This window comes from Ictidomys tridecemlineatus, chromosome 13 (genome assembly GCF_052094955.1).
Source record: "Ictidomys tridecemlineatus isolate mIctTri1 chromosome 13, mIctTri1.hap1, whole genome shotgun sequence".
NCBI lineage: Eukaryota > Metazoa > Chordata > Mammalia > Rodentia > Sciuridae > Ictidomys > Ictidomys tridecemlineatus.
In genome coordinates, this window is record NC_135489.1 from 33,310,340 (window position 1) to 33,382,428 (window position 72,089).

At 37.0% G+C, this 72,089-nt stretch overlaps 1 long non-coding RNA gene across 9 annotated transcripts; it reads left to right on the forward strand.

Annotated features, from left to right (window-relative positions):
• Positions 1–17,565: 17,565 nt before the first annotated feature.
• Positions 17,566–55,143, forward strand: LOC110598161 (uncharacterized). Of its 9 annotated transcripts, none has more exons than XR_013429592.1 (6): positions 17,566–18,321; positions 20,039–20,156; positions 21,827–21,991; positions 22,457–22,588; positions 22,845–28,734; positions 33,436–55,143. It is a non-coding gene; the product is annotated as an uncharacterized LOC110598161 (long non-coding RNA). The 9 variants fall into 9 exon arrangements; XR_013429596.1 differs by having other exon boundaries at positions 17,582–18,321; positions 22,845–48,766; positions 54,632–55,143; XR_013429593.1 differs by having other exon boundaries at positions 17,573–18,321; positions 26,516–55,143.
• Positions 55,144–72,089: the final 16,946 nt, after the last annotated feature.

A 72,089-nucleotide genomic window follows, 5' to 3' on the forward strand; every position in this document is an offset into this window, starting at 1 on the left:
CCTTTTATTTCTTTCAATGTTAACATTTTAAAAGTCTCTGATGTGGCTATAAACAAACAATCACAACAAATAGAGCCACAATGGCATTTTCACTAAAAATCTGGAGAATTAGCAAGTAAGGTTCTATGGACTTAGTATCTAAATTCTAGGATACTCCTAATTCATTGAAGTTTCCTTCCACTGTTGCAGTGGAGACCATAAGGTTTGGTGTATGTGCTCAGATGTATGGGCACTATGTGTGTGCAGGTGTGTATAATTGTGTATGTACATGTATGCATGTATTAATCTTACTTTGTTACATGAGAAACTCAGAAAAACAAGGTATAAGTAGGACCTCTGGATACAGACATTAGAAAAATATGTAAAAGCAGTTCTAATATTGTTTCCAGATTTGTAAAGAAATCTATTTACTTCTTCAATGTCATCTATAAAAAGGCCCATGCTCTTTTCTAATTTAGGTTTTCTGGACTTCCTCAAATTTTCATTATTCTAAAATCATCATACACCTTCCAAATGGAAACCTTATATTGTGTCTTCATATTAGGATGTCAGGCATTTAAGGTGTCACTTCTCTCAGAAGATTTCACTTTAAGAGAGAAGATTTATAAGGATCAGTCCCAGCCTAAAGGATCAATCATGATGAACTCTCACACATCAATGTTGGATACATTCCTTGAAAGTATACTTCTTAGAACCCATCAAATGGCACCTCCACACTGTGGTGATTGTTAGTCTTTCTTGATCCCATACATTGGTCCACCTTGGTGAGTTACTTGGGTCTCTAGACTTTTTGTAAAATTAAAGTGATAACGATAATGATGAAGATGAGGATGCATGGAGTTGAGGGTGATCTTATAGCAAACTTGCCCAACTTAGAGATACTTGGAGCCAACTACCAAGACACCAGAACTTTATTACTCTGGAGGAAAGGATATAAAGTGGTTAGAAATCTCAGTCCACAACTCAGATATGCAAGACAGATCAGGTTCTTTTTCTATAATTAAATCTAATTTGGATTTCAAATTCTCAATCTTCAGAACATTGCTCTTAATCAAATCAGTTTCCCTTGCTGTTTCTTCCAAGAGATGGGAGGGCATAAATAGTGCCAAGGTGTTAGAATGAAGGGAACATCTGGACCTTGACCATTAGTCCAGATAAGTTACCACTGAAATGACCTTTACCTCCATTGGCCCGTCTCTCCCTTTTGTTCAGTGATTGACTCTGTTGCACACATGCTATAAATAGGCAATATTCGCATCATAATTTTGGGTCAGAAAAAGTTGTCCTTGGTGTCTATGTCTCAGTAATACTGATATGGCTATTCTTATCCAGTTTTTCTTCCTTTGCACTCCCTGAAAATCTATCAGAGAGATGAGGCATGCATCTTTTCTTATATTCTACAAATTTATCTGGCATTTTCTAACTCTCCATGTTTTTCCCTAGAGTACAGATTCCATGTTCCTCTCCCTGTAGCTATGATATCTCTTCTTTCACCATTCCCCTCTGTTTCTAGAAGGTCACAATTATTGCTGTATTTTAGAGTATTGCTCCACCAAATTCTATCTATGCCCAGTGTTTTTTCTTTATCCCTAAAGACTGACTAGTGGCGCCAGGACACACAAATAAATATTGTACTGAGGTTTGGGATTGGAAGACATCAAAGGTGACACTAGAGTACTTTTCCCCCCAAAAAATTATATAACGTTTTAAAGCTACTCCTCTGTTCACTTGATATAAACATCTGTGAAGCTTTGGAGATTACTCACATCAAATCTTTTTCCCTACTTACACTATTATCTTAATTTTCCTCATTATTTTTCTAACATATAATTTTCACTGTCAGTTTATGATTCAGTTATTTACTCATCTATCTAACTACTCTCTTAAATATCTAGTCTAAAAATATTTTTAACAGTTTTATGCATTACCTTGCTACAATCACGCTATGCCTCTATATGTTTATATATTCACATAAAGACAGGAAGCCACCTATGACTGTATGTGTTATTGACCAGAGGCAAGTGGTAAAGTGGCCAGGAGACAAGACTGGGTTTCTATATAATTTTTCCCTATTTGTGTACTTAACAGGTAGGGCACCGGTGTAGAAGTGAAAGATGATCCCAAGGACAAATATTGGAGTTGATGTTTGGGATAGCACCTTCTAAATGAGAGTTGGTTTCATCATTTGAGCCAAACGCTTACTTTAGCGTATCCAGGACAATATTTCAAACATACACATGGATTTTACAAGCCCACACAGAACTAGTACCACTGAGGAGGAGAGCAAAGGAATCACTTATTTTAGAATATGAATAAGGTATGATTGATGCAATTAAAACTAGTGAAATCAGTTATTTCAGTGCATCTTCACTTCACTGAGAATTGCATTTATCTGCCAACAATCTACAATAGAAAAAACAATGGCTTAGAGTTGTATTTCTCATTTGAAAATATATATATAAGTAAAGAGATCAAGTCTAGCATGGCAGCTGCCTGGAAGTTTCAATATTCAAGACCTTCTTAATATTTTTACTTTTCTGCAATATTGCTAATAAGCTTGAGCCAACACAAATTAGGATGGAGTGGGTGGAGTGAAAGGAGGTGCCCCATTTAAAGAACTTGGAATGCCCATTGCTGAAAAATGAGAACCAAGGAAGACAGAGGAGGTGATGGCAGGTGATATGAAGCCATAAAATAAGCCATCGGCATCAGGGAGACTGCAGCCTCTTGACAACTGGAAGACAATGTAGTAATGCAACTGGTGTTTTAAGATGATGGGTACAATACTGAAGCGAAGAGTGCTCTAAAAAAAGATGAAACAGCGGTGAGAATAGTTCAAGGAAGTAGTCACAAAGGAGGAGTGGCATTTGGAATAGAAAAACAACTAGAACAACTCAGAGATATTGTGATTTTATTTCATCTTAAATACAATAATGATCCAAGAGCTGCAGGAAGGATAAGGATAAGTAGGAAAACTAACCAGGGAAGTAAGCACGATGATTTAACTACTTTTCTTACCATTCCAGCCACTGAATTTGTTTCATTTCTGCCCACATCTGGAGACAGGCTCACACCGAGCTCAGGCAGGACAAATCAGCCATCCCCCACCATAGAGAGCCATCTGCCATCCTCACCAGAAAACAGGGCTTGCTTCTTGCCTAGTACTTTACCTTATTATGGCTCTCTTGTGTATGTGACCTACAGGCTTTTCTATCTTAAGGGTATATTCTTGAATTCAAATCCACCTGTGAGGAAAAGTGCTATGAGCGATAGTTTTTCCATTTTATCTGATAATTTTCAGACAATTTCAAAGCTCAGATGATTCCTGGGACCCAAACCAATAGTCTGAGTCTTCTGAGGAGAAAGCTGGGAAGGTGCTCTAAGGACAGGCCAATGTGCTGCCTGCAAACATCTCCTAAGACAAGGAAGAAGGAATTGAATGTGTTTATTCATCACAGCCAACCTCACCTCCATATTTCTTTCAGAGCCAAGTGGAATGTGGGATTGGGACTACAGTTCACTATTTGGCTATCTCTACGCTTGTATCTTGTGTGCAGCTATTGGCCCAACAAGAAACTCTCTGTACTAGCTTGCCCTTAGGAAGAACAAGAGACATGGGCTAAATGGGCTGTGGAAAAATAAAGAGTGAGTGACTACAGCAGCTTGAGATTTTTGTGAGATTTAGGGTCTTAGCTATTGACAGAATGGCATCTGAATTGGAGATCAGTGATAATCTTGAATTCTATCGTAAGAGAAGCTGTCCATATTCCTCGGCATCCACAGGATGTTTCTGTCACTCTGGATTCTCTTCCTAAGGAATGAGGCTTTAGGAGTCACTGGGAGTCTGTTGCATGTGGCAGATGATAGAAACAGCAAACATGCAATGGGGAGCATCACTCTTCTGTAGCATGGAAAATACACTGTACAGGTATGGCTTTGCTCCCTTCCAGAGAGAAGCATTCTACTTCTCATAATAGCTTGTTGTTCATTTGTGGAGAGAGCTTTGTGACAGCCTGGTGTCAAAGTTGGGGGAGAAATGTTAGCTTAATTGTTTACATCGTCAGCCATCTCATTGGCTAGAATCTGAGACTAGAGCCCTTGGAGTAGGCACGTCCCTGTGGGTGGAGACCCTGGGTGAAGGGAAGCCAGGAGGGAGAGGGGCACGTTATGAATAGGAAGGACGTTCTGGGGAGCGATATTTCTTGGCGTCTAATTGCTCTATGTTTTATAGAACCTGATCATTAGGGGATCCTGGGCATGATTCCGCAGAGATGTTCTTGTGAAATAAAGCAAGAGGCTATTAAACAGAAAGTTTAAATATAGCTACAGGGAGACATACTTCCTGACAACTTGACAGATGTCTTGGAGTGACGACTCCTTCCTTCATCGCTAATTACAAAATCATTTGTCTTAAGGAAAGGACAAAAGAGAAGTAATTATGAAAAACATGATTCTTAAGGGATAAAAAGATAACATCAGTTTAAAACACGGAAGCAATCATAACCACTTAGAATCATTATTAGTTTGGTAGAACCAATGACAGGTTGCTTTTTAGAAACCAGAGGGAATGGGGCTCCTGAAGAACAGGGAAAGAAAACATCCAGTTTCTTGTTATGCTAAACTTATCCCCAGACTCCTGAGACTTCTTTGATGAACAGTTCATTAAAATTTCCAACCGCAGATGAATTTGAGCTAAAATACACAAATGTTTTAATTATACATTCCTTTTTAATTACACTAATGACTTGTAATGTGTTTATGTTGGTTTAGAGTTTAATTTCTTCCCTTAGATTAGGTGGTTGACTTAAGGACTGTGCTTTTCAGTAAAATAGCATGATTCATCAATGTTTGATTATGAATTAATGCCCAAATGTAAAAGAGCTGCTGCCCTTGGCAGGATAGCTCTGCCCATGAACAATTGCCTTTCCTTTGGGGCCAGGGACACAGTAGATCTTTCCATCTTTGTAGACACAAACGACAGAAATTTTCATGAAAAAGTTGTGAATAGCTTCCACAAGGAATAGGAGTGTATGAATTGGGAAGAAAAGACCCCATGCATGAAATGGGTCCATTTACATGTAGACATGATAAGAGGCAAAGCTGGCCCAGAATCAGTCTGTGAGAGATTACATGCCCACCTTATGTTTTTGACTATCCTTTTATATGCTTTTTGGGGACCTTTCCTTTTGAGGTCCTCTAATTCTTCCCCCCAGAGTATCCATTGTATTATCTTAGCCAAGGCTAGCGTAAAGAATGAGACTTTGAGGGACACTTTCACACTGACATTGTGAAACATGAGTATTTATTCCCACCCTAGCTTCAATATTTATATTTTAAAAGAGAGCTCTTAAATGGAAAATGCTTCACTCATGGTACAGGACAGGTAGCTATGTAAATAAATCCATTTATCTACTTTCCTGAAAAATAGATATTGGTGGCTGTCTTCTTTTGCCCTATTCTGCTAAAAAACTCTTTTTTATTTTTCCTGCATTGTACGATTAGAGCAAGAGCTTTCATTTCTTGCAACCTTACCACTGGATTTGGTCTCATGTGACACACACTAGCCAATAAGAGGATGCAGTCCTCTGTTGAAGAGATTGGTTGAAGGTAAACCTATTTCAAAGGCGAGACCACTCCATGTTCACTCAAGGACTTTTTTGCCTAACCTGTCATGGTAAACAGAATAATGGTCCCCCAAAATATGTCTGCAACTTAATCCACAGAATCATCTGTGAATATGTTATCTTGTGTAGCAAAAGGGACTTTTTAGATATCATTTAGTTAAAAATACTGAGATGGGGAGATTATTCTAGATTACAAGAGTGGATTTTTTTTTCAGTGAAAAATGTAAGCAAGAAAGTTAAAAAAAGAGATATGATAATAAAATTGTGGTCAAAATAATGCAATTGCTTTGAAGAATAGAGTGAAGAGACACAAGCCAAAAAATGCAGGCAGCCTCTTGAAGCAGAAAAAAAAAAGCTCAAAATGACTTCTCCCCTAGAGTCTGCAGAAAGAAATGCATTCTTGTAGATACATTGATTTTAGCCCCAATAGACTTGCCTGATATTCTGGAGGTTAGATCCAGAATATCAGGCAATATGTTTATATTGCTTTAAGTCACCACATTCATGGTAACTAGTTACAGCATCAGTAGGAAGACATCAAGTGAGTTGCTGTCTCCCAGATGGGATTTTGATGTTCTGAAAATGATCTTGTTCATTACATGGAAAGAAACTCTCCAAGAACTGAAGGAAGAGACATGGATCTCTAATGTTGCTAATTAAATTTCTTTGTCTACTGGGCCTAAAAATAATATTGTCTTGTCCTTCTGTTATACCCTTCATAAAACTTTTTGGTTTATGCTATATTCGTTTGAGTTAGATTCCTCTCACTGGCCATTAAAGGTGTTCTGATTAGTATAGCCCTTTATTATTATGTAGAACATGAAATATAATAGGTAAATAGATATTTTCTATTGGATTAAAAATGTCCATAGCATGTGGTAAAATCACATTGACATGTATATATTGATACTGTTAAATGAAATTAGCAGATAATATCTGCATTTTTTTGTAACTTTCGCATTCTTGCTGTTCAAAACTGCTCTGAGTATTTCAGAATGAAGGCTGAAGACTGGGTACCATACTCCAGTGAATGTAGTGAGAGAACAGTATCATCAGTGCAGGTATATGTTTGGGTATGAGCAAAGATATCCAAATTCCATACGCTGAAAATTGCACTATTATGCATCTACCAATTTGAGTAACTATGGGGTCACCTCCATCAGTGATGTTCCTTCTGTCTAAACTGTAGGCACTAGTCCTGTAACTGGGGAAGCCAAGTTGGAAACCATGAACAAAGGACACAGCAACTCTTTTACAAGTGTGAAAAGAAGAGGATTTAAAAAAAAAAAAGCTGTGATTTCATTCAGCAGAGTGAAAGTGTTCAACCATAGAAGGACATCCATGTGAAAAGGTAAGTGAGTTACTTTTTTACTTGCTTGTTTGTTTCAACGAGAAAGGCCAAGTAATCAGTACACTACACACAGAGCCTCCTGAGACTCTGAAGGGAATGGCGGCATGTGCCTTTTTTCACAATCTGAAAAAATGGGATTATCTACAGGGTCTGAGTCGGGAACTCTCCATAGGCCTTTTTCTTGTCATATGCTTGTATAAAACAAAGTGAGTTTAGTAAAAGACACTTGTACTTGAAAAAACAAAGGCCTAGAGGCTCAGCATTCAGATGAGAATCAAGGGCCCCAGATGCGGAAAAAAGAAGGAAGCGGTGAATTGGGAACTCAGCTGTGCAAACCACTGTTGCCCTCTGAAGTACTCCCCATCTTCCATATTTGTTGCAATTAAATTTGAACTTACATGGCTACGGACTCTTCCATATCCATATCTAATAACAGAAATTCATTTTAGCCTACAGATAACCATTTATTCTTTAGCATGAATTTAGTTACATATTTCCCTTCAGAGAAGAGGCTTTGATGGAGTTTGAGAAATCATTCATTCAAGAAATATTTAGTGAGTGGTTGTTATGAGCCAGGCTCTCTGCTATGTGCTGGGAATACTAACAAGAATCAAAGTAAATATACTTCCCTCCAGAAGGATTCCGTGGTCTGATATGAAGGTGGCAGGGAGATATGAGGTGCAATATTAGGTTGAGAAAGTTAAAGACAAATATTTCTTCATTTCCCAATTTTACAAAACACAGAGTTCCGCTATATTTCATGTGTTCCCCAGAATGCCACAGCCAATTTTTCTTACTGTTTTTCCAAAGCCCACTCATCAGTTTGCATATAACATTAGCACTTCATAGTTCATACATACATTTAGAAATATAAAAGATAAATGATCATTTTGTTCTTATTTCTTTGTTTTACTGATAATCCAGAAAGATGAAGCAAATGTAAGGACAACAGAAATTCGAATTCATGAATTTTATAACTCTCAGCTCAAATTCATCTTATTACATCATGCTTATGCAAAAATACATTCAGCTAATAATAAGGCATATGGACTTCAAAAAACACTGGCTTTCCTCCAACACTTTCTAAATGTAGTTCACACACATTGGCCTGGTATTCCAGGCCATCCACATTTCCAAGTTTATTCTATCATTCACCTTGTAAAATTATATAGTCATAACTTCCAGAACAGAATTTGTTCTTTTTCTACTTCCATGATCCTGAAAATGCTTTGCCTTTCCACCTCAATATCCTGCCCATACTGTCTTCTTGTAGTGACTTTTTCCTAATTGTTCAGTGTTTTCTGAAGACTTTCCCAATCTTACCAGCCAGAAATTTTCCAAAGCTACTTTGTTGAACTTTACTGTATGACTCAAATGGCCCTTGTCACACTCCACCTTCTATCACAGGCATTTTGTCACTGCTTTATCTCTTCAAATGGAAAGCAGAGATCTTCACATATATCTGTGATCCTGCAGTTTCCAGCACATTGAATGCTAGGCTTCATAAATATCTGATCAATGACTGAATGAATTGCATTGAATTCAAGTCATTGAGAGAAAGGGGAGACCAAATCTAAGCACTGTAATTATAAAACTTGGCCTATCTAAGGTAGGCTAGGGAGGGCAGAGTGTGGAGAATCTAAAAGAAGCAGGTAGAGGAAGCAGGTAAGGGACTTGCATAGTTGGCCTGGTGTAAAGAGATAAATGTGTACTCTTTCTGGGAGAACTGGGACAGGAAGGGAGACAGCAAATTGAAAAAGCATTTTTATCCAACATATGGTGCTTGCAGGAGATAAAGAATAATGTTCTTGCTTAGGAGAACGAACCTAGTAACACATATAGACAAAATATGCAGACAGCAACCATCAGCCTGTTAGGTGCTTCCTTCCTTGTTGCTATAAGATCTGAGGATTTTTGATAATTGTACATTTTTGTCATTTTCCTGAAAGTTTTGGGGATTCTAGGAAGCAGAGATAACCAGATATCCGAGCCATGTTCCCAAGAACTCTTGTGCCATTGTTTCTATTTTTTTAAAATTTTTATTGTTGGTTGTTCAAAACATTACATAGTTCTTGATATATCATATTTCACACTTTGATTCAAGTGGGTTATGAACTCCCATTTTTACCCCGTTTACAGATTACAGAATCACATTCTTTACATATCCATTGATTTACATATTGCCATACTAGTGTCTGTTGTATTCTGCTGCCTTTCTTATCCTCTACTATCCCCCCTCCCCTCCCCTCCCTTCCCCTCTTCTCTCTCTACCCCATCTACTGTAATTCATTTCTCCCCCTTGGTTTTTTTCCCTTTCCACTCACTTCCTCTTGTATGTAATTTTGTATAACCCTGAGGGTCTCCTTCCATTTCCATGCAATTTCCCTTCTTTCTCCCTTTCCCTCCCACCTCTCAAACCTGTTTAATGTTAATCTTCTTCTCATGCCCTTTGTCCCTACTCTGTTCTTAGTTACTCTCCTTATATCAAAGAAGACATTTGGCATTTGTTTTTTAGGGATTGGCTAGCTTCAATTAGCATAATCTGCTCTAATACCATCCATTTCCCTGCAAATTCTATGATTTTGTCATTTTTTAAAGCAGAGTAATACTCCACTGTGTATAAATGCCATATTTTTTTTTATCCATTCGTCTATTGAAGGGCATCTAGGTTGGTTCCACAGTCTTGCTATTGTGAATTGTGCTCCTATGTACATGGATGTAGCAGTGTCCCAGTAGTATGCTATTTTTAGGTCTTTAGGGAATAGACCGAGAAGGGGAATAGCTGGGTCAAATGGTAGTTCCATTCCCAGCTTTCCAAGAAATCTCCATACTGCTTTCCAAATTGGCCGCACCAATTTGCAGTCCCACCAGCAATGTACAAGTGTACCCTTTTTCCCCACATCCTCACCAGCACTTGTTGTTGTTTGACTTCATAGTGGCTGCCAATCTTACTGGAGGGAGATGGTATCTTAGGGTGGTTTTGATTTGCATTTCTCTGACTGCTAGAGATGGTGAGCATTTTTTCATGTACTTGTTGATTGATTGTATGTCCTCCTCTGAGAAGTGTCTGTTCAGGTCCTTGGCTCATTTGTTGATTGGGTTATTTGTTTTCTTATTGTTTAATTTTTTGAGTTCTTTGTAAACTCTGGATATTAGGGCTCTATCTGAAGTGTGAGGAGTAAAGATTTGTTCCCAGGATGTAGGCTCCTTATTTACCTCTCTTATTGTTTCTTTTGCGGAGAAAAAACTTTTTAGTTTGAGTAAGTCCCATTTGTTGATTCTAGTTATTAACTCTTGGGCTATGGGTGTCCTATTGAGGAATTTAAGTTGGCTACCATCTACATATTGTGCCATTGTTTCAAGGCTACCTGGGACTGCAGAGAGAAGGCAAAGTTTCCAAGGTCCTGGGACCTCACAGAATGACCCAACCACCACCACTTGTGTGGATCTTCATTATTATGGATTATCATCAGATCTCTTTTTAACAAATATTTTCTGCTGCTTAAAGGTATTTTAAAACCTGTGTTCTACAGGTGAGGTAAGCAAACTGTGGCCCATGAGGAAAAAAAAATGGCTTGTATCTTTTCAAATGGGTTTCTTAAAAAGTAAGAGAAGAAAGAAAGAAAGAAAGAAAGAAAGAAAGAAAGAAAGAAAGAAAGAAAGAAAGAAAGAAAGAAAGAAAGAAAGAAAGACAATAAAGGCTAGAACTGGCCTACACACTCTATTATTTTACAATCTACTCCTTTAAAGGAATGAGAAAATAAAGATTAATTTTCCAGGGCTAGGGATGTAGCTGAGTATTAAACTACTTGCCTAGCATGCATGAGGCCCTGGGTTCAACACCCAGCACCTTGCAAAATAACAACAACAATTTCACCTAATGCCCTGGCCAGAATCTGTTATTAATATGAATAGTCGATAACTTTGCTCCTTAGGGCCTGACGTCCTAGTATATATTCCTATTCTTAGTCTTCTTTCCGACAGTGGTCAGCTAAAATCCTTGAGCCCTGTGTTAATAGCAGTGACCAACTTCTCCTTTCTCAGTGTTTATAAAACATGTCAGGATCCCAGCCAAGCCAGAGCTCTTGAAAATATTTATGCAATAAACAACTAATTTTTTGAAATAGTTATGGTTATACATATTGGTCAGGGAATATCCTAAAAATCGAAATAAAATACCTTATTTTAGTTATACGGTATGACTTTCCAATCACAGCAGTCACCTTTTCATAGAGGTACATCAAGATAAATAGAGCAATATCCATATTTTACAGTCTATAAAATTCAAATCTTTGCTAAAAAAAAAGAGCGCTTACATGCAATGCATACACCAGCTACCAAGTTTATTTATCAACATATATTCATGCAATATGTGCATTGTAAACTTAGGACATCAGTTTTAGGGTCTGAGCAAATATTTATAGCCAAGATCCAAACAGGGGTGAGAGCCTATCAAAATGTTTTGTGACAGGTAATTGTAGTTCATGGAGAAAGCGACATACAGGGTCAGTTCACCCCGACATTGGAAAGGTATAAGCTGTATCTCCAGAAGCTAAAGATTCATTTCATGAATCTGAGGGGCTTTTCTTCCCCCTCAACTTTAACCTGGAGATTGGAATTGTTGTTCTTTTACCCTACCTATAACTTTGAAGCATAATTTAAACACAAAATTTCATTTTTATGGAGGTATATATGTTTGTGGATGTATAAAATTCACCTTCTCCAGAGATGTCTGGATTTTGCAATCAAGTAGAACATTCAGGTAAAGTCCAGGAAACATAAAAACAAATGTTTAAAAATATGATGGGTAACAAGCTTGATATTTGAGATGGAGTTATATTGTTACCTTAAAATTATCCAAACATTACTGTTTGAGACATAGTCAAACTGAACTTCCAAGAGTCTGGCTAGTATGAGAGTTATGGCCAGGGAATGTAGTACTGACAGAAATCTGTGTGACAGTACATGAAGGTGACAATTATGACTGTCCTTTATCAAGATTTCCATAGAAGGGCTGGGGATATAGCTCAGTTGGAAGAGTGCTTGCCTTGCATGTACAAGGCCCTGGGTTCAATCCCCAGCACCAAAAAAAAAAAAAAAAAAAAATTTCCAGAAAAAAAGTCAATGTAAGACTTCAGGCAATGAGGCAGAAATCCAGGTATGAAGTTCATGGATGGATATTGAGAATGTCACAGAGGAACAGGAGAGTTAGGAACTCCAAACAATAGAATGACGTGAATGGAAAGAGCTTGTCTCAGATGCCTCTGGTTTATTGGTGCGGGAAGTGTTACTAAGGGCAAGATTCTGACCTCTGGAATCTCATCCCATGTGAGGCAGACTGGGGATTCCCACGTTAGCCTAACAATCTGAGGTACACTCTGAAGAGGCAAATCACTTCTAGACACATTGTCACTAGCTGTTGATTTGAGATGGGAGAAGGGAGTTTGAGGCGAGCTTGGTCTACACAGCAAGACCCTGTCTTAAATACGCACACCTACCTGCAAAAAGTCACATTCTGAGGTCCTAGGAGTGAGGATTTTAACATAGGGATTTAGGGAGGCATACAATGCAGCCCATGACACTGATTATAGTGAGGAATTGAAGTTTATTTTTAATTATTTCTCATTTTTATTGAAAGACATGTTAGGCTTCTTGCTGTTAGTTTAAAAATCGGGTTAGTTGGGGATGGGAATATAGCTTAGCTGGTAGAGTCCTTGCCTTGCATGCACAAGACCTTGGGTTCAATCCCTAACAGGAAAAAATAAAAAAGAAATCAGGTTAGTTGAAGCACTAACATGTCTCATTCTTGAAAACAAAACCCACACTTAATTGGGCTTCCAAGTGCAGCTCCTGCCTGGCTTGGCCATGTGGCTTCCTCTGGCCAGTGAAGCCCAGTCCCCGTTCCAAGGCAGGCAAGGAGGGCCAGAGAGTCAATGATCATCTTTCCAGCTGCTCACTACAGCTGCTTCCCACAAGCCCCCAGACTCCCCAGGGCTCCCCAGGGCTCCGCAGAGGGCAGGAGCCTCAGTCTCCCACAGCCACCTCCTGCTCCATCACACAGCCCTGTCAGCAATCTTTATTATTGTTTCTTCTCTTGTTGGTGCTTCCTGGTTTTATTTTCCAAATTAACCACTTGTGTTATGGAACCCAGGGCCAGAGGCTTTTCCCACAGAAAAAAAAACAATGTCAAAAAACAATGTCTGAGATGAATGTTGGGGAAAAAGAAAGGCTTTTTTTCAGAGACAAAAGAACAGAGAAGAGGGAGGTATGCTTCCAAATCAGCCTCTAAATTAAGCAGCCTAAGTAGGAGATTGTCCTCCATTACCCAGTGGAATAGTAGACCTTCACTGGGACCAATTTGGGGTTCATTTTCCCAGACATGAAAACTGCCAGATACTGATAGAAGCCCAGTTTTGGCACACTAGGTTAGGATTCCATGTAAGGATCTATTTTGGAAAAAGTTATGTAGGTCTCTGAGGTTCAAACAAACTCACTCTGATTTTTATTTATATACTTATTTATTCATTGCAGTTATGTTGTTTTATTCAGAAGAAATGTTATTGGGAGGATGAAAGTGAAATATTGAAACATGGTAATCACCACAGAAACCAGAAGAAACCAGAAATAATTAACCTCTGCCCCCCCCCCAAATTATGGGATAATTTGACAGATAATTTCTTTGTTTGTTTTTTCGTTTGTTTGTTTTAAAATATAGAATGTAGTATAACTACATTCATTCAGCATTATGTGGAATTAATTGCCACCTCCCTGCTTTAATCATGCATTTCCCAGAGTTGGTCAAGGGAGGCTAAAGTTTCCACAAGTTGTTAGGAGGGCTTAATCAGGGACTCATGGGGTCAACTGGGATCCAGGCACAGGTCTATCCAGGAGATTCACAAAGATGGACTTGACACTGATAGCTACTCAGCCTAGGTGCATTCTATGAAGCATATTGTCTCAAATTCCTTAGGTTGAAGGCAGAACCACTCTGACCAATTCTAGGATTTGAGGCAGGATGTAAAACTCTAAGATCTCAGCCATTTTAACTTTGAAGATGCACAGAGACCTTCCTGTGACTATTTCCCAAGAGCTATGTGTATTTCCAATTTTGATCATCTAAGAGCTAGTCTCTATAAGGTAGCAGAAGTTCCTGACTGACAGCATCGGTGTGATAGTTGAGGCAGTGTTTCTTTCCAGGCCAGGCAGGTGGGCATAATGTTCCCACAGTGACTTCCTGGGCTGAGCCTGAGATAGAGATTTCTTGGCACTGCTGGTCAAGGGGATAAGGAGTGGCAGTAACCTTCAGCTAAGGGTGTGGAATTCTTGCACTTGGGTCTAAAAATGAGTTGTACTGTAAAGGATGCCTGTATTTTTTTTTTTTGGATGAGTGTGTATTTGTAATGAATACTTATAATTGAACTGAACACCTATAATTTAGATAAATGCATTTCATTGCATTCAATGATTTTTTTATTCCACTTATTCTTCACCATCATCAATGAGGTAGAAAGTGTTAATACTATTTTTAATTGGGAGAATTGAGACTCAGAGTTATTCAATATTTTGTCCTTGACCACACAGTTGAAAATAAAAACCAAGTCATTAAGGAAACTCACATAGATACCTCAGCATTAGTGACCCAAAATGCAGATGCTCTTACTTGGTCTTCATCTCATAATAAAAATGATAGCAGTTGCAATACTGAGTGCTTATTATTCATCAAGAATATGATATGGTCTTTCTTTTAAATTGAGAAAAATAACTTATTATCTCATTTACCTTATAGCACTACACATGGAAAATAGCTTCTTGAAGTCTTGTTCTCAGAGCATTTTCTACTTTGAAAGAGACATATGAAAAAAACTAATGTGTAACCTGAAGGAATCAATGATTAATTATGGAATGTTAGACCTTGTCACAAGCAGTACAAGGAAGGTTTTGGAGTCAAAGTTGATCTTAAAGATCATTCTTTCTTCCCCTTTGCATAGAATCTTGCCAAAGTTCATTTTCCAACTCCCATTTTAGCTTACATGACCCTAAAGCAAAGGGAATTAGGATGAAGAAGTTTGATAAATATAGATTCTTCAAAAGGTACAACATGGATAGAGTCAAACTGTCTCAATCCAGCTTTGTGTCTAAAACTCTGTCTAAAATCGCATTAGAAATTAATTTCTTCCTATTAATTTTATCTCAAAATCCAAATATTATGAAAGGTCATATAATTTTTAGGTATTGTTTCACTTGGTATAAATAAGCTCATTGTTTATCAGTTCTGAGAGTTCAAACGCTTGCTCGACTGAGCATTAGAAAGCAAGAGGGAAGTAGTTGGTTAGGATCTTTAACAGAGCTCCTAAAGGGTTGGCTTCTAGGACTGGTGTGGCCTATGTGATGAATTTTGGAAGTGGTGACATGGTAACAAATGATATGAGGAAAGTTTTAGGAGATCAGACCTAAGTCAGGGCCCACAGGCTGGCGTACAGAAGGACAGAGCAGAGAGTTCACTGCCAGGAAGGCCGGGTTTAAGTTCAGCTGTGCTGTAGCTTTCTGTCTGGGTCACTTCTTACATCTCTGAATCTGTCTCCTCAACTCTAAAGTCAAAAAACAAAAGTGTAATGATTTGGGAGGAAGTCTGTTGTTTTGAAGAAAGCAGACCCTCTGCATGGAAGTCATGTGAGGGGTGTAAATTAGGATACAGATGTTGGTAGCAATTGTTAAATGATAAGAACCAAGGAGAAGGCCCAGATGCTGATAAGGTTGAGAGACTTCAGCAAGGTCTTAGTTTTGGCTAGATAAGCAGAAGCTCCTTAAACTGAAACCTTGAGGAATCTAACCTGGACAGTTTGTAGATTAACTTTTCCAGCTGGAGCAAACTCACACAAATCACAGCTGTCTCACATGCAGAAAAACAGCACAGGCTGGTAGAAACATCACCTCCAATATCTGAGGGTGGCACATCCAAGGGCCTGTGTATAAGGTGTTTATAAAAAAAGAACCTTAATCTCTAAACCACAGCTTCAAATGATGCTGTTTGGAGTAAATGACTTGAAATAATGATTAGAGAACCCAGCATGAAAACTCTGTTTCTGCTACAACAAAGGGTCAATGTCGCTGGACTGTAGGAAATGACAGAAAATGCTCCCACAGATATTCTGTATGCTGATCTCGGGTTAAGATCTGTGCCAATGGCGGAGTCTATGCAGAAAAAGATTCAGCTGAAAAATTAGCTCTTTATGATTCAGAGTTCAGAGTACCTCATCCATGAGATGGATTTGCAACCGGCCTCTTATATGACTTAATGATGGACAATGTTAATTCATGCTTTTGAACTCTTTTTCAGAATTAAAGTCAGCACCACTTTACATCTTTCTGTTATAGATTCTCCTCTGTTTCCTGGTGACAGGACCTGCTGCTATGGGTTGTCAGGTTTACTTGTGTGGTCAGAGAATGAGCTGACCTCTTGACTGTTTCCCCAATCCCATAGGCATCACCACCAAGGAGGACATGTCACTCATCCCGGCTTGATCTGTGGCCTCTGTTGCCTTCCAGTAAATACCTAGGATTCACAAATCTCAGATTTGCATCCTCCGTCCAAATTCTAATGCTATTTACAGCAAGTGCAGCCTTGGGAGGTGGGAGGTGGGGGATTTTAGGTTTAACTGTGTGCAGATGAATGTGCTGAGTGGCATATTCCAGCACATAAAGAAGGATATCCAAGTGACTGTGCTGCTCAAAAATGCAATTTAAATTAAATTTCACTTCTCCCCATACCCACCCCACCATTTCTGTACTCATGTTCGTAGGCCAGAAGGCAATCACCCTTGAAATAGTAGCAAATAAAATCAGAGACACAATCAAAGCTTCAGGTGTTGAGAAGAGTCAGCCTTGTAGGACCACAGTCTGTGTTATAACTGACTTGCTGCTTGGGAATCCAGGACATGCCCTATGCCCATTCCCTACCTGCATCCAAGCTCAGGTCCCAGAATGAGTTGCCCGAAACGTGCCTTTGAAAAGGAATAGTGTTTATAGATTTATTTATTTATTTATCCTTTTATAACAAAGACTAGGCATCATATAAAGAAAACAGGCTTAAATCACAACTTCTGGGATGAAATAAAATGAAGTCAAATCCTGACCACAAGCTCTCTGACAATGTATCAGTCACAGGGTCTGAATGCCCACTTCCCCACCTGTTGAATGGAGTTAGGAACATACACTTGTACTGTTGCACAGGACAGGATTAGAGCCAGGGTCAGATAAGCACTTTGTGACTACAGCACACTAATGTACCTGTTCCGCAAATCAAAGCTCTAACAGTACATGTTTGAAGATATAATGACCCAGGAGGTGAAAAGTGTTTCCCTAAACATTCAACATACTATTTACAATGCACAGCCTTTCAGCCAGATCCCCTGTCCAGGCCAAGGCATGTGGAAGAGAAGGAATCACAGCAGATAAGCCCCACTCAGAGCTGCCTTCACACTGAGACCAAGCCAGGGGTACTGGTCAGCAGGACTCCCTTCTGCAGTTCTTACGTTTTGCACATTGACAGCCTCTCTTGATGTCCCTGTATCTGCTGCAGATCTGAGGATGTGGCTGCACTGAGGGGAACATGCCTCCATTTCCCAGTAGGACAGGTGTAGCCCAATAGGTTGTAGTTCCTTAGAATGAGTTCAGGCCAGGAGGAGTGATATAGCCATCAGGAGAAGCCTTGTTTTTTCCACCTGTCCTAATGAAGATTCTCTCTCCTTTCCTAGCAGATTCCCTTTCCCAGTGTCTCCGTCACTGTCTGCCAGTTGCCACAGCAGCCCGAGTCCTGTCGCCTCTCCTTTCTTCTCACCCTGTCCTCTGTGTCCTCACTCTTCTCACTGCTGAGTTGTCTGGCCAATTCTTTAAAGGGGAATCATTTAAGCTAATTACAGTTGGGGTTTTAGCCCATGGATTTCTTCTTTCACCCTGACCTTTAAGAAGATTCAAGTCCAAAGATTAGACATTCAAGACCTTGACTGTGCTCTGTGGAGAAGTTTTCAGGCCGATGGGACATTTATAGCTCTCTGATCATTCTCTATACGCGCTCCTCAGTCAAGACAGCTGTTTCTGGTAAAAAAAAAAATAAGAACAAGTAATCAGGGAAGTGGTGAAAAACTACCAGGTTTTAAATGGCAGCATCATCTTCACACTATAAAACAACACTGTGGGATAGGATGGATGGTAGGTGCATGGAGGATATTTTGAATAATGCAAAGCAAGAGAGGCATTAGGCGGTAGCACTTAAAAACTCAGCTGTGAAACCAACTACCAGGATCGGAACTCCTGTGGTGCTACTACTCCACAGCTCTGTGACCTCAGGTAAGTTGCTTGATATCTGCTTCTGTTACTTTATATGTAGAATGGGCAATAACTGTGCTTACCTGATGGTGTTGCTGCAAGAGTTAAATGGCTATACTTGCACAGTGCTCGGATCAATCACCTGACTCTCATAAATGCTCAGTTACACTTAACCTTTATTGTCAATGAAAGGTTGGGTTCAGTGGCATTGGAATCCGATAGACTGTGGTTAAAGTTTTGGTTCCTTCACTGTTGGGCCATGAAAAGGTTATTTACTTCCCTGTTCTTTAGTTTCCTCACCTGCAAAAAACAAAAAACACAAAACAACAACAAAAAGAATATCAGTAATGATGATATGCACTACCATTTCCACAGCATTTAGAACAGAATATATGGACCAGTAAAGTGGCTGTGAATTATTAAAGAACTAGGCCAATGCTCCATGACCAACCCAGTACCTGTTTCTGAGACAATCAGAATTATTCCACTTATGTGTTTACTCTCATAAATAAACCTTGGCAATGACACATTTCAAAGTCAGGTTCAGATGCATCCTTCTCTGTAATCTGCTTGACCAAACAACCCTGGCCTCCCATCATCCAGGCTGTGAATCTTCCAAACTGACTTATGGTACACTAGTTTGCATGTAGTTTATCTTTCTTGGAATGAAGAGACCATCACAAATTCATCTTTTTCACCCCACAATTTGGCAGAATACACTCCAGTGTTGTATATAGATCCTGACCCTTTAAATTCTGCTTTAGATGCTATCAATTTTCTTCCTTTAGAGCTGTTTATTCTGCTACTGTTTCGTTGGCATACTCTAAACATGATTAACAGTCCTTTTCTTTAGTTACAAGCACAGTAACTTCATGGTGCTTCATGGAAAAGGTACACGGGAAAGATAGGCTCCTTAGCACAGAGCTTGATATATATATATATATATATTTTTTTTTGATGTTCAAGTTTTCAAATATCTCTTTTAAAAAGATTTTTTGTTTGCTTGCTTGCTTCATATCAAATAACTAAAATCAAAATCAAAAGTCCTAAAGCTGACATAGTCTTAGGACAGGGCCCAATTCTCAGATTCTTTGCTTGTACCAACAAAGCTCTCCATAAATATGATCAGTCTCAGCATTCAGCTTTTCTCCCCAACCCCAATTAGCTAATTTCTTTGGGAAATGGTTCTCTGTAGAAGTTCAGGCAAAATATATTATATCCACATATTGCTGAGGAATTTTTTTTATTTCCTTAGTTGATTAAAATAACATAAGACTGGTGATTGCTTAAAATATTTATTCTTTATACTGTGGGGTTTTTTTCCCCTAAATCTGGAATTCAATGATCGTAATAGTCTGAAATTCTTTGCAGTTTGTCCAAGCTGTCATTAACAGTGATGGCTCATGTTGGATCAACTTGAACTTCTTGGTATACAGGTACAACAGATTTAGGTACTCAGGATTAAAATGCACTGCTGGCACTGGTCTGGAAAGATGATTCTACTGAGAAAGAGTTGGAGTATGTACTTAGTAAGTCCCTATGGGAATCATCCAACAAGCTGAAGTATGACCTTTTTCCAGTCTCAGGGGTGCGTTGATTTTAATGAAACACAACCCATCAATCAAGAGTGATGGAAATAGAATTCTTGTATTTAGTGATATTTTGAAAAGATCTTAAAAGGGCTTCTCATTAATAACTTATAGCAACATTTCACAAAATTTTTCTTTTCTCCTTTCAGTACAAATAAAACTGGCGTCAAGGATACAAGTGGTAGTTAGAGGGTACAAATATGGAATGCTTATTAAGGTGAAGATAAAAATGTTCTGAGCAGGTAGGGCCACAGATGGATAGTACAGGTAAGCCTGAAAATTTTCTCCAACTAACATGGATTTATTATTATTATTATTATTATTATTATTATTATTATTATTATTATTATTATTATTATTAAAGATTGAAAGCAGTGTACTTAACCACTGAGCTACATCCCCAGCTTTTTATATGTTTTGATTTTGAGAAGTTCTTGCTAAGTTGCTTAGGGTCTCAATAAATTGCTGAGATTGTCTTTGAACTTGTAATCCTCCTGCCTCAACCTCCTGAGTCTCTGGAATTACAGCATGCACCACCGCGACCAGCCTAGTTTTATCATTATATTACCTTAGTAATAGTTCTATAGAATAATCTTTGAACAAGTGAATGGATTTTCTCTCTCTCTCTCTCCTATTCACATACACACACACACACACACACACACACACACACAATGCACACACATATACATGCAAAAACTAGGCATATACCAATTAATTCACTTAATAAGTGGAAAACATGCACTTTTTTTTTTTTGCTTTTGTTTTAATCAAATGTGACCATACAGCTCCTGGATAGATATAGCTTGGAGAAAAATTAAAATAGCTATTCATTCATCATTTCATTCATTCATTCAAGAAATTCTTTGGGACACCTACCAGAAACTTGACACTTTTCTGGGCACTATAGTTAGACACAGAAGCAGAGATACTGTACCCAAGGAACTTAGATTTGTTGGGGATAGTAAACAAATGCGATGTGATGAAATTATGCAAATAAGAGGGTAAAAGGACAGAAAGGGATTGTGGAGTTGTTTTACACAGGGTGTCAGGTAAGTACTCATTAAATTGGTATCCGAGCAAAGACCGGAATAAAAAGAGAAATGAGATTGGAAGTAAGATAAACGGGTACTGGGAGGCACCCGACAAGCCAGCATTGTTCTTTAATACCTTCATTCCATTTATGAATGGAATGCTTTTTTGCTCTTTTTCTTTCTTTTATTTTTTTTTTCCTTAAGAAATCCTGTGCTTCTTGAAATGTGAAATAGGTGAAGGAAAATACAGTTCGGGACCATTAATTGTGCTTTCTTATTGAGTATATAAATTTGATGTCAAACGGGCCTGGCTGAATGGTATATATTTATTTCAAAAATATCATTTCTGTGAGGCATTGCTGCATCATCCTATTGATTTAGGGATTGGTGTGATTGTGCCTGATGCTTTTATGAAAGGCAGGCTATTAACAAACTAAATTGAAAAACTAGTGAGTCTGCCTTTCCGGGCCCAATCCAGCATGCTGCCCATGTGAGGCTTAAATGGGGAAATACTGTAAAAAGACTTATTTTAATGCGACAGACTCCTCATTGCAATCCATAAGCTTTATTTGCTGTGAAGAAAAAAAAAATTCCTACAAGATAGAATTCTCATGCTCGGGCAGCAATCTCCCTCTGGTTTCTCTCCCATCCATGGCAACATTAATCTTTCCATTTCAGAAGCTGACTCTCTTTGACCTTGTTGGACATTAGGATTAAAATCTTGTGTAAGACAAAGTAGCTTTAAGAGAGTCAGAGGAACCCTGGGTGCTAATGCAAAAGGCCCTGGAAGTATTAGGGATTGAAGTTTCCCTGAGTTCTTGGTGTAAAGCTGGAAGATTAAAAATAGGGTATGGAGGCTAGACGTCATGAGATTTTGATTAGTTCGTACTCCTTGTTTTACAGATAGAAACAAAGGCACAGATAAGGGGTGACAGTTTGACATCTATCCTCTATCACACAGTCAAACTAGTGGCAGAGCTGAGAGTCCCAGAGCGGTTTCCCATCAGCCTCACTAACTCCTTTAAACCTTGCCTTCCTGTGACCCATGCCCCATGGAGGATGATCCAGGTCAGTGTTTGAAAAGAATTTGGAATCTTTAATTGAATGAAATAGCTGTATTAAATAGCACTCACAGGAAAGGTACCTCCGTTTTGATCAAAAGTGAAAGGGTTCTGATGGTAGCTTCTTCTACCTGCACTGCTGTGTAAGTTAATATCCCAGTTCTGCTCCTCTGATAGCAAACACCCAAGATACTATCAGTGGCCTTGGAGTACCTAAGAGGCAGGTGTCTGCATAAGGGACCTGATGGCACCGGACATTCTTCAATCATGACGTAGATGATGCAGAGGGACACTTATTGGATGATAGATCAAAAACTTACACATTGCATGGAGTTTTCTATTACTGTATTAGTAGAGGGCACATATTAACCCACAGATGTGAATTGAGAACCTGAAATACCTTTAGGCCTGCGTGATGTTACCCAGTAAGTGCAGACAAGAAATGTAACACAGCCTTGCTTTCTGCTTGAAGGGCTTCAACTCAAATGGAGGAGGGCCCAAGGACTGAGGAGCACAGAAATCCCGCTGTGAGCTTCACAGACTGGAAGCTTGGAGATCAGAGAGAAAGAAATGATGAAAGGAAGCCGCAAAGCCTATTCTATGGGTGAGTTGGTGCAACTTTCTCTGCAGGCCCTTGCTTGGGGTGGTCTGGACTGAAGGTAAGAGTTGAAATAAAATTGCCAGGAGCAAAGTCGGCCGTACCACTAGCATATGGTATATGATTGATTTGGCTGATATCTTTCTTCTCTCCTTTCCTTTCCTTTCCTTTCCCTCCCTCCCTCCCTTCCTTCTTTCTTTCTCTTCCATTTCTCCTCTTCCCTCCCTTCCTCACTTCTTTATTTGCACATACCCGATAACAGTGTCTGTAAAGTCACTCCTGGAGAGAGATACCTCTGAGAGAAAGATATTCCAGTTCAAGTTCAAGTTCAAGGCTGCATGGAGGCCTTTTGTATTACATTAGGAGAGCTATGTCTTTTTCTGGAAAGGAGGAGAGGTGCACAGCACGCAGCAGACTCTTCCCTAAGGGAACACACTCAGAAGATGTGCCTGTGCTCCATTTCTCACTCTTCAGAAGGTGGGCGACCTTGGGCTTCCCTGCTGTGTGCAAAGCTGGCCCCTGGATATTTTTTTGGAATGCTGCAATGAGAAATACATACTGGCCTACCCTGCATTTTGTTTAAGCTATACTTCATTAAAGCAGAAAGCTCTCTGAATTTCTCGTATTTTCTCTCACAAAATCTGTATTTTACCCACTTCCTTTCTTCTGCCTCTCTATGTCCTCCTCCTCCTTCCCTCCTGCTCAAAACACTCACACTCCTTTCTACTGGTTGGAATTTCAAATGACTGTTCCAACTAGACAAAAAGAAATCCTGTTTCTATGCTCAGACAGCCTTCAGACTGATGGCCCATTACATTAGCATACAATAAAAGCCAGCAGGGGGTGCATTGCCAGGCTGTTATCCTAGGTCTCTGTGCCCCAGGGGGCTGAGAAGGTTCCTAGCATGCAGCTCCTCTCTCTGGTAATGAGGCAATTGTACACTTTGGTGACAGCTCCTTGGCCTGGATGGGAGCCGCAATCTTAGTGGAAGGAGAAAGGAGTGAAGGTCGACACCAAGCATTCTGCAAGCTGACATGGGCTTGTTGCTTTCCCTGGCCTCTTCATTTTCTCCTGCACGGGGGCCTCAGAACTGCTTCAAATTCCTAGGTTTCCTGTCCATAATAAATCAGACAGTTTTTAACATGGGGAGGACTAATTCTAAACCTCACCCATTAAAATACAAAGAGCAAGCAATCATATATTTTCAGCATCCCACCTGTTTGCTCATCCTGTAGGAAAGACAGGGGAAGTGGGGCTGTTGAGGAAAAGACGCAGGCGACCCTCCCTCCTCTTACTGTGTATATGATACAATCAACTCCCTAGGAGCATTGCTGGCTGAAAATAGGACTTTAGCACCCAGAGTTCAGAGCCATCCTGAAGCCATTCAGGGTCACAAACCATAATCCTTCCTCCCCAGTGGAGTCACCTAAGCTCCTTCCAGCAACACTGGGGTCTTTAACTGAATCCCTGCACCTATCTTTAAATGCTGTCTTGGGTCCTTCTCTCCAGCCTTCTCTGGCATGGAGTCACCATAGCCATTCTGCTGGGCTAGCTCTTTGTTTAAATCTCTGGTGAAAGGGAGGGAGAACTGAGCTGTGTGCATTTATGAACATGCACACGCGTGCGCACACACACACACCAGAAAGCCTGGGCGCATCACCTCTGTTGCTTCTCCATTGCAGGAAACCAGAGAAAACAGAGCATGGACAAGTTCCAGTTCCCTTTTTTGTGATAATGCCCTTGCTTTCTCTCCAGGGAGGGGATGGACAGAAATAAGCAGATTAGCAGCCCCTGAAAAGGGCTGTAAACCCCAGATAGAAACAGAACAATTGATATACAGGTTCCTTTGTGATTGAGTGACATAGCCTAGCCTACCCAAGTTCCACATCTACACTCTACTCTCCCTCCTACAGCCAATTCAGTTCCACATGGGCCTGCTCCAGGCACAAGCAGATTTCCTGAGTCTTAGAGCCTCTCCTTCCTGAGATGTTACTGAATGCTGGATTACAGATCACTAACTAATAGGATATGGAAGCTTCCTGACCCCAGACCTTTTAACTTGAGGAAAAGAATGTGAAAATGAATGCTGGGAAGGTTATTTTGGATGAGGTCAGGCATCAGGTCCTGAGAAGGAGGATGGATGGAGTGTCAGGGTCTCTGCTCTCACATATCCTCAAGAAGAAAACCCACCCTTGATGTGTTCAGGCTAGTTTGTTCCCTTAAAGGGACCAAATCAAGTGTCTTGAGACTCTCAGGGTCTTGACCCTATAATCTTGTACCACCACTGGTGTGAGATGGTGATTCCTGAAAATGACAATATCCTCTGGAGTATTCTTTTAAAATTATCCTCATGTCCTTGTCTTCTCACCAAGGGTGCTTGGACATTGGCCAGCACTCCCTGTGCTTGAACAATGACCTACCTCCCTAGCTACTGTAAATGCTGCAATTAGGTCAATACTCCTACCAGACCATTCTGGAGACCTTCTTCCTTAAAACCTTTTGATGACCCCTATGGGGAAACTGGAGTTCAAATCCCTAAATTTCTCAAGGTTGTGCAACCTCAACTCCATCTGTATCATTATTGATTCTCTTCTGCGTCCCCAGTGGACATGTCCCTGACCACACTTCATACTGTGCACCTTAAATTTCATTTCTTTTTCTTTTTACTTTCATGCAGAATTGCAGAGTAGGAGAGAGAAGGTAGGATATGGGGAATAAGCACCAGATAGGTATTTGACACATGAGTTTGAATAGTATATCTACTACTTAGTAACCTTTACTTGATCATTTAATATTTTTCTGAGTCTGCATTATGAACTTTCAGCTGGGGATTATAATAATCCCTTTTTGTTACATTCAGAAGTTAACGTGTGTAGCATATCTTATGCATGGTAGGGGCTTCATGTACTATGAAGTGAAGGCACTTATTATTATGCCTTCACGCTTTTCTACTCCTGTATCTAGTAGAGATGACCCTCACATGAGGGCTGTGTTTACATTTTACTTACTCCATGAAGCTTTCTAATGCCAACAACTCTTGTTTCTTCTCAAATTTTAAAAAAAATTTTCTAATAGTTATATATGACAGTAGAATGCATTTTTACAAATAATACATAAAAAGTCTTCTCAAATCTTTTATTCTATTGTAAAAAAAATATTACCTGGGCAATTACTCTACATCACTAATTGTATTTTCATACATACAGTCTGTATATTCATCAGGACTGAGAGTGGCAATCCCCCTCTCTACCTGCCCCCAACCCCATTCCCATCTAAGTAAGGGTGGCCACCACATTGGTTCTTCAGCCAGACACAGTCACTCAGGATATGCCTGAGATGCTCCAATCCTGTATGCAGTAATCATCTGTCCTGTTGCATGGACCCAGAAGATGTCCCTGGTATTTTCAGGTAAGCTTTTGTAGGCAGGACCCCAACCTGGGAAGCTGGGATGTTGCTCAGTGGTAGAGTACTTGCCTGAACAAGGTCCAGGGTTCAATTGCTGGAATCTTAAAAACAGAAAAGAAAAAAAAAAAACCTATCCTGTAAAAGCAGAATTTGAACCAGACACTCTCTAATTCATTTCCTTTACTTCCACAGGACCCCTTTTTCAAATATATATATTCCAAGGGCACCTACATGAAAGTCCATATGTTATATAGGTCTGAGGTCAAGTCTGGGCCCCCCAGTTTTGTAATCTAGACTCTGCTGCTTCAGAACTCATTTCTCTCAGGTGCTATCCCAAAGTTCAAAGTTCAAAGATCAATAGCTATTCAAAGTCCCTTCTGCACCAGCTTCAGCCCCTGATGCTGGCTATTATAAAATGTGAAGGTAGCCACCTTTGAGTGCCCATTCTTACTCTTAGCTGGCCTGCCCCAATGCTCTTTACTAGGCAGACTCAGTTACAGTTACTTTTCCTGCTTGTGTCTGTTATAGGATTACAGGTAACAACCAAATCCAAAATACAAGGTGGCATTATACACAGCTGTATTTTCCAGCCATCCCTGTCCCCTTCCAAGAATTTTTACTTTTCCTGATATGAATGGGATATTTCTAAACAGAGATGTCTGACTACGGAACTGATGAAACAAAAGGATTTGCATGGAAGACCAGGTGTGCAATAAACTCATGGTGGCTCTGTGATCCTGGGTTATGTCAGAGGAGACTTTGTGGAGGGCAGACAGGGAGACAGCCTCGGGAGCTTTGATATGAGTGGGGAACTCAAGACACTTGCCTGCCCTGACATTCACTGTTCTGTGACCTTGGGAAAGTCACTTATCCTTGTGAGGATTAATGAGTTAATCTCAGGAAAAGTACTTTGAGATCATTGGATGACAGGTGCTGTATAAGTACAAAGTATTATTATTAAAATGTCACTGTGCTGGCTGCTTTTGCTCTTGAGGGTGCAGAGGCAGGAATGACAGCCCCGGGTGAGTGGATAAGGATTACGTAAGACAAGGAAATAGAGAGTTCTTTCATGAGAAGTTCTTTCCTGCGACACTACACCTCTCCACCAACACTCTGGTTAGCAATCTTGTGACTTGTCTCCAAGACACAGGTGAGCTGCATTTTCTTAAAAATCAGTAGATTTATGTCCATAGAGCTTCCTGTTCCTTAGCATAGCCTTGAAAGTAGAGACAAGAAAAACTTATTTTAACTTCTCCCAAATACTATTTTTTGCCCACAACAAACTCAAAAACTTCCCACATGTTAATAGAAATGAAAACACAGGGAATTTATAAGATAGAGATCTCAGACTACCATAGTACAAACTAACTTTCTTTGTTAGCAAAATCTTCCATCTTCTTTGTGTTTAGCTTTTAGCTTATTTTTGTTCCTGAATCAATAGACACCCAGTTTTTTTTAAAAAAAAAGAAATGAAAGAAAAGAAAGAAAAAACGAATGAGTTCTTTATGTCCAAGTCTTAATATCAAAATTCCAAGGCATATTAAAATATCAAAAAATCAACAAATAGCCCTTGAATATTGGTTCCTTTAAAAGAAAATCAAAATGTGAAGGACCCAGTTGTTCCCCTCAGGGGTTGTTAGGTTGGTTTGTGGTGGCTAAGGAAACAAAGCACCAGGCAATGCTGTCTGTCGTGAAAGAACAACAAATCAGACACCCACAGATAAGCAGTGAACCACCTGTCCATCAGATGGGGTCTCCTGACCAATCCTGGAAGGACATGGATCTCAGGGTCAACCCCAGGAGGACAAGGGACTCTAAAAACCTCCCTTTCCTGTCCCAAGCCCTCTCTTTCTGCTGTAAACCCCATCAAATTCCAATCTGGCTGAGCCTGGGTGCGACTCCCCCCACCCACCCACCCACTGGGTTGGACTGGAGGGTCTTCCCTGGAACAAATCTCAGTCAAGCCTTTTTCAGCAGCTTTTAATGTGCCTCCTTTTGGTCACTGGTGCCTGATCTTACAAGGATCATCTTGTGTTTGGGGAAAAATATGATTTAAGGAGATGGAAATTGGGCACTGTTGCAGTCTGAGGGAACATTCGTACACAGGGAGAGGCATAGCATTTTTAGAAGGTATTTGGGTGGTAAATATAATCAGTAACAGAGACAGCGGAACCTACACAGGTGACAAAAGATGAAAAAAAATATGAAATAAGACTTTGAGCAAGTGAAGATCTAGGAAGACTTCCTGTACATTAGTAACCATGTGAGGTTTTCAAGAGAATCCAAGAAGGACCAGGCTGTACCCAAGTACCTACAGGTTAGTAGGAGGTTTTCTTACAACCGGTGTAGCCTCAGTTGTGGATTTAAGAGTTAAAGAAGGGTTTAGTTTAGATTGTGTAGTTTGGTTTTTTGTTTGTTTGTTTACAGTTGTTTCTTAAAGTAAGTGTACTGTGGACTCTATTAAAGGGGCAGACACCTCCAGAGGAATTGCTATGCAGTCTGCCTATTCCTGTCTTCAAGACCTCTGGGAAAAAATTACTAGCTGGAAAGGAAGTCCATTTCCAAGAAGGAGAATGAAACCGGCTTCTTATCACCAGCTGTATTTCCACAGCAGGCTCACCTTGTGCAAGATCAAACCTGTCCTGGACAGAGAGAGGGAAAGGGCTTGTTGCTCAGTTCTGAGGAGTGAGGAGACTGGCCTCCAAGATTTTATATGCAGAACCTAGATTTTTCCAGTACAAGCTCAGGTAAGGCAAAGAAATAGTTCCCTATTAACAGCTGTATGTAGTCAATTGCTCTTTTTTTATTTTTTAAAAATTATTACCTTAGCACCATTGTCATTCTGTATGTAACTTTTCTTGGAAACATTTTGAGACTTTCTCATAAAGAGAGGCAACTGTGTGAATGAACGAAAAGACGGAAAAAAGTCTTGTGCTGTGAAGTCACCTCTTCTCTGTTCTGCAACTTCTCTGCAGCCTTCTGCTACTCTATCAACCCTGTGAACTCACACTTTTCACCTGGATCCCCTGCAATCCCCCAAGGGGGGCAAAAAGTAACTGCTTCTCAAAGCCACCTATACCTCAACACTGAACTATGTGATTAATGAATTTGATGATCAACCATTCTTTGCTAGGGTATTAATAACCATTAATATCTAACTTCCCTCATAGCAATTCTATTTTAAAAGTCGGATTGAACGAGTTTCTCTGAAGTGCAATACAGCCTGGAAATCTTAGAAGTCTATGGAGGGCCAGTTTAGCAGGTATTTGGAGCAAAGATACCAATAATCATGGCTTCTAAGCAAACACTATTCATATAGAAAAGCAACATGCACTGATGACTTTTTTTGACAAACTCCCTTCATTTATAGACCTTAGCCTGAACACTGCTTTAAATGACACCTGGAGGGGGGATGGTGTAGGGCACAAAGCTAACTCAGCAAAAACAGAACACGAGCCCAGGTGCTCTGTCTCAGACTGAAGCAGAACCCACGTACAGCACCAGGTTGTTTTGTAAACCCAATCCTGACCCCACCTTTCTCTGTGACCTTACACAGAAAACTCAGTTTCTGGGTTTCTCTTTTTACTCTGTAAAACAGGAGTTAGATTAATGGGTCTTTAAAAAAAAGGACTCTTTCAGCTTTTCAAGTATTTTGATTCTGTGCATGTGGAATCACACATATGCATTTTACATTCATCTACATATATAGAGCCTTGGGAATTTGACTTTATCATTTCTTCAAGTTTCCCTATGCCATGATGCCTCACTCCTGGTAATGGTCTTTAGCATGTCAATGATTCAAATACGAGGCCATTTTCTTGGGCCTTCATTGTTTCAGAGTGAAATTGAAAGAGGGAATCCAGCTGTTTATATGCAATATGCAGCAATTATGAAGTTCATTTCCAGAAGCCACTGTAACCATGGCAACCTGTAATTCTGGAAGAATAGAGACAGGCTGTAGCCCGACTTCCAATGGGGCCAAATTGTAACCAGAGCCCCGCTCAGGAAATGCTGATGAAGAGTCAGAGCTATTTACTTTAAGTTAGGAGCAGTTTCTGAAACTCAGACTCCCTTAATCCATAACTTCAGTCCTTCTTTAAAGTTCAGTAATCGGTGAAACTCAAAATTTCTAGATTTGCCGGAGTCTGCCCTAGAGGGCTAAATAGTTCAAATGAAACAAGAGCCAGCATTGTATTGATGTTTATTTCATAGCACCTTAAACGCCAAACTCCAAGTCATCACATCAAACTGACTGAACTTTAAGTCAGTGTTGCGGGAATCTCAGAAAGTTCAAATGAGGACCAGAGAACCCAGGCTCTTGATATGCAGTGTTTCTGAGAGCACACTGACTTCTTTGATATTTCAAAAAAAAAAAAAAAAGAATAAGACTTATGTTAGAATGGATGATTTTGTGATATTTTGACCTCATCAGGCCAGAACGGAAGCAGGATTTCCAGAAGGGGCAGGCAAGAATGGGGGACATCAAAAGGACAGAGATAGGGTAGTTTTGAATCAGAAATCATTTGAAACAATTTGTCCAGGTTACTGAGTTGCTTGTCTTCTTATCTGTCACCTCACATGTGTCCCTTTGACTAATAGTGTGAATTCCTGGATGCTCTAAAAGGGAATGGGACAATGGGCAGCTAAGGGTCAAATCTTAAATGCACACAACTCCTGCGTGCACCCTGGGAAATTCATGGAGATGAAATGCTAAATGACTGCCAGCTGCAAAGGCATCGGAATTGGATTTTTGCTATTTCTGCCTCCTTTGACTTTGTGTTTGATCCCTGCTGGCAGCACGCTGGGCATGTGTGAATACCACAGCTCATAGATACTGTACCTATTGGGAAAGTGAAAGAAAAGCTAAGCCTATCAACCTCAGGTCTTCCTCTCTGAAATTCCCAGGGGAGTTAAAATCAGGGGCACACTCCAAAAAGGTTGAGATGTACCCCGTCTGAATGGGGCATCCTTCTATGCTTACTGCCTGAGGATGAGCAGACAGTCTTGCACAGACCTGAAGCAACAGATAATCGAGAGCTAATAAACAGTCCCCAAGATGGGTTGACTGTCACTCCTAGAAACAAGTAGACTAGGGAAGCAACTGGTTAGGGAAGTTCCAAAAAGACACTGAGGGTTTGATTGTATCCAGATTTAGGCCTAAAGGGAGGTTACAGAAGGAACCTAAATATACACAAGGTAAACACACACAAGGATTTTCATGGCAGCCTGGGGCTTATTGCAGAAGACACAAATCATGAAGACATCAGGAAGACCTCCTATAGTGATTCCCAGGTTTCTGAATCCCATCCTTGACTTTGTGTGGACTCCTGCCAGCTGTGACTGTTCTTTCTAAAAGTCTGAATTTTTCTTTCTTTTTATGTTAGCCTGCTACTATATTCTGGGTCATGTACACTGGGGCCTGACTCTGAGGCAGAAGTTAGCGTTCTCCTGTAGAGGGTCATAGAAGGGAACACAAGTTTTGGAAGCTGATAGTCTTGCCTATCTGTGTATGTCTGGGCTGCTGTTACAAATTACCAGCAATTGGAAAGCTTGCAAAGAACGAAAATTGATTTCTCTCAGTTATGGAGGCTAGAAGTCTGAGATCAGGATGCCAGCATGGTTGGTTCTGGCGAAGGCCTCCATACTACATGCTGCCAACTTCTCCTTGTATTCTAATATGACACATAAGGAAAGCTAGCTTATAGCACTCAGACTTTTTCCTTATAAGGCCACTAACTCCATTCTTAAGAATTCCACCATCATGATCTTCAAAATTACCTTTCATTGATGCCTCTTTTAAATGCCATTGGGTAAGATTAGGTTTTAACATATGAAGCTTGAGGTAATACAAAAATTCGATTCATTGTAGCTACTCACTACACCTGACCCACAGCAATTTGACTGACCTTCCAACCCACCTGTAAAAGGTTGATCATGAAACATTGATTATATGGTATGCTCAGCATAGGGCCTAGCAGGGGGCAGGCTTTCACTAATGGTAACAACATATATCTAACCCCTGTCTAGATTAGAATTCACAGGAGCGGTACCAATTGCCTCCATAACATAACTGAAAAAATAAAAGGTCACGAACCCAAGAAATCAGACAGAAAATAAGGTCTATAGTCAGGGTAACACCTGTCTCAGAGAGGCAGGGAAGCAGATGTCATTCTATATACAAATGAAAAAAAATATATAGCAAACATGCTTTAACATCATTTGGACTCAGAATATTGGAAGAACAGGGCGTATGCTCCCATGCATCACTCACTGGTACATCCCCAAGCAAATGGATTAGGCCCCATGGTCAATGGAATGCTCTGTACAACAAACTGGTGGGATGACCAAGCAGATGCTGAGAATTGAACTACACTATTATAGAGAAAATACTAAAGAAGAAGAACAGAGTGAAGAGGATGTTGAAAGAATTTCTTAAAGGAATGACTGAAAGAAAAGGAAAATATTACCTGGGTAAGTTCAGAGATTAAGCATAGGGTAGAGATAGGAGGAAATCTGAGATCAATGGAGTGGTCAATGAAAAGATAAGGTTGAATGGAAGAAAATAGAATGAAGTCAATTAGTAAAACCTAAATATTTTTTTTTATTTTATAAGAAATTAGGAACCATTAAAATTGCAGCATGGGACACAAAACTAAAGTGTTTCATTTGCTCTCATCCTTATCAATTTATAGGAGATTCCGCACCCACATGGTAACTCTATGTGATCAATTTTATATTGTCTACCTCTTTGTATAGTTTATATTCATGAAAATGTGTATGCCTATATATACGTATTTTTTATAGGTACAAATACTCAAATAAGTTAGGTCACTAGTAGAAAATAGTATCAAATGTATACATTTCTGTAACTTTTCCTACATATGGAAATCAATCAGCCCCTATACTGTGAACATGCTTACCTACACTTTTAATGTGTGTGCAATATTTTATGGTGATTATTTGATGACTTTGTTTCCTGGTAACCATTTATTTCTTCACGAAGGATTTTTTATTTGTTTCTTGGCTTGTTTACTATTTCAAATTCCTCTTCCACAAAGACCCTCACCTATCATTTAAGTACTAGTAGATTTATTATGATAAAATAGATTCTTATGTGTGATATTGTTCCAATGTGTCAAAATACGTGTGCATTTTTTAAAAAAATTTGGATTGCTTTTAAAAACTATCAATTCGCATTTCTACATGCTACATATAAGACGATCATTTTTTGTAGAACCTTGTCAGCGTTAGCTGTTATTGTTCTTTTCATTTCTTTTTCAGTATCCTGGTCATAAAGCAATATCTCATTATTAGGTTAATTTGAGTTTCCCTGGACCATTAGTGATTTTGAGATGTTTCTTGGTTGTTTGTAATTTCTCTCTTGCCTATTGATTGCAGATAAATGTTGTTCATTTTTTCTGTCGGGCTATTTCTCTTTCTCTTGTCAGAAAATCTTGTATTTTAGAGACATTAACCTGGGCATGAGCTTGGCAGAATTGCCTGGAGAAGGGAGAGATGGAGCCATCAGGAAACAATCACACTGGTCTGAAAATGAGGTGAGGTGAGCCTCCTCTAGACATGGGTATTTGGCAATGTAAAGAATGGGCTGAGGGAATGTTTTAGAAAAAGGAATAACAGTACCAAAGAATTGATGTATCTATAATAAAAAGGGTGGGGAGAGATTGCAGTCATTTTGTGGTTTGGCAGGTCTGATGGTTGGGAAATTGGTTATTGCATTTTAAAAATAGGGAAGTCAGAGGAGGAAGGAACAAGAGTTGTAGGAAAGATGAGTTTGGTTTACAAATGAGGTGATTTTGCAGGGACAGTGAGTCTTGAAAATGAGACTTGCAGGATTAGAAGGTGGGAGAAGGAAACCAATGGAAGAGCTTCATGAGGAAGAGAGAGACAGGAGAAGGGGCTAGATTTTTCCCTGTCTTGGAGAGTGGAAGGTGGTATGCCATCTCTGAGAATCAAATGCTAACATGTCTGAAAACATTCACCGCCACATCGAGTTACGGAAGGAGACTTAACAGAAATGTTGTGTAGAAGAGAAACTGGGTTTTTATTAGGGTCACTAGATTTAGCAATAAAAATACAAAATGCTCATTTGAATTTGAATTTCAAATAAATGATGAATCATATTTTAGGATGAATAGGTCCCATTCAATATTTGAGATATACTGAAAATACTCAATCTTCTCTACATACTTATCTTTAAAAAATTTTTTCAGAATTTGATGCATACTCATCAAATAAAATGTTCATTCTTTATCTGTGATTTAAATTTAACTGGGCTCTTTATTTTATCCAACAACCCTACTTTGTAGCTTAACACAATTAGGCATGAATCTTTGTCCTGCTATCCTTTAGCTGGATGATGCCAACCAATCACTTCACCATCTCTAAAAGAAAAAAAAAGACATTCTTTTTGGATCAAAAAGCTTTTTTGTGGAAATACCCTAGGCAGTGAAATATCTGTCATTCTCTTTAATAGCACTTTATCCATCTAAAATAATATAGTGATTATTGAAGTCCATTCACATCTATCCATTCTACCAGCAAACACTTATTGAGCATATGTCATGTGTAAAAGAAGGTGGTTGGTGAAGATGTTCACAATAGTAACCCTGAAGTGACTTGGGCACCATGTAGTGATTGCCAAGCTATAGAAGGTTTAAATTATACCCAGGAGGTTTTGATTATTTACATTTATTTTATCACTTTCCACGTAAAAAAAAATCACTAATACAGAGCTTATATTAAGCAGAATGTTAACTCCAATCTCAATAAGTAGAAATTGAGAAAGTACAATTTGGAAGCTTTTCTCTTTAACAAATAATGTGCTATTTATTATCCCTTAACCAATTCATATTCCTCAAGGACCATGCAAGTACTTTCTGCTGTTAGTGTTGAGCAAAGTAGCCTTTCTTTCTACTTGAACAGGCTTGTTACTAACATGTATAGGTCCCCTACATGTGTCAGATGTTTTTATCCAGCCTCACAACACTCTTACAAGGGTAGTATTGTGAAATGAAGAAACAAAGAACAGAGTCCTTGAGTAACTCCCCAAGGTCTCACAGGAGGAAATAGCCAAGCATGGTTCAAAATCCCAGTTGACAGAGCTCCAGCGCACTTTTCCACGACTAATACAATTCATTCTGTAACCTACTACAAGGCAGGAGCGCTAGATGGAATTGGGTGACACTAAGAAGAAAACAGCTTTCAGACTTCAGCTTAGGCTCAGAGAAGGACTTTCATCTGGGTAGAGAAACAGCAGAGGTGAGATCCTACCAGAGTCCTAATGAAACTTACTAAGACCCAGCAGCTGAGTCTGATAAGCACACAGGTGACTTAAAGTATGAGTTAATGGGAGCTGAGTCATATAGAACTAGCTTTAAGGCCTTAGACCCAATTTCTGAACAGCTGTCAAGGATCAGAAACCCTGGGGGAGCAGTGCATGCCAGAGTGTACCCCAAGCTGCTGGAGCTGGGGGATCTCTCTGACTTGCCCCACCCACGAAATGGGCAAGAGTTTGATGCTGTCCTTCCTACCCTATCAGTATTACCAAACTGGACAAGTCAGAGAGGCCAAGTACTTGAACAGTTTGATACATGATCAGGTTCTGAAAGCAATGCATGCAGGTTATTATAAACCACACTCATAAGAGAAGTCTTAAGATTTAACTTAGAATGAAAATATATAGTTAAAGTATGCCTAAACATCATTAATAAAATCCAGTACACTTCTGAAAAACAATACCAAAAGTTAAAATACTAATCCAAAACACTGGGTAGTTTTTGTAGAGAGGGAACGACCTGTATTCGCCCCTAACCCACACTCTCAACAGCACCTGACCAATTCAAAGAGGTGGAGCTCTTCAACTTTAGTTATGGGATTGAGCTTCCAATATTTTACATGACTTCCCTGTTTTTCTGAGGGAAGTCACTATGCTTTTAGGAAGAGTTATAAAGTAATATAGAAATAACTCTCATTTGCCCCAACTTTCCCCATGACGTGCCAAACGTAATTCCATTTCTTTCTGACTCCATGTCAGTTTGATGGTTTGTAATAGTCAACTATCCATCAACCTAATGTTTCCACAAGCTGCTAATCCATTTTAAAGGGCACCTCCGCTAAGCAGACACCTGGTGATGGAGGAAATCTCTGCTCTATCAGCAGTAATAGACAGGAAATTATTCAGCAAAAGAAGAGAACAGAGCACAACAGCCCATCACACAGGAAGTGGATGGACAGGAGACAAACATCAGGGACTGAAGAATGGAGTGGACCATGATTGAAGGTTTTAGGGGAGGTTACTTTAGGGAAGTTTCAACCTGACGAATTCTTGAGCTGAAAGAAGAATATTGAATCCAGCCCAGGTAGCCTGCCCCTCTCTAGCCATGTACCTCTCTCTGTCTTCTGCTCTCTAGACTCTGATAAATTGTAAGTATCATTTTACAATATTCATGGAACTCATTCTAGGTGCCAGGAAATATTCTAGTCTGAGGACATAATTATCAACTAAACATCAAGTAATCTTTCTCTGTATGGACTATTCATTATAATAAATTTGAAATTAAATTCATAACACCTCATAATTATCTCTTAAAACAATGGAATAAAATAAAAATCCTTTGTACAAAGTGCTTTTTCTTAAAAATCTGAGATTGACAGGTAGTTATTTCTGTCATATTAGATACCACAGAAAGTACATAGCTCCTATTGCCAAAGGACATAACTCTACAGTTAGAAATACATTATACCGAAAATGGCCACTTGCACAAGAGAAAGCCTTTCTTTAAACTATAAGCTATGTCCACTTATGTCTACATAATATGGGAAAAAATCAGAAAATTATATATATATATATATATATATAAACATATATATATATATACACACACACATATATATATATATACATACTCTCATATATAATTATAGTTACATATAATGCTATATATAATTATGTAAATAATTACATAATTATATATAGTGTTGTGTGTATATGTATATATATATATATATATACACACACACACACATCCACACTGAACACACAGGAACACATTTTTTTTGTCCCTCAGCATATATGTCTTTAAAAATATACCATTTATTTTTAGAAAATATCTGAGTTAAGGAGTGAGAATGATTCTTGATCTTTCCTTCTGTCTTTGAACACATAAGAAATAACAGCTTGAGGATGAGGTATAGTGAATATTCAGAGGAGCCATCAATGGAAGAATGAAAATTAGAGCTCACTGGTGACTTACACATTTATCCAACCCCTTCACTTTGCAGATAAGGAAACCGAAGCTATGGAGAGTTACCCTAACTGACTTAACTGCTGCAAGGCTAACAGGCAGCGGGTTTGGGAGAAAATTGACCTCCTCTGAACCACAGTCCAGGGTCCTATCAATTATATCACATTCTCCCACCTATTAAAGAGAGATCACCTATAAATCATGCTCGTGTTAGGAGTAATGTTTTCAAGCCAAGGCAGGAAGCCAAGACAGGCACAGTGAAAATTACTAACTGCAGAAGATGATTAAGGAGTCAGCCATCAGGCCCTTTGCCCCAGGTGCCTGACTACATGGGCCCTAAATCACCAGTATAGTTGTAACCAATGAAGAAATTTATATTTACCTGGGAAAAGACCAAATGTGATGCCAGAACACATTTTGATACACAACCTTAAGAATAAACAGACACAAAGGGAGAACCTAGTGGAGTCTGCTCGAGTAGGGATAACATACACAACTTTGTATTCATAAGAATTAAACAAATATCATCAGTAGTATACCTCCAGGGAAAATTCCAGCTGTTTATCAAGTGTTCATCTGACCTCTTTTCCATTACTCCCTTCTTTTTCCTCCCAAAGAGGAATGAGACTGTATCTAGGGTGGGATAAATCCTATCCCTCACTCCAAACTGAGCACTTTGATATATGTCAATTCTCCTCCTTGCCACAATGAATGGCTCAGCAATGGATGCTTGAGCTAAGATAATTCAATTGGAGAGAAGGCTTAGATAAGTAAGGAAAATAGCAGTCCCTTCCCCTATGGCACGAAAAAGAAAGAACATTATTGTGTTTCCTGGAGGAAGTTCTGATACAGTCACAGGAGGGACAGTTATGAGCTGAAACCAGTACCTTGGACTCAGAGTTGAGAGATTGAAAACAAGAAATTTTTCTTGAGTACATCATCATTAGCTGTTAGATCCACCTTTTTTTGAAACCTTAAAATCGTGAACTTCTTGATATACCTGTCAGTACTTTTTTCAGTTTCCTTAAGTCAGTTTAATGTTTTAATATCTTCATTCCTTGTAAGCATGGAACTTTAAAGAATACCTGACATACACGCTTCATTCTGTATCAGAATCGTAAGAGAATTTAATGATGGTAAGTGCTTTTCTTCCAGGACCCAATTTCCTAAATCTGCTTTTTTCCTTTTCTCTTATTTTCTATGTAAAATGGACTTTCAAAGTTCATTTCTCAAATGCTAATCACATACATTGGTCAATAACAAAATGTTCTTCTTCCTTCCAAACTGGGTACTTTGCTTTTGCTGGAATAACCTCAATCTTCTCTATGTCAAATTGCCAAGCTCTTGCCTCTCTTATTTTTCTTCTGTAGCTGCATTCTTAGTGACCCCTGCTCCCATGACACGATGATGAGTTTGGGATCATTCACGGTGTTTAAACCTTTCAGGAACATTTTCCACTTGAAGAATTCTCTTAAAGTGAATATACATTATTGAGCATGATTATCTAGGCTTAGAAGAACAATACACAGAACAATATGGTCTCTGTGGAATTTGCTGACAATCCTGCCATGACTCCCTACTCACATTTTCAATTCAGTCTTAGATTCATTGTTGATTGAATGCTTTGTCTTTCTCCTCCATTTCTTGGAATCAAAATCTCAGGGTTGAAGGAACTTGAAAAGTGATGTAAGCCAGTGATTCTCAAACTTTGCTATGCATCACTATCCCCTAAACATGTGGTTGAAACAAAGATTATTTGGGCCTCATCCCCAGAGATTTTGATTCAGTAATGTAGGATGTTATTAATAACTTGCATTTCTAGCAACTTGGTACCAATTTAAAAAGAAAGTGAGTTTTTAAAATTTATTTATTTATTTTAATTAGGTATATATGACAGCAGAAGACATTTAGAATAATTGTACACAACTGCAGCACAACTTTTCATTTTTCTGGTTGTACACAATGTAGTATCACACCGTATGTGTAGTCATACATGTACCTAGGGTAATCATATCCATCTCATTACACTATCTTTTCTGCCCCCCTATACCCTCCCCACCTTTCCCTCCCCTCTGCCCAAAGTTCCTCCATTTTTCCAATTCCTCCCCACTCCCCTGCTTATGGATCAGCATCCACTTATCAGAGAAAACATTCAACCTTTGGTATTTTGGGATTGGCTTACTTCACTTAGCATGATATTCTCCAACTCCACCATTTATCTGCAAATGCCATAATTTTATTCTCTTTTGATGCTGAGTAATATTTCATTATGTATATGTACCACAGATTCTTTATCCATTCAAAAATATTGGAGGGCATCTAGGTTACTTCCACAGTTTAGCTATTGTGAATTGAGGTGCTATGAACATTGATGTGGCTGTGTTACTATAGTGTTATAGTATTGGTGATTTTAAGTCCTTTGGGTATAGACTAAGGAGTGGGATATCTGGGTCTAACGGTGGTACCATTCCAAGTTTCCTAAGGAATCTCCATAATGCTCTTCAGACTGGTTGCACCAATTTGCAGTCTCACCAGCAATGTATGTGTGTTCATTTCCCCCACATCATAGCCAACATTTATTGTTGCCTGCATTCTTGATAACTGCCATTCTAACTAGCATGAGATGAAAACTTAGAGTAGTTTTGATTTGCATTTCTCTAATTACTAGAGATGTTGAACATTTTTTTTTCATATATTTGGTGATAGAATGAATATCTTCTTTTGGGAAGTGTCTGTTCAGCTCCTTAGCCAATTTACTGACTGGGTTGGTTTTTTGTTGTTGTTGTTTTGTTTTGTTGGTGGTAAGTTTTTTGAGTTCTTTATATATCCTAAAGATTAGTGCTCTGACATGCATATGGCAAAACTTTGCTCCCAAAATGTAGCTTTCTGTTCACCTGATTGTGTGTTTTGCTAAGAAGAAGCTTTTGAGTTTGAGAATTTATTAATTCTTGATTTATTTCTTGTGCTATAGCAGTCTTATTAAGGAAGTCAGGGCCTAATCTGACATGATGAAGATTTGAGCCTACTTTTTCCTATTAGGCTCAGCATCTTTGAACTAATTCCTAAGTCATTGATCCACTTTGAGTTGAGTTTTGTGCATGGTGAGAGATAGGGGTTTATTTTCATTTGGCTGCATATGGATTTCCAGTTCTCCCAGAATCATTTGTTGAAGAGGCTATTTTTTCTCCAACATGTGTTTTGGTGCCTTTGTATGAAATAACTGTATTTATGTGAGTTTGTCACTCTGTCTTCTATTCTGTACCATTGGTCTACATGTCTATTTTGGTGCCAATACCATGCCATTTTTGTTACTATAGCTTCTTAGTATAGTTTAAGGTCTGGTATTGTGATGCCTACTGCTTCACTCTTCTTGCTAAGCATTGCTTTGGCTATTCTGGATCTATTATTTTTCCAACTGAACCTCATGATTACTTTTTCTATTTCTATAAGGAATAATGTTGGTATTCTAATTGGAATCCCTTTGAATCTTTATAATGCTTTGAATAATATGGTCATTTTGACAATATTAATTCTGCATATCCAAGAGCATGGGAGATCTTTCCATTTTCTAAGGTCTTCTTCAATTTATTTCTTTAGTATTCTGTAGTCTTCATTATAGAGATCTTTCACCTCTTCTCTTAAGTTAATCCCCAAGTATTTTATTATTTTTTGAGTCTATTATGAATTGGGTAGTTTTCCTAAATTCCTGAAAGAGTTCAGAGAATTCATCACTGATATATAAAAATGCATTTGATTTATGAGTATTGATTTTATATCCTGCTGCTTTGCTGAATTAATTAATTAATTCTAGAAGTTTTCTGGTGGAGTTTTTAGATCCTCTTAAGTATAGAATAATGTTTTGAGTTCTTCTTTTCCTATTTGCATTCCGTTAATTTCTTTTACCTGTTAATTGCTCTATATAGAGTTTCAAGGACTATGTTGGAGAGAAGTGGTGAAAAAGGGCATCCCTGTCTTATCTTATTCCAGTTTTTAGAGGGAATGCTTTCAATTTTTCAACATTTAGAATGATGTTGCCCTTGGGTTTATCATAGATAGCTTTTATAATGTTGAGGTATGTTCCTGCTATCCCTAGTTTTTCTAGTGTTTTGAACATAAAAAGGTACTATATTTTGTCAAAAAATAATTAATATAATCATGATTCCTATCTTTAAGTCTATTGATGTGGTGAATTACATTTGTTGATTTCCATATGTCGAAACAAACTTGCATTACTGAGATGAATATCACTTGATCATGGTGCACTATTTTTCAAATATGTTTTTTTTAAGGATTTTCCAGAATTTTATTGAGAATTTTTGCACCAATGTTCATCAGGGACATTGGTCTGAAATGTTCTTTCCTTGATGTGTCTCTGCCTGGTTTTGATATCAGGATGACACTAGCTGATTAGAATGAGTTTGGAAGGGTTCCTTCCTTTTCTGTTTCATGGAATAATTTGAGGAGTATTGGTATTAATTCTTCTTTGTAGGTCTTGTAGAACTCAGTTGTGAATTCATCTGGTCCTGGGCTTTACTTGGTTGGAAGCTTTTGATGGCATCTTCTATTTTCTTGCTTGAAATTGGTGTTTCAGTTGAATATGTCCTCTTGACTCAGTTTGGGTTGATCGTATGCCTCTAGAAATTTGTTGGTTTCTTTGAGGTTTTCTATTTTACTTGAGTATAAATTTTCAAAATAGTTTTTAATTGTCTTCTGTATTTCAATAGTTTTGTCATGATATTTCCTTTTTCACCATAAATTTTAGTAATTTGAGTTCTCTCCTTCTTTTCATTAGAGTGGCAAAGAATTTGAAATTTTATTTATTTTTCAAAGAACCAGCTTTTTGTTTTGTCAATTTTTTGAATTGTTTCTTTAGTTTCAATTTCATTGATTTCTGCCCTGATTTTAATTATTTCCTGTCTAATGCTACTTTTGGTGTTGTTTTGTTCTTCTTTTTCTAGGGCTATGAACTGTAATGTCAGGTTTATTTGTTGAATTTTTCTTCTTTTAATGAGTGAATTCCATGAAATGAACTTTCCTCTTAGCACATAGTGTCCCAGAGATTTTAAAAGTTGTATTGGAGTTCTCACTGACCTCTAAGAATTGAAAATAGAATTACCACATGATCCAACCACCCAACTACTCCACCACTGATGATACATTCAAAGTAGGGAAAAGAAGTGTGTTGAGATAGCTATAGTCTCATGTTTATTGAAGTATTATTCATAATAATCAAGATACAGAATCAAACTCTCCATCAAAAATAAATGGATAAGGAAAATATGGTATACATGCACTTAAACATAAATGAATATATGCGTGCTTATACACAAGTATGCAAATGGACATATGTATATACACATGTGTATGTGTATACGTATGTATATGTATATAACAATGTGTGTATTTATGTATATATGGATACATGTGAATATGTAAATATATACATATGTATGTATACATATTATGTAATACTATTAAACCATAAAAAAATGAAATCCTGTGATCAGTGACAACATGAAACCCTGAAGGATATTGTGTCCAGATACAGAGAGATAAATATCACGTGGTCTCACTTATATATGGAATTTAAAGAAGCAAATCTCAGAGAAGTAGAGAATAGAAGAGTGGCTACCAGAAACTAGGGAAGGAAGTGATAGGAAGACATTGTTCAAGGAGTTCAAAATTATAGTTAAATAGAATAAGTAACAGAGTTCTATTGTACAGTAGGGGACTATGATCCATAATATTTTATTGAATATTTTAAAAAGCAGGAGATGGTTTTGAATATTCTTACCACAAAGAAATGGTAAATGCATGAAGAGGTGGATATGCTGAATATATTGATTTGATCATTATGCAATTTAGACACCTATTGAAGCATCACACAGCACCCCACAAGTGTGTACAATTATTACGTGTCAATTAAAAACAAAGTCTGGAGGGGATGGCAAGGGGAAGTACTGGGATTGAAATTGATGCGTCATTATTATGCATCAATACAAACCAATTTAAAATATTTCTCAAAGAAAATCAATAGCGATTAGTAATGTCTTCTGATTATTTGTATTCTAAAAGTTTTAGATATTTACCCTATTCTAGTCTTCTTAGAAATGTGGTAAGAAATTATCATAAATTTGATGGTTTAAAATGCCAGTTTTGAGCTGGGGATATACTTCAGTGATAGTGTACCTGCCTTGCATACATGAGACCCTGGGTTCAATCCCCAGTACTACAAAAAATAAAATAAAATGGCAGTTTAAGTGGTAGCTGTCATGTTTCCAGGGGAGACTCTGTTCTCAGGTATTTTCCAGCTCCTGGTGTCTCCAGGCTATCCTTGGCTTGTTGCTACCCCATCCCAGTCTCCACTTTCATCTTCTCATGACCTTCTCTTTTTACATCTCTTATGGGATTTAGGGCTCACCCGGATAACCCTGGATATGCTCATTGTAGGATCCTTAACTTACTTTTATCTATAAAGACCCTTTTTTCCAAATAAGGTAAGATTCACAGGTCCTGGGACTTACGGTGTGGACGCATCTTGTTAGGTAAATCATTGAACTCTCTGTTATCATAAGTTATGGCCATAAGTTATCAATTCATAATTGAGACTTATTCCTCTTTATTTTCTCACTACCATCCAACAAGTGTGACTTATGCAAAAAAAAAATCAAAAACTTAGAAGATGGAGAGAAGATTAAGGATGAGGAAACTTGAAACCATAACATAAATGGTGAAAGAAATGGAGTTGATTCCATCTCCTGGAGAAGAAAACACTCAAAAAGATCATAGCAGCTCTTTTTATGTGTTTTAAAGAATCACAAGTGAATGACAGAATTGTCTTCTAAATCCTGAGAGATAAAGTTAAAATGATCAATGGTTACCAGAATATATGCTATTAACTTAAAGATCAATTTCCCCAATATAACCATCCACAGCTGGGCTGGAGCATCTCAAAATGCAGCAAACTGTTTATTATGGAAGATATTCAAACATAGTTTTGTATGGTGACTGTAAAGCAAACTAATTAAAACTTCTACTTTTTTTAACAATTGATAAAAGACTTAAAATTAGAGTCATTTGGAGATCTTTGAAAGCTGTCACATGATCTCGAGTTAGAGGTAGGTCTGAGTATGAATGGTTAATAAGCTATCCTGTTGATTCTCCTTGGTACCTGCAGGTTGAGATTGGTAGTTCACAAGGTGTGATCAGGGACCAGCAGAATCAGCATTACCTGGGAACTTGCTAGAAAGGCAAATTCTTGATTCCCACCCCAGACCTTCTTCTATATCAGAATTTCTGTGTTGGGACCTAGAAAATCCTTCTTTCAACTGAAACAAGGTGATTGTAATGCACAGTAAAGTTTGAGAATAACTGGTTTGTGTAACCTTTCAAACTCCTTCAACCCTGAGATTTGTTTCCAAGAGATGGTGAAGAAACACAAAGCATTCAATCAATAACAAATCTAAAATTGAACTGAAATGTGCAGAATTCTACTCAAACTCTTTCAAAGAGTTGAAGAAGAGGGAATATTCCCAAATTTATTTTCACAGCCAGCATTACCCTGATACCCAAACCAGGCATAAATACCTCAAAAACAAAGGCAAAAAAAATCTACAGGTTAATATGTCTTTTAAATATATATACAGCTGGACACATTGGCACAAGCCTATAATCCCAGTGGCTCAGGAGGCTGAAGCAGGAGGATCGCATGTTCAAAGCCAGCCTCAGCAAAAGAAGGCACTAAGCAATTCAGTGAGTCCCTGTCTCTAAATAAAATACAAAATATGACTGGGGGTGTGGCTCAGTGGTTGAGTGCCCTTGAGATTAATCCAGGGTCCCTTCTCAAAAAAAAAGTAGATACAAGCCAGTCGTGTTGGTACACACCTATTATCCCAGTAGCTTGGGAAGCTGAGACAAGAGGGTTGCAAGTTCAAAGCCAGCCTCAGCCACAGCAAGGCACTAAACCATTCAGTGACACTCTTTCTCTATATAAATTCAAAATAGGACTGGGGATGTTGCTCAGTGGTGGAGTGCCCCTGAGTTCAATTCCTGGTTTCCACCCCTCCAAATAGATGCAAACAAAATACTAGCAGACCAAATTCAACAACACATTAACTGAATCATTCACTTGATCATGTGGCATTCATTGTGGGGATCCAAGAATGGATCAATGTACATAAATTAAAAAGTGTGATATATCATATTAACAGAATGAAAGACAGAATCAAAATGCTCATTTTAATAGATTCAAGAAAGCATTTCACAAATTCCAATACCCCTTTATGATGAAAACATTCAACACATTTTGTATAGAAACATCTAAGGGCTGCATATGACAAAACCCACATTTGATATCACAGGAGTGGGGAAAAGCAGAAAACCTTCCTCTAAGATCTGGAACAAGACAAGGATGTATACTCGAACTACTTCTAGTGCTGGAAATGGGGTCCAGAGGAATCACAGGGTAGAGAGAAATAAAAGTCAGCCAAATTGGAAAGGAAGAAATTAATTTAGTCTTGTTAATAAACAGCATGAACTTATACATAGGAAAAGCCTAAAACACTGTTAGAACTAATTTAAAAATTCAGTAAAATTGGAGGACATAAAATCAGAACACAAAAATAAGTAGAATTTTTATACTCTAAAACCAAAACTATTTAAAACAGAAGTTAATCACATTTGTAATAACCACAAAATAAATAAAATTCTCTAAAAAGTTTTGATGATTAGATCAAACATCATTTGAATCCAAGTGCCAATCAGAATACAAAGGTCCTTATTTTCAGAATACAAAGCTAATCTTTACCAAAGAGTTTACTAGAAAGATTTCTAGTGCAGACAAAAGAATGGAATTGTAGGAGCCAATATGAATGCACATAAGAAGCTCATATGCTTGATTTCTTTTCTTCAGAGTATTACTAGACATTTGTTCAGAGATGTGCTATAGATAGGATTATGTCTTGACTTCGGACAAGCACTTGGCAAAGTCATGGTAATATATGAAGATAAATGTAGGAATATGAGCTTGATGATAGAAATATTATGTCATTCACAAAAAATGAGAATGTTAGTGAATGGATCAATGTCAATTAAGGAAGTCAGTTTCAGGGATGCCACTGTCCTATACTTTAAATTCATCCATTTCCATTATAATGTGGTGATTAAACTTATGTTTTTTCTTTTTATGAAGAATAGAAAAATTACCAAATACCTGGGAAAACATTTCAGGACAAAAATGTATTAATAGATTAGACCAAACATATCTCCATTATTTTTTTCAGTACCCAACATCTCCAGAGATTCTTTCTTCCCTGCTATGTGCGTACAAGGTGAGGTTAACTCCAGTTACATGCGGGGAAGTTCTGGGCCATTTTCCCAGCCAAGTGCCCCCCCTCCCCTCCAATCCTCCTTCTCCTTTCTTCCTCCTTCTTCTCCTCCTCCTCTTTTTTTAAATATATCTACAGTCCTGCGTGATATCTCTTCCAACAAAAAGCCTCACTATGCTAAATAGGAAAAATAAAGCCTAGAACTAGTGGCCCAAAGCAAACTGATAAAATTTAATATAAAGTCCTTGACTCAGTCATTTATTTAATGAACACTTACTATATTCTTTATTGTTCTAAGCCCTTTACAAATATTAACTTGCCTAATCTCCATGGCCATCTTACAAGTCAGGTATTATAACCCCACTCCTCCCACTGATGAGGAAAATGTCACAGAGAGACCCTGTGGGATCACATCACTAATGCAAGGACTTGCGTGCGTCCTCTGGCTGTGGCATCCCTGTGGTTTGTCAGCACCCTTTGCTGACTCTTGGATGTATTTTAGAAGAACAGGAAAGACTTGGCTTTTTAGCTCCTGAAAAGCAGATCTGTGCTCCTGGTGATACCATTGGCACCCTGGAACGGATTGCCAAGTTTGGAAATGTTCATAAATCGAAGCTCTTTTTAAAGAAAGCACTGCAAACAATAGCTGGTAAGTAAATTGTGTGGCATCTCAGATTCTCGAGAGGGAGAGGAAAGTTGAATAGGAATCACAGAAGACATAGGAGGGCAAAAATAATCAACACATACGAATATGTGAGGGACTACAGGTGGGAGAGTGATTAGATGCATCCTATGCTGTGAGGAGACAAATTAATCTAATAGTCAAAATTTTAAGGAGACTATGACCAGTAGAGCTCTCCCGAAATTACTGCAGGGCAGTGAATTCTGAGCTATATATTGTGTTAGTAAAAAAATTGGTGACCTTCTGACTGCACTGTGGTAGGAAAATTTTCTGCATTATGTAGGAAGCTGGATTAGATAATTTGTGGGTTTCCTTCCAAATATTAGATTCTATATTTCTGTGTTTATTTTTCTGCAGGCATGCTGAGAAATTGACATGGCAGTCAATGAGAGTTTTTGCTTGAATAAATATTTCAAAGTCAAGCCCATGTTTCTCAGGAATTCTATTGTATCTCCTTTCTCTACCACTTTCCAAATGCCTGTTTCAAAATTGAATGAAACCCACAAGAGCAATTTCTTTCTAATTACATAATTGCTACATTTTGGTGTAACACCAGTGAGAAAAAAAAATGGCTTGACACCCTGAGATTTCAGCAAAGAATTACTTAATAAAGAATCTAGACTCAAATAATTGTTTACTTAAAACTGGAATTTACTGAAAAACCACCACCACTGTTTCCTCCTTACTACTGCCACATAATTAAATAATTTCACAATTAATTACTTTCAGGAGAGATAATTTGTTTTCATTAAAATATGTAAATATGCATCCCTTGCTGGGCTTCCTTTTTCTTCCTAAAGCTTCCTCACCCACTGTTGTGCTGATACTCCATCATAAAGGGCTCCACCAGGGTCCTCCTTTGTCCCTCAGCCTGGGACACCACTTTTCCTTCACTACAGGGCCTCCATGGCCCCAGCCACCCACAGTCATTTTTCAGAACAGCCTCAAAGGTTACTGCTTTGCATTCTCTTCCTGCCTCTGTTTCCCACAGCCTTTAGTTTTGAAGACCCAGTGTGTCCGGTGACATCACAGATAAAAGAAAATGTTGGGTTCAAAGAAATTCGAAAAAAACAATCCAGAGTATGAATGGCAAGGGGTGGAGTGCATTTGGGGTTATTTAAATAGAATTGGATTTTAAAAAGGATCTAATGCAAACAAACCAACAGACACAGTGTCCTCTAGATGCAAGGCACTGTGTATTCAGCCCTGAGACATGAAACAACCAGGAAAAGTCCCTTCAGAGGGACTTTTTCTTATCAGAATCAAATATAGAAGCTGCTGTGTTTGCATAAGAAAGGGAATGTTCATACAGGAAAAGGAAATAGATGAAGCCGTTTTCATTCTGTGTCCAAGGATCTTCTGCCATCTTCACTGCCATCATCAAACCAAATTATGGAAGGAAGAATCAAATGTCAAATTTTTCTTGGCTCATGCTAGCCTAATGAGATGCTATGACATTCAAAAAGAATACCAACAACTAAGCAGTGTCATAAAGGAAATAAACATGGTGAGTACATGGGTCTACACCCAGAGGTTCAGGTGAGGAATTCATATCCTACTGTAGAGGTTACTCCTGATGCTGTAGGTCCTGTTCATTGTGAATGCTGCCTAAGGATGTTCATTCTCCCTGAGACACTACCCACCAGCCCATCTCTTGAGGCTGGTGACTGATTTAGATCTCAACTGATTGAACACCAGTGATAGGTGAGAGGTATATGTGGAATTCCACAAAAGACACATTAGGAATATGTAGTAGCTATGAGCTATCCCTTTCACGAGTGTGTTAGTCAGCTATTTCACTGCTGTGAACAAAGGCCTGACAAGAACAATGAGAAGATGAAAAGTATATTACGTGGTTTACGGTTTCAGAGGTCTCAGTCCATAGATGGTTGACTCTATTCCTCTGGGCCCAAGATGAGGCAGGACATTGTCACAGAAGAGTGTGATAGAAGAAAGTGGCTCAGAATTTCTCACCAGGAAGCAGAAAGAGCTTAGCTCACCACAGAAAACGTGAATTCCAAAGGCACACCCCCAATGATCTACCTATGCCAGCCACATCCTACCTGCCTATAGTTACTGCACAGTTAAACCCTATCAGGGGATTAATGTGCTGTTGAGGTTAAGGGTCTCATAACCCAAGCATTTTACCTCTAAACTTTCTTGTGTTGCCCCACACATGAACTTTTGGTGGAAACCTTATAGCTAAACCATAAGAGCTCCCTAGCTATGTTTAATAGGAGACTTGCTATTTTTTCTAGGATGCTCTTTCATCTGGCGTTTATCATGAAGACAGAAATGTTGGGTTATTGGTGGGTTTTTATTTCCTCTTTTTAGGTACCTTAATGGGAGAGTCAATGACTTTCTTCTTTCTTGACTGATTCCCCTCCAGAAGAAAGTTACTTTGCTGTTAAATGTTCCGTACTAGGATTATGTCTTTTTGTCTTTAGTTTCTATTGTACCCACTAAAATAATTTTCTAAAATTTCAAGGGAAAGATAAACTGTACTGCTAAAGTATTATAAATATTATAAGCAACTTTGATAGGAATTAAATGTCATTCATACACAGAAGTTTATTGTCATGTATTAAAGTGACTACATGTTACTGAAACTCGTTTACTTAGTAGATTTTATTTTTAACAGGAGGCTGAGGTAGGAGAATCACAAGTTCAAAGCCAGCCTCAGCAACTTTGCAAGACCCTATCAGGAAGTAAAAAATAAAAATAAATAAAAAATAAAAAAGGCTAGTGATGGAGCTCAGTGGTATAATACGCCTGAGTTCAAAGCTGGTACTGCAAAAATAAAAAGAAAATTTATTTAAGATTTTTATTTTTGAAAGCTGACTCTATTAAAAAGAGGAAATTCTCATAACACCATAATATTGGAAGAAAAATACCATACTTTTAAGTGCATACAACATAAATTAAGACCTTTAGCTTTCCTTGTGTTTTTTTGCTTTACACAGAACTATTTTTAAGGAACCTAATCATTTGGTGGTTTCTAATTTGTTTTCCAAGGCCCCTTTCCTGGGTTAAGCCCTCTATCCCCAGGCCTTTAAAATGAAATGCTAACAGACCATTAACTGCAGTGGCACTCGGAGGCCTCTCCATTAGAGCCTCTGCTTTGTTAATTAAAGAGATGCCATCAAGGCAGCAAGGGTCTGAATCATGACCTACCTTTTGAGATCAGTTTGCAAATGTCTCTTGGCTACTTTATGTGCAACTTAACTTTCAAATAAAACCCAGGAAAGAATGAAAAGCTTCCTCTTTCCCCAACGTCTATAAGAATATATAGAACATCTGAAAATGGAATAAAGAGAAGCCTCATTTATCTCTTGTCATTAGGGAAGACAATGCTACAAGATAAGCAGTTTCAGCAAAAGGAAGCAGTCTTTTTCAGTTAATTATTTGAAAGGGAATATTTCAGACTATGGCACGCTCCATGTTTTCTTTATTTTCATTAATTTGGGGTTATGAAATAAAACACACAGAATGCATGAAATACACATGTAGAGTTTAATAAAATACTATAAATATATTCTTCTCTAACATGCCCCCTCCCCTACTAAGTCAGGATATAGAACAATGTATGCAAAACTCCAAAAGTCATCACTATCTTAACTTTTATGGTAACCACTGCCTTTATTGTTTTTTCTTCTCTTTCTTTATTTTTTATTTTTTAATTTTATCACCTAGTTAGGGCTTTCAAAATGAAAATAAAAGTGGTACTAATCTGCCAATTTCTTTGATATTTCATAAAAGGAATAAGACATTAGGTGTTCCTTTGCATCTAATATTTTATGATGCCAATAACATAATTTTAGGATTTTTTGTTCCATATAAACTACTTAATTGCCATATAGTATCTTGTTATTTGAATAGATCACAATTTATTTATGACTAGTATTACTGATGAACATTTTGATCAACTCCAAGTTCTGACTGCTATAAACACTGTTCTTATAAACATGCTTGTTTTGTACCATAGTATGCATGTTTGTGTGTGTGTGTGTGTGTGTGTGTGTGTGTGTGTGTGTGTGTATGGAGAGAGAGAGAGAGAGAGAGAGAGAGAGAGAGAGAGAGAGAGAGAGAGAAAGGGAGATACCTATCCATGGGAGTGCTGGCTCATACACTAAATATTGACAATGGTTTTCCAAAGAGTTTATAGAAATTTATACTGTTACAAATAAAACATGATTTTCTTACTACAATATATACTACTCAGACTTTTGTATTTCATGTGTCTTCATTTGAGCCAATCTGAAGTGTGGGTAGCATTATCTCCTGATACAAATTGCATTCCCTTGATTATCATTAATTTACAATGGCCTTTAATATATTTACTAGGCAGTGGATCTTTTATTGAGAATTTAAATCTTTTGCCTATTTTAAATTGGTGTGCCAAAAATTTTAATATTAATCTATATGAGTCTTCATTTATGTTTGGGCAAATTTTTGTAAGTTATATGTACTACAAATGTTCATTCACATTTACGTAACTTGAGTTTTCACTTTCTTAATGGTGTCTCTTGTAAGCAAAAGTTCTTCATTTTAATGTATACAGATTTGTTGACATTTTTCTATTTAGTGCCTTACATACCTTGTTTAAGAAATTTTTGCATACTGAAATCATGAAACCCACCTGTTATTTGTGAAAGATTCTTTATTTTGTTTTCTTATGTTATTTCTTATGCTAGTTCCCAAAACTTTCATTGTTTTTATCTTATAAATTTAGGTCTATAATATATAAGAAATAATTTTTAATTATGTAAATACATATATAATTTCTGGTATTTTTGTCATATACAATTATTCAACCTTCCTAGATTTATATAAAATGTATTCCTCCTTGTTTTATCATGTCATATGGGCCTTAGTTTTTTCTAAACATGTGGCATTGTCTTTTTCTACACCAATTGTATGTGTCTTAATTTCTATTGATCAAATCTTCCCACATTGTTATCCCAGTATGGCTCATTCTTTACATTTTCTATATGCATGTCAAAAATTAATCTTTTAAGTTTCAAAAGTAAATAATGATGGTAAAACTTTGGGAATTGCAATGAACTTAAATAAAATTAGCTTCTATATAGCAATAATTTTTTTAAATGTCTTCCATTTTATAGTATTCACTTTAATGAACTTCAGCATATTTTGTTAGATTTATTCCTAGGTAACTGACATTTTTTGATCCATAGAAATGACTTATATATGCACAAATAGATAATAGAGCTATTTAGTCTCATTGAAATATTTAATTGATATTTGGAGATAAAATTGATCTTGAATTTGTGATTGCAATCTACTATGTTATCACAATGATTATACTACATTAAATATTTTTTTAGGTTTTCTATAAATTGTGAAATTTCTATAAATATCACTTGTGAATAAAGACATTTTGAAGAATATGTGTGATTAAAATTATTTTTTCCTTGAATGTTGTTCATGAGCCACTTGTGAAGAGATTTGGATACACTTTTCTTTGTGAGAATTTAACCACTAAATCAGTTGTTTTAATGAATATAGCAATATGCATACAACTATCCTTTGTTCAGATAGTCTACTTATCTTTCCAGAAATATATCCACTTTATAGGATTTTTAAAAATTTTTTGGATTTATTTATTTATTTATTATTTTTACCAGTATACTGTAATTAGCGCTTTAAGTCAACAACAACTCTGGTAAATTCAGTCCTGTTATCTGTTTTTATGCCCTCTTATTTTCCCCTGGAGGTTTATCAATTATGTCTTTATAGAGAACAAAATTTTGTTAGATCAGTCTTTTTATGGTGGATTTCTACTTCATAAATCTGCTACTAGTTTTACTTTTTTGCTTAGCACAAATTTAAATTGTTTTGCTGTTCTCTTTCTAACTTCCTGAGATGGATGCTTAGCTCACTGATGTACAACATAAAAAAAAGAATACTTTCCATGAATGGATTTAAAGTTTTGCTCATAGAAGCCCAAATCTGGAAACAACTTAAGTGTCCATAAAGGGGAGATTAGATAAGCATATCCTGTATAGCCACACAATGGATTACACAGCACAAAATAGAATGTTACTATTGACACCTACAACAATGCAGATGAAGCTCAAATAAATTATGTTGAATGAAAGAAGCTAGACAAAACATAATAAATATGTGTGATTCCATTCATATGAAACTCAAGAACAGGCTAAACTAATCTGAGGTGACAGACTCAAACAATGGTTGCCTGTTATGAAAATGTTCTATTATTTTGATTGTGGTAGTGGTTGCATGGATTTATACATTTGTCAAAATTCATTGAATTGCATACCTAAAATCAATGCCTGGCAGTGTAGGTGAAATTTTATCTCCATATAAAATATTATGAAAGAAATACATGAATTACACATTATGCTGTAGTAATGTGATGCACATAGGTAAGAATTACACAGATTTATAATGCTGTCTGCTCTCACTTGTAACTTTTTGTTGATATTAATGCCCTGTTTTGTATTTTAATTTGTTGTTCTTGATCTGTGATGGGATGGGAAATAGAAAACTAAGCACGGGAATTTAGGTGAATGAGTCTCTAGATGGATCCCGCATGTAGAATCTGAGGATTTTAGTAAAGGATTTTTTTGATAAGTGTTTAGAGAATTGCAATTCTTACTTGATAATATGTAGATAGTATATTGTGACCCAGAAAGTACAAATACGTAAGAAGAGAGATAAGGGAATCACTATACATATGCCAGAATGCACATATGAAATATTCTATTTGTTTAACAACAATGAATAAAAAAAACACACACAAGAATGCTGATAATTCCAAGATTCCATTTTGTAGCCTGTTTGATACTTTGAACATTTTTATTAGTCCCTTTTAGGTCAAGAATATTTGTGATTCAAATCCCAACTTTCTAAGGGAAAAAAATCATGTTGCATCCTGATGGTCCCTTTAGATATGATTAGATTTTTATTCTTTTCTTTGTTAGGTACTGAACCAATTGTATTTGCTACCTAAAAGAACTTACTTATCTTTAAGAAATGTTTGCTCTAGGATCACTGAGGTTAAAGGGAAGGCTTTGTTTTATATCTATTTCTTCATTTCCATGTCAAGGTGACATTTTATGTGTTCTGGTTTGAAGATGTAGATTATTGCTGTTTGGGTCATTGGTTTACATGGTTTAATTTGTTGTTGCTGATGTTGTTGTTTGTTTGTTTGTTTTGGATTTTGTTTTATTTTTTTTAGGGGGTTCTTTAATGTATTTTCTCCAACTCTGGAGTCCTATTCTCACCTTCAGGAAAGAAATCCAAAAGCTGTCTTGCATAACAAGTCAGCAAATTCTTAAGTTTATTCTCTGTTCCAAATATTGATGGGACCTTGCTATTTTACCTTGAGGTGACACGACTTCCAAGTGAGGAAACTGAACAAGATGATTGGTATGGCAGCTTCTTTTACATCCATGTGTGCTCTTCACTCCTGAAGATTACTGCAGGTGGACTGAGACCTTGGAAGCCTCTCCTGTCCAGTTTTGTCTTGATGCTAGACCTGGCTCACAATACCGGAAATTACCAACATTTACTGTGAAGAGATTTCCTTGCGTCAGCATTTTCTATTACTTTGTCATGGACTCCTATTACATTCACAGAATGATTTGAGCTTCTGTTTTTTTCCCTTGAGCAAAGAAGAAAATAGAAAAAAAAAAGTGTTTGGTTGGGGGGGGCAATCTTGATATTTGTTATTATGCAGTTTTACTTGTGAAGCATAATTTATAGCCACAAGTCTTCTTTTTTGTATTAGGTGCCACTTCAGATGTCCGATGCTAAACAGAAAGTGCTATAAAAATGTCCGTCCTCCCTCAGAGAGATTCAAATGCTTGACAATAAAGTGAGAAATGGTTTCACATGTAACCTTGGTGCCACTTTCATGGAATATTTATTTGTCAATTATTTTATTCTTAGGCTAGTTTTATGCCTGTATTTTTTTTTTCCTACTGTGACTTCCAACACTCTGGTAACCACATCTCCCTGTAGGCATTTGTGTTTTGATAACATTTCTCTAAGTCCTATCTATTCTTCCATCTACATCCTACTTTCTCTTTGGTTGAAGTCAATTCAAGGAGTGGTCAGAGGGAAAACTTCTGTAACAGGAGGATACAGGGGAAATAACACTTTACTATTGCCCCCCTGCATAGAGCTGCCAGAGACAGGCCAGCTTTACACATCTGCTCATGATCTTCAACAGTAAATCAGAACCCTTGAATAAAATCCAAATTCCTTCTTTCAATATTCAACTTACTCATCTAGCTCAAGATCATTACTACATGAACCCAAAACTATCTAAATTTTTACAGAAGCTATTTTTCAACACACATATTTTACTTTGTACAATAAGCACATGACAAGGATACAAACTCTATTTATAGTGTTTCTCATTCTTTCAGATCCCCAATTCTTCATTCCCTAGGACTTTCTGATTTCAGATACTGGCAGTTCAGCTCTCCAAAAAATCTGATCTGCCTCTTAGTGCAAAGAGCAATGACCTTACCTTCAATAGTGCTTATTGTTCCATTCTATTGTATGTTGAGTTTTTTCCCTTGATCCTAAGACAAAAATTGTGATTGAAATAGTTTATCAAATATTTTTTTTCCTTAAAACTACAAACATTGTTTCATTCATTGGGGTTTTTTTAATATATATATTTTTGGTACTGGGGATTGAATTCAGAACCCCATGCATAGAAGTTACACCAGTGAGCAACATTCCCAGCCCTTTTTTAATTTTTTTTTTCTATTTTGAGACTGGGTTTCACTAAGTTGTCCAGGTTGGCTTCAGACTTGTGATACTTATATTTCAGTTTCCCAAGTAGCTGAGGTTATAGATGTGTGCTACTGTGCCTGACCCTAAGTAACCTTTAAAAAAAGGAGTATCTATCAAAAAATTTGTCTATTTTATCTGTGGTATAAACTTGCTTATGATATTTTGATTCAAGATGAATCTTTCATGATATTTCTTTAAACATTTTATTTTTATTTTCATACACTCATTTTTATCTTAAGACAGAGTCTCACAGATTTTCTCAGACTGACCTCAAACTTGGAAACTTCCTGACTGAGCCTCACAATCTTGAAATTACTGTTTGTAATTTTATTTTATTTTTACTTCTTTATTCTTAGTCATTTTTATAAAGACCCAACTTTTGAGTCACTTAGTTTTGTCAATATTATTTTTTAAATTTCTATTCCACTAATTAAGTGTATTCTTATTCTTTGTTGAATATTTTCTTCTACTTGCTCTTAATGTTTTCACCTTTTTTAGCTTCATATATTTGAAAATAAAGTTATTAATTATAAATCTCTTTTAAATATCTACATTAGCGCTATCAATTTACTTCTAAGCATTGCTTCAACAAGTACACAACCATGTTGAGATGTGATATTCTATATCATTCAGTTTGAATATTTTTAAAATGTACTTACTATTATTTGATTTAAAATTTATTTAAAATTTAAATTTACCAAATTTTTAGGATTTTTTAAATATAATATACAATGGCTTCCTAATTAATTTTATTGGGTTCGGAAAGTATACTAAGTATAATTTTTGAGTATAATTTTTATGTTTTGATGTTAGGCTAATTTTCTGGCCCAAAATATGATTAACCAAAGTGAAACCATTACAAATAATTGAATAGTATGTGTTTTGTGTGTCATTATTTTTGTAATATTTTATGCACTTTTTGTGATGTTTTGTGCACTTTTTCTTCATGTTACCAATAAAAGTGGGTTGATAGTTCCTGTACAGTTGTATGTTTGTCTCTTTCTCTTATTATTTTTTGTTCTGTACATTTTGAGACTCTGCTATGGGTATAAACATTTGTAATTGTGATGTTTCCTAATGAAGTGATTCACTATTATTGTCACACTATAATAGTTCTTGGCGTAAAGTTATTCTGTTGTATATTTATATAGCCATTTTATTTTATTTATTCTCACTATATTAAGCTGTATGCATGAATCCATTATTTTATTTTTGACCTCTCTTTGATTTTTGTAGACTGTAGATTTGGGTTTGCTTTTTAAATCCAGTCAAATAATTTCTGTCTTTTGATGAGAATATTTAATCCATTGATACTTAATATTGAATGATGTGATTTATCTTTACTGATTGATATTGTTCCTACTTATTTCTTTTGTTTTGACATTGTATTTCACATCTTACCAGACTATATGGCTTTATTTCATAATAAGGCAAACTTAATTCTGTTTTACTTAAAATCCATGTGCTTTATTTTCTTGTTTGCTGCTCTGAGTTACAATATACATCCTTAATTGACTACACTCTAGTTTGTAATTAAACTGTCTCAATAACATAATTATATAAATTTTTAAACATCTCTCTAGTTACCAAACCCTGTGCTTTGTGCTTTTGCTGTTGTATACAGTTTAGTTATGCATATTTTTAAAAAGTAAGTCATTTGTCCATTAAGACATTTAAAAAATTCATTTGGATAATTTCAAGGATATTTCTTTATGTGTGGTAAAGTTTCATTTAGCTATGATGTCCTGTGCATGTGTATGTGTGTGTTTGTGTATGTGTATTAGGAGATCATGCATGTTTTATATTTAATCTCCTTGAGTATCAAATTTCTTCATGTTCTTTTTTCTTTTCTTTTTTTTTTTTTTTTTTGGTTTGTTTGCTTGAGGGATTGAACCTAGCGCTTCCCATGCTAGGAAAGCCCTTGACCACGGAGATACATCCCTAGTCCTTTTAAAAGTTTTATTTTGAAGAAGGGTTGCATTAAGGTGCCCAGTCTCATTTTGAACTTGGCAATCTTCCTGCCTCAACCTCCTGAGCAGCTGGAATTACAAGTGGACACTACCACACCCAGCTCATTTAAAAAGTTTTTTTTAATCACTTTTCTTGTTTTGATTGGACTCTCATTACATAATTTAGTTGTAATATTGTCTCAAAGATTCTGTGATTCTGTTCATTTTATAAATTAAAGCTTAATTTGAGATAATTGCAGATTCACATGAAGTTTTAAGAAAGATTACAGAATGATTACATTTTCTCTTTACACAGTTCCATGCAATGGAAATGCTTTGCAAAACTTAGCACATGATCACAGGCAGGGCATTGACATTGAGAGTTAAGATATAGAACATTTCCATCATCACAAGGATCCTTCCTGTTGCTCTTTTACGAGTGCATCCATTTCCTCTTCCATCTTCAAAACTGGCCAACTGCTATTCTATTGTTATTTCTATGATTTTTTAAATTTCAAGAATGTTGCAATATTTACCATTCTGGAATTGACTTTTTCAGTTAGCATAATTTTCTGGAAGTATATCTGAGTCATTTGTGGATATTAAGAGTTCATTCTTCTTTATTGCTGTGTTATTTTCCATGGTGTGGAAGTACTAAAGTTTACTGTTCATCTACCAAAGTGTATTGTGTATCTGCTCTACACGTTCATGCGTGATTTTTACCCCACTCTGGAAAAAAAACCCTAAAAGTCCAATTGCTAGGTATTATATGGCTGTTGCTTGTTTAATTTTTAATAGTCAGCCAAACTGTTTTCCAAAGTGGCTGTACCACAGTATGTTTCCATCAACAAATATCTAGTGATCAAGTTTTTCCACACCCTAAACAGCAGTTGATGTGTCTTTTAGCTATTCTGATAGATATAGTGGTAAGTCATTGGGGTTTTAATTTACACTTTCCTAATGGTTGAATATCTATTTTCTATCCTTGTATCATCCCTGGCAAATTGTCTTTTCATGCTCTTTGCCCTTTTGTTTTTATGATAGAAAGGTGTTGTTGTTTTTGTTATTGTTTAGTATTAAAGTTTGAGAAATCCTTAGAAATTCTCTGTACTAGTTCTTTGTTAGACATATAATTTGAAAATATTTTTGTTTCTCCAGTCTCTGGCTTTTTTTTAACCTTCTTAATAGAATATTTGCAGAGCAAAAGATTTAATTTTAATTAAATTCAATTTACAAATTTTTTGTTAGATGCTCTTGTATTAAATTAAATAACTCATTGAATTACCTAAAATACTGAATTTTTTCTTCTTTGTTTTACTTTTTCAAGTCATACATTTTCCGTGGTGCATTTTGACTTAAATTTTTTACATGACACTTATGTAAAGGTTCATTTTGTTTGTTTGTTTGTTTATAGATTTCCAATGGATTCACCAATAATTGTTGAAAAGACTTTTTCCTCCATAGAATTGATTGTGTGTCTTTGTCAAAACTCAGGTGGGCACATTTTTGAAGGTCTATTTCTGAGTTCTCTATTATGTTCCATTGATCTATCATCTATGTTTTATTGATCATGTGTTAATGCCCCCATCAATACTACACAATTTTGATTACCATAGCTATATAATAAGTACTGAAAATGAGTAAACTGAGTCCTCCCACCTCAATCTTCTCTTTCAAAATTGACTTAGCTATTCTGACTCTGTTATATTTTCATATAAATTAAATTATCTTGTATATATATGCAAAATAACTTGCTGAGATTTTGATAGGACTTGTATTAAATGTGTATAACAATTTTGGAAAAGTTAGTATTTTTACTATGGTGAATTTTGTAAGCCATGAACATGTTTTATGACTATATACATTTAGCTCTACTTTGATTTATTTCACCAATATTTCAGAGTTACAAACATATGTTCCTATATATATTTCGATAGATTTATACCTATTTAATTTTTTATAAAATAGTAAATGGTATTGGGTTCTTGGTTGTGATGGCCACATGTTCAATGGCACTGTACAGAAATAGAATTGACTTTGGTATATTTTTGTTTTATACTATTGGTATGAAAAGCTCAGTCCTTTTCCCTGATGCCACTCCTATAACAAGGATCTAACAAGGGCACTGTTGAAAGAAAAAGGAAAAAGAAGCAGAAACTTAGGTGACTCCTGTCCCAGAGGCTGTGATTCTGTCCATCAGGGGGAACAGAGATGATTCAAAGGGCATATTCCAGGTGTTCTCTCTCCAGGGTTGTAATTCACTTGTTAATTTGGAAGAAAGTCATTTCTTAGACCTTCTGGTGCCATCCCCATGTCTGATAGGTGGCATTAGACTTTGTTCCTGTTGTGGGTGTATGCTTAAGCAGGGATCATGCTGTCAAGGAAGGGGAAGAAAGGTAATCCTGTTTCCCCAGGGATTAGGGAGAAGAAGTTCAGGGAGGGGGAGGGAGAGAGGAAGAGAAAGAAACATGTCCAAACATGTCCATTTGAAAAAAAAAAAAATTAGTTGCAGTAGCAGAGCAGCAAGGGCTCTATCTCAAGCAGAGAGTGGACTACTGTTACAAAATTATCCAAACTAAAGAACATAGAGGAAAACGTGATGAGTTTTCAAAATATACAAAATGGAAAATGGAGTGAATGAGGAAGAAAGAGGGAGACGTGGGGAGGATAAAAAAAACACAGCATATATTTTATTTTTGAAAGAAATAAATAAAACTGTCCGTATTTGTAGATGGCATGATTATCTACATAGAAAATCCTAAGGAACCTACCCAAAATAAAACGTCATAGAGCAAGTGAGAGAGTATATCATGGCCACAGTGAAACAGTCGTCCAATTAATGCTTTGAATAAAGCCCTTGCTGCTGTGCCTTATTTTTAAAAGGACATGGTTCTTTATCTTCCTCTCTCCTCCTCTTTCCTAATCTCTTCCCCTTCCTAACCTTTGGGGAAACAGGACAACCTTTCTTCCCCATTCTTGGCAGAGTTATCAGAACTTGGTCCTCGAACACACATCCACCAGAGATGGCACCAGAAAGTTTAAAAAATGACTATCTCCCAAATTAACAAGTCAATTCCAACTCTGGACAGAGAACACCTGGAATGAAGCCTTTGAATCACCTTTTGAAGATCTCCCTATTCCCCATGATGGATGGAATCACAGCCTCTGGTATAGGAGACCCCTGTATTTCTGTTTTGCTAACAAAGCAATAAAATTCCTTTCTCTCCTATGCTTTGAACGGTGTTTTCATTATTGGATTGGCATTAGGGACATGAACCAAGCAACTGAGCAAGACTCGGCATCAAAATTTTAAAATTTTTAAAAACTTGGGAGTTGTAGCTCAGTGTTAAGAGTGCTTACATGCATGAGGCCCTGGGTTCTGAATTATTAAAAAAAAAGAAAAGTAATGTTTGTTCTTGTAGAGGATTTACATAGCCAGACTCAAACTCTAAATACTTTTGTTCCCTGTGGGAGGCAATTGCTGAAGTTTCAGTTTTTGACTTTCAAAAGTCCAGGTATTGGTTTTGGCAAGGCTTTCTGGAGCTTCTCTTTATAAGCATAGTAAAATAATTATGTAAGAATTTAATGCGCCTCGTTGTCACTCACCTTTTTACTTCTCTCTCATTTTCAGAAGTGGTTTTGAACAGGGTTCTCTGTCTCATACTGCCTGGACTGGAGAACGGCCTCATTGAAAAGTCATGTATAATAGATCGTTCAAGGCTTAAATTCCCTATGCTTCTGCTTGCTTTTATTCTCTCTCCAAGGTTTTCTAACAGATATTTAATTTTTTTAATAAAAAATGTAGTTATCATTTACTGTATTTGAGTCCAACATAAACTACTTTGCCAATACAACAACAACAACAACAACAACAAAAATAGATTTTGAATTACTTTTTTTTTTTTTTTTTTTTGTAGACATTTCTCCTGGAGTTCTCTGCTCAAATATGGACACAAATCTATGATCAAAATTCCCCCCTGTAACTTCAGCTAAGAGACAATCTTTCTTTATTCATTCATTATAACAGAGGACAATAACCACTTTGTAGGAGATATTTCGAAAATGTGCAGATTTCCCCAAATTTATTTTTTTTTCATACATGTTTGATATTTACCTGGATATGTAGAACATTATTTATATTTTGATGTTTTCTTCTATTCTTTAAATTTCTTAGTTGCTTTTTCTTGATGTGGTTTTTTTTTAACTCTTTGTTCCTTATATGTTGGAGAGTGTTTTTCGAATGTCTGATGGGCGTTAAAGAGATCGTCATAATAAACAGAGAGTACAGAAAATAGTGGTTTTAAAGCCCTGCATGGAAGATAATGGCAGGATTTCTTTACTGTGAGCTGCGCCTCACCAAAAACTTCCTTTTTCTTCTGGTTTGACAACCGATAACTGATAACATTTGTGTTTGTTTATCCAGAGAAGATACATGAAGTTGTAGAGGTAATAATGCTGTTTCCCAGTGTTCTGAGACCCATGTGGAGAAAATTGGGAGATTTCACCATTCAAAAAGTCGGGTTTACTTCCTGCTAGTGTATTTAGTTAGCTCTTTGCTCAGTTACCAACCTAATTTCCTAACTCCAAATTCTCATTTGTACCTAGATCTCTCACTAGTTGTCATTGCTTCTCATGTCATCTTTGCTTGCATAGTTTTATATCATCTTTAATTCCTCTGGTATCATTTTCTTCAATTAGAAAAATATGTTCCAATCACCATTTTTATTTAGGAAAAAATAATTTAAGACTTGATTTGATATTAACATTCGGATTAATTCTCATAACTTTTAAACTACATGTTAATATTAAATCATATTTATACCAAATATTTGACTTTAATCAAAATTTGGAAATTTAATGTGATTTAACTTTTAAGGATTAATGACAGAATGTTAAAGATTCATAACACTCGAAACAATAATAATTGCCATTTAGAAGTTTCGTTAAAGATCATAAGGTACATGTGTAATAGTTGCTAACATCAATTTTTTCATCTAGAATGTTTGGAAAATTCATCAACTTGGCTTTCCTGAGCTAGGCTTTATATTTTTCTTGCCAATTTTCTTTTCTATAGGAAAAGTTGAAAGAAAGTTTATTCTCTGCTTCTTACTTGGATTTAAGGGTATAGTATGTGGTACAAAGATCTGGTCAGTCCAGGAGTGTTTTAACAAACAAAAAACTAGCAGCAATCCATGATTAGGTTGAGAAAGGAGTCTTGAAACTCTCTGGACTTCTGTGTAAGGAAGAATGAGTCCCTAATGCCTCATATTGTAGAATACATGAAAGGAGGGTGATATTATAAGCATGGCAACAATCAAGAAGGATCCACTATGTAAGTGGGAGGTAGGCAGCAAGGATTAGGTTATAAATGAAGCCTATGTGAATCAGAGCAATTAACAGCTGATGACGGAGCCTAAGTCACTAAGGCAATGAAGGAAGACCAGGAAGCCCTGATGACAGAAAAGAGCTCAGCTTTGGGCCACAGCTCATAGATAGGACACAAGCTTGGGCCCATATCTCATATGTTTGGATGCATCTATGGGTGGACTGAGAATGAAGGAAGAAAATATGTAAAAATTGAACATAGTCACAAAGGAAATTGTTTTATATATTCATTTGCTGATTTGTTGATCCATTCATTGATGCATTTATTCATTCAAGAAACATTACCAGTGTCTACAAGATAATAAATCTAAAAAATAGAAAACTACACACACCAAAAAAAAATCATTTCATTTCACATATCATCCTTATCTGAAGGAGACTGACTAGTCCAATAATGAGATGATAGACACATGTTTGTTCCTTGGATTATATGGTGGGTAGATTTTTGGTAGCAAATTCAGATGGGTTAGAGAAAATAAAGAAACCATGCTTTTTGTACTTTTGTTTTACCACTATAATTTTATCATATTCCACATTTTATAGTTACTTGAAGTCAAGGATTTCTTTCTTTATTTATTTGATACATATTTATAAAGGGTTGACAAAGAGGCAGGTATCTGTCTAATGTGGAGAATGCAATAAATAGTAAAGGATTCTGTATTTGTGTTTCTTGATTAACACATCAATCACTCCATACTTGCAAAAATAAGTAGTAATTTTTGCTCTACTTACCATATTAGTTTTTGTGGAATGAAAAGAGAGATATATGGAAGTGCCTCCAGCATCAGACTGTGAGAACATTTTGTGTGGGACCTCCCTGGAGTCCGGGCTTTGAGGTCTCCCACGTCTCTTCCAACCTCCATGTTTATCTGTCTCATCTCAGACTGTACCAGGAAAGAACAGATCTATAGAACCTGCAATTCTAGGCCCTACTTTGATGTTATCTATGATAATATCCAATGAAAATTGAGATTAGTTTGGATATATTATAGCTATCTAAGTCTACACGCATGTATTTGCACATGTCCAGTGCACTTTAGAAGAAATTCTTAGTGTTCAAATTTATATAATTCATGAGAAAAGTGCTAGATTATTTATGCTACTGAAAATAGTGGCATTAAATCAATTAGAAGAAAAATTAGAAGAAATATTCAGGTGGAAAGCATTAGAAACTGACCCCTTGAGACATGACCAAGTCTTTAAATAGTAATGATTGTCATTTTTTATGGACAGTTGATTAATTGCTGGATCTTTATTCACATAACAAAACTTTATTCAAAATTGAAAACAAAATTTGCATGTATAAATTTTGTGCTTACTGTATTGCTCTAAAAATCAAATTTACATGCTAGGGAATTTCTATAAGGAAGATATTTAAAGATAGTATATAAAAATAGGAGTTCATAACCCACTTGAATCTAATGTATGAAATATGATATGTCAAGAGCTTTGTAATGTTTTGAACAACCAATAAAAAAAAATAAAAAATAAATTTTAAAAAAAGATAGTTATAATCCCATGTAATACAAGTTTTGTTAATGCATTAGGAAATATTTATGTTTTCAAATTGATCAAATGATATGGTAACAATTGGCATGAGGTTACTGCTTATAACCTTATTTCTGATTTATTTCAAATTTTCAGAATTCCCAATTGTTTCTTAATTCCGACATCCTTGGGTTTAATAGAAAAGTTTCATGATAACTTATTTTACTTCTTTTATTCTACTCTTAGTGTTCTTTTGTCATTTCTTTTCTGAAGGTTTTGTCTTTTTAGACTAACAGCTTCTCCAAGAGTCTCCTTCAGTTTATTAAACTCGGTTTTAATGGGTATTCTGAAGTGGCTCCCTTATCATTTTTCACTCCTCTTTTGTCTTCTTTCCTTTTCTTCTTCTTCCTCCTCAAGTGTACTTCCACCTTGGGAGAATTCGTAGGCTCTGGCCAGGCTGCGGTTTACATCTGTCACTAGCCCTGCAGCCTCCAGCAACTTTTTATTAAAGCCGGTGATGTAGTGGGCACTTTGGCCAAAGCTGTCCACATGATGGATAGGAGCACGTCTCGAGGGGCCTTTCCCTTGCAATGAGATGAGATTGGCTGATGTTGGGAGATGAAGCCTTTCCCCTCTAGGTCAGTGCCTGCAATCCATTCCAAGTCAGAGGGGAGAGGAAGTTATTACCAGCCGGTGGCTGCTTCGTGGTCACTGGGAATTCTATGACTGGGAGAGCCTCATCCCTCTTTTCTCTCTGTAGAACCACAGTTCCTATCAGCTAATGCTAGCCACCATGGTACCTGTCTCAGAGGAGATGCCCTGGGCAAAATGAACTGGAGTCAATTAACTAAATCTTGACCTGCAGTGGAAAGTGAGGCAGATAATTATATTCTTTGGTTTCCGTTGGTATAAGATATAGTGGCAACATTTCCTTACAGGCAGACTTCTAGCCATCTACACTATAGAAGCATAACTCCAGCTCCACAAAGAAGTGAGGATGGCCCCATAGCAGTAAGGAAAGAAAATCACAAAGCCCACGTACTTCATTCCACATAAACAAATAGGGAGCCATTCTCTGAGAAAACATTTTTGATCTTTCTTTGGAGAAAAGAAACTAATGGTCATTGAGCACTTACTATAAAGTTTATGTCCATATTCATTGTCACAAAGATGATAATACCAATGTTAGTTATTATTTCCTCAGTGTTTACCATGTGCAGTGATTTTCAAAATGCTTTATATTTATTACCTCATTTTATCCTCTGAGTGTCTTATGATATGCTTTCATTTATATTTTTTTCATTTTTCAGATATATAAGACAATTGTGAAAGAGTCTAAGAAACCTGAAAGAAAATGAGAAAGGTGAAGCTCAGAGAATTTGACCAAATTAAGGTCATCCTCTTAATGATTATGCTCTTGGATACCAAAACTCAAACTTCTGCTACTTATCAAAAACTTGGAATATATTAGGAACTATACTTAGTAGTCAAGATTCACATATACATTAAAGGTACTCAAAAAAGAAAAGTATAAGTAATGGTAAGAAAGGGACAGAGAAGCATAAAAACCATAATCCCAGAGTTTATCTTTGTTAGTACATATTACCAGAAATATTGTTCTACTGGAGTCTAAGTAGGATAATTGATGTTCATGAATACCACCCTGAGGTATCCAAAATTGGTTAACTTTGTTTCAGTATACAATTTGATAAAAATAGATAGAAAATTTATAAACAAAATTTGAATGTGTAAATTTTTTGCAGTGTGTATTGTACTAGTATTGAATTTCCATGCTGGAGAATTTTTCACAGAGTGGATATTGAAAGAGAACTATGATTCCATAGAAAATTTACATTTAAAGATAATTCAAGCATTGCTTAGTTGTACGGTTGAACTAGGTGAACTTTCAAAGTAGCTTGGACTCTACAAAATATAGGCCAGACTGTTGGTAATGCTACAATGTACAGGTACTCTTAATGAATGTGCTACCCATAAATAGGAAGTAGTTGCACTAGAAATTGAAATAATTTCCTTTTTTCCCCCTAGGAATTCATCTTACACAATGGTATCTAACAGTTCCCCAGCTATACCTTATTTCTTCCAAAATGAAATTCCATGCTCACAATTGTGAATATAATGTGTATAATTCTTCTAGAAAATGGCGGACAGTTAGAAAAAGCTTGCTGAACAAATTCATTAATGAATGGTACATACATAGCCACACGTTGTCTTCCTTATTACTAAGAGTTCTCTTTGGCTGAAAAGATAACCAAAGGCCAGAGGGCAGAAGTGATAGATTGTTAAAGCCCTGAACAAGGTCTCATTAACAATTTGGCCTCACTGGGGGAGTGAGGTCACTGAGCACAATGTCACAGTGATCAAAGCTGCCATGGGCGTCTATGCTCAGAAAAGCAGAGTACAAATGGGAAAACAACATTATCCTGCTTCTCTAAATCTCATCACCACCGATGGAAATATTGCCACAGATGAAAGTCAGATATTTGAGCTGATAAAAATGTACTTTCCAAAAATTATTCTACAGTTGAGAAAAATATTCCCTATGGAATAGCAATAATTAAGTGTTATGTTAGTGAAAAGATACACGATTTCCATGATGGTTGAGGTTTTAATTACTGCATTCCCAGCTAAGAAAAAGGCAGTCTATGGGAGGGAAATGGATTGTAGAATAGATTTGACATTCTCTTTTCCATACAAACATTTTACTCAGGCTTTTGAAAATGTGCTAAAGATTTAATGAAGTCCTGTTATATCTGTTAAAATATAAGAAGTTATTGTTTTAGACTAACATCCTACATTAGTTTTCAAGAGACTAGACTCCAGATTAAAAATCAAAATGGAGACACACAGGCTAAAGTTTCTTATCATCAAGCTAAAACAAAATTATTTATCAGCTGGGCATGGTGGCGCACTCCTGTAATTCCAGCAATTTGAGATACTGAGGCAGGAGGATTGCAAGTTCAAGACCAGCCTGGGCAATTCTGCAAGATCCTATCTCAAAATAAAATGAGTGGGAGATGTAGCTCAGCAATCAAGTATCCCTGGGTTCATTCTTCAATTTCGCAAAGAGGAAAAAGAAAAACTGTGTATCAGACCTTCTGAGAAATCAAAAATCATGATTAGAGACAGGAACAGCCCACTTTTCCAAACAGGTTAGTTTCAATTAGTGTGAGAATGAAGTTCCCTTTGCCTTAATCTCTACACAAAACGGTTAATTGAAGTAACCTGATACTGAGAAATCAGTTATTTTTCTATCATCTCCTTGTCCCTATCTTACAGGACAGTAACTTTGAAATGACCACTCAGCTTCTGGGTTTTGCTTTTTGCTTTTTCAGCTCTTTGCTGTCTATAAAACCAAACTTCTCTGCTTGGCTCATTGGAACACTTACTCTGTTTTATGGAGTGAACTGTTGCTTGATTCTAGGATCAAAAACAAAGCCAATTAAGATCATTAAACTAAGTTGTTGTAATTTTCTTCTTTGATATATCTCATAAACCTTTGCAATACACAGAAAACCTCAGTTCAACTGTTTAAATGCACATTCATATAACTTTGTTTAAACTTCTATTAAAATTCTTTAATGGGGATTATAAAAATTTTTAACCTTGTTAAGTCTTTGTTGAAAAGTCATGAATATTCTAAGGAATCATTGGAATCCTAGGACAATGAAGATCTAGCTAGGGTTAGGTCTGCTTAGCTCATACCTCCACGGCAAACCAGAGTCATCAGCTCTCAAACAGCTAAAGTTTCCTTTCTGTCCAAGTACCTTAGTTTTCAGACTTGTTTTTTTCTAATATTTTGATTGGGAGAGAGGACACTATGTTCTTGATCATGATGTCATCCTCTGCTATGCTTTGCTCTTTCCATATTTTGGTGAAAATGAAGAATTGGAACACTCAGGGTTATGGTCTGTGTCTGGAGAACGACTTCTATCTTTAACCTTCATAAAACTTTGAAGTAATATAATAAATTTAAGAAGAAATATGGATTGGTACATCGAAGCAAGCCTATTTCCTACCTGGAGTAAAAAGAGACAGTCATGAAGATTTTCATTAGATAATGCCCTTTTTATAAAATATCTGATAATCTCCTGTGAGTTCCAAATCTGTTAGTCACCAAACAACCCAGAACTCATAATAAAAGGTCATAACTATTATTATGAAAGAGGAGACATTTGTTCCTGCCTTACTTCCTCTTCTTTCATCATACCTAAGGCACTCCTCATGGAGCGCTCTTAAGACCAATTAGCAGGGAAGGAGAAACCATGGTCCTAGCTTACAGATAGACCTTCATGATATAATGTCAGCAGCCAAAGTGAGGGACCATCTCATTTTAGTTCTATTGAAGGGGTGGCTCTGAAATACAGTGAGGAAGGAAAATTCTCCATCTAGATATATCTTCAGATATCTGTTTGTCTACTTTTTATGAAAGGAGAGATAGATAAAGTTATGGATCTATACCCAGTCAAAGATAGTGAGTGAGGAGTTGGTTTGTGGGACAGGAATTTGAAAATAATAATATTGGAAAATTTAGAGATAGAAAGTTCAGCATAGAGGTATGTAGATATATAGCAACAGAGAAAATGAAGATATTTATATCACATGTAAATGCCATCCTGAGAGCATCCTTGATAGAGGGATGCCTCAATAATCATGAATGTGAAGATACTTTGGATTTCGATCAGTTTTTTCTGCAATTTTTCCATTTGTTCAATAAGTCCAAGTACAAAATGCTCATGGCCACAGAGATGATGTCTATGCAAGATCTCAAAAAATGTATTTCTTCTCATCAAGGGTGATATGAATGCCACACTGCTGACTGTTAACTAAAAAATAATGATGAATAATGTTGAGTTCCTGACATGATGCCAGTTCCCAAAAAGGGCCAGCCAGCCACCCAATGACCCGCTGATTCCACTGGATCTCTCCTAATCATGGAGCAAGTAGCAATTTATCATCATGGGAACAGATTCATATTCCAGATCTGGATTTGCCTTTTTCTCCAGCAATGTTTGTGTCAGAAACCTTATTTTTGGAATTATAGATTACCTTAATCCTTTCCATGATATCTCACATAACATCACATCAGACCTAAGGACTAATATTATGGGGAAGAAAAAGTAGCAGTTGGTTCATGCCCACAAAATTCATATTTCTTACCACAGTGTTCCATTCTGCATAATGATCAGGCTTTATATAATGGTGAAGTGAACTTTTGAAAGCCCCACTATTATACCACCTGCACAAAGGAGAAAATGCATGACTTAACCAAAAATATAATATACAGTGTTTTCCTGCATAACTATATCATACTTATCAAGGAATTCAAGTGTGGCAGAAGGTGGCCCCACTCATATTATCCCTAATAATTTGTTGAAGAAAATTTGTTTCACCCCACATTTTCATCAGCATTCCTGAGAAAAAATACTCCTCTATAGTAACATTGTTGTCAGATGTGGGTTTGGAGATACCTTTTCCAAGGAAACAATGGTATTAGCAGGAAATGGAAATCCTTCATGTTCTTGTTAAGTAGCTGAGAGTGTTAATTGGACATTTTGGACTTCTTTTATTGCTGAACAAACAGGTGGATGTGGGGCCAGTTTGCTGGCTGACATGATTGATGCTCTTTACTATTTTGCTACTACACAATTTGGGGTAAGAGAACTTTTTCCACCATATGGGATATTTACCACGATATCTCATAATACTCCTGTGTGCAAAAGTAAGAGGAAACACAAACCCATAACAAGAAAAACATTAAGGGCGTGGGTTAGGAGGGAAATTTGGGGCTGCTTTACCAGGAAAAAAAAATTAAGAATTGGAGGAGCTGTCTGAGAGTAAAAGAGACTTGAGATTGGTGGCATAAGAAAAAAGATATGATGACCCACTTTTACCTCATGATCATAGAGATGGCAGAAGCAATTGTATTTTAGGTCGGTTAATGTCCCCCGTGCATGTGTCATTTTGTGAAGCATATAGTAAAATTTAGGTTTCAAATGTGAAAAAACTTTATTCACACCATGGTGACAATATAGTGGCTCATAGGATTCTTGAGTTTTACCTGGGTGAGGAGGCAAGGGTCTTCATCCAAATGAAGGAAAGACACTGACATTCATGTCCATGACTGACATGTAAAAAGTCTGAGTCATCTGGGCTCTCTCACCTTCTGGTTTCCAGTTGGTTTTGACAATAAGAATACAACAGGAAGATCATAGGCTAAGAGGAAGGAAGAACCTGGATTTATTTCTCCCCACTCCCTCCTGGACCCTTCCGCGTGGACTTCATTGTGGTTCTGGCTACAACAGGTATCCATGGTTATCCCCTTCGGGTTGTTCTACCTCTGATAGCACCAAACTTTCTCTGGATTTTGGTAAAGAGTATTTTTCCCATTGACCTTTCAGGGTTTGTGAGGGTCCATGGTTTTCCACACTTCCTACTTTCTGCCAATTTTAGTTGATTTCCTTAACCCTGAATCACAATGCTATATAAATTAAATTGTCCTTCCTCCATTGGACACATCTGTTGAACATGTCGGGTGTGTTAACATTTTCCTATCAGTATTTTGACTGGCAATGACCACATACCAGGCAACAGGAAGAAAAAAAAATCTATTTCAGTGGACCCCCTCCACAAAGTGTTCACTTCTTGGTACTATAACCTCTTTATCTAAAAATGGGATGGTAATGCTGAAATTTTTTGAAGATAAAAGCTATATGACATATTGAAAGTGCTTATAGAGAGTATCTTGCTTTCTGATAAATTATTTTATTGCCATTTATTGTCATAAGTAATATCATCATCAACATCACTTTACTATTGGTGATCAGTGCATTTGGAAAGAATTTTCATCCTACATTTTTTTTTTATCAGCAGTCCTGAGAAAAATACTTCTCTAAAAGAACATTGCTGTCAGATATTTTCAAAGAAGTTTTTATACTTTTTAAAGCTTACAGTATCATTTGCTTTAGAGTAATTTGCAAAGCAGAAGAATCTGAATCCATTCCTTCCAAGAAAATGAGTGTAGAGGCTATGGTCCACTAGGGCTGAACTGAGATGAAAACAGGAAAAAATAACAAATCTCAAATGATCCTGCCTAGACTGTCTTTATTAGCCTTCTAACTACTCTCTCCAACTCATGAGTATGTAGAGAAAGATCTCTGAGTTAACAAGGGAGTATATTGTCTTCATTTTTCTTCC